The sequence below is a fragment of the Muntiacus reevesi genome, chromosome 22 (assembly GCF_963930625.1).
Source record: "Muntiacus reevesi chromosome 22, mMunRee1.1, whole genome shotgun sequence".
Lineage (NCBI taxonomy): Eukaryota > Metazoa > Chordata > Mammalia > Artiodactyla > Cervidae > Muntiacus > Muntiacus reevesi.
Window position 1 is genome coordinate 29,712,299 of NC_089270.1, and position 72,089 is coordinate 29,784,387.

General features: G+C 38.0%; 1 protein-coding gene and 1 pseudogene across 1 annotated transcript; both read right to left on the bottom strand.

The window, feature by feature from the left end:
* Nucleotides 1-6,114: 6,114 nt before the first annotated feature.
* On the bottom strand, nt 6,115-20,835 carry AMTN (amelotin). Its single transcript, XM_065913866.1, has 8 exons — nt 20,782-20,835; nt 17,329-17,415; nt 16,298-16,363; nt 15,090-15,179; nt 11,622-11,657; nt 9,964-9,990; nt 7,032-7,296; nt 6,115-6,212 (listed from the first exon to the last, which is right to left on the bottom strand). Exons 1-8 carry the CDS (start codon nt 20,833-20,835, stop codon nt 6,202-6,204), a joined length of 636 nt encoding a protein of 211 aa, XP_065769938.1. The 3' UTR covers nt 6,115-6,201.
* Nucleotides 20,836-35,946: 15,111 nt separating this feature from the next.
* On the bottom strand, nt 35,947-37,664 carry LOC136152799 (actin-related protein 3 pseudogene; annotated as a pseudogene).
* Nucleotides 37,665-72,089: the final 34,425 nt, after the last annotated feature.

Genomic DNA, 72,089 nt, shown 5'->3' on the forward strand with positions numbered 1-72,089 from the left:
ACTCTGTGCTTCTTCTTCCATTATATTTAGACCTGCACTGTTCAATATGGTAGCCACTAGCCAAATGTGGTTTTTAAGCACTTGAAAAGTGACTAGTTAAAATTGAGATGCAAATGGAAATGTATATCTAATTCCAAACATTTAGTAACCAAAAAAAAAAAGCAAGATGCATCATTAATTTTTTGATTGTATATATATCAGGCTGTAATATATATGTATTGGGTTAAATAAAATATATTATTAAAATTAACTTCACCTTCTTCTTTTAATCTTTTTCATGCGACTACCAGAAAATTTTAAATTGCATATTTGATTCATGTTGTGTTTCTACTGGAGACACTTCACTCTGGATTCTGGTATCCATTTACCTTACCATGAGTAAATTAGAGTTCAATTTTCCAAAAATATTTTGCACTCCTTACATAAAATGCTCAGTATCTAATGTTTCCCTTTGCTATTTACTCCAAGCAGAATTTGTCACCTAGAACAAGAGAGGTGATATTATGAACTTTTTGCCTTCTAGTAAGGACATAAATAGGATTATTGCAAAAAAGAATACACGTTACAGGGGAAGAAAGGGCAAACACAACTGAGAAAAGTAGTGAGGCAAAGACAGATCAATTATAAAGCTAATAACATTTAAGTTTAAGCTACAGTGCCTTTCACTTACAGGCTCCTTTCAGGGCCCTAAGAGGATGCTAGCAGTGTGTTCACGGGATCTTATGTTTGTAGCTCTTGCAAATGTAACATATTTAAGCCATAACCAGTGAAGACATCTGTTTCTCTCAACATTGACTTTTCTTTCACCATACATATGTTGTGTCAGTGGCGCTGGGATAATCACAGGCATTTTTGAGATCTGCTTCAGACAGGTTTAATTGTGGAGACACTGAATTTGGATTCAGTAGGGCGTATGTATGTAGCTTGTGAATAAGTTGCTCTGGTTGTTTCATTTGAGAAATGTCTTCGGGAATACTCCTACCCACTGCTGCCTCAATGTACGAAGTGTAGGGACACCAAAGTGAAAGGTGAAAGTTGGCATTGCCATATGAGCTTGTCTTGTGGTGGTTGGCAGCAGAGGTAGGAGTGATGAAAGAGGAAAAAAATCTGTAATGTTTGAAGGCAGAAGCTAGTCTGTGTAAAATTCTACGAACCAGATAGTAAAATCAGAAGCAGAGGTTTCAGTTTTCACCAATGCCTCCTTTAAAAAGGGAAGCTCTTTTCTGCTAGGAATATGTTTGATATTACAGCACATAAAATTATACATGTACTGTAGCTTTTTTCTTTTTTGGTGGGAATTGAACAAAATTGATTTTTTTTATCAGAGTTGTTGTTTTTGTAGGGCACAAACTAGATAAAATAAGCAATGAGAATGTCTGTGTGTAAAGTAATCCACACATGGCACCATTTTCAATATATAACCAGGGAGAGGATTAAAAATATGAATGCAACATCATCCAAAGTTATTCTCAAAGTTTGATGAGGATTCTTGGGGCTTCCTGAGATTGTTCTGACAGGTCAGTGAGGTAAAATTATTTTTATAATAATATAAAGACTTTATTTTCTTTTTTCATTCTCATCCTGTGAAGAGTATGTAGTAGAATTTTCCAGCAGCTACATATGTAATATTGTGACAGGTGAAGATTGAATGCAGAAGCAGATAAGAGCATCCTAATATCTCTTATTAAGTCAGATATGAAAGAGAGTTCAAAGATAAAACCATTCTTCTCAGAGGGTGTGGAGAAGAGGGAACCCTCTTACACTGTTGGTGGGAATGCAAACTAGTACAGCCACTATGGAGAAGAGTGTGGAGATTCCTTAAAAAACTTGAAATAGAACTGCCATATGACCTGGCAATCCCACTCCTGGGCATACACACTGAGGAAACTAGATTTGAAAGAGAGACGTGCACCCCAATGTTCATCGCAGCACTGTTTATAATAGCCAGAACATGGAAGCAACCTAGATGCCCATCAGCAGACGAATGGATAAGGAAGCTGTGGTACATATACACAATGGAATATTACTCAGCCGTTAAAAAGAATTCATTTGAATCAGTTTTAATGAGGTGGATGAAACTGGAGCCTGTTATACAGAGTGAAATAAGTCAGAAAGAATAACACCAATACAGTATACTAACGCATATATATGGAATTTAGAAAGATGGTAACGATAACCCTATATGCGAGAGAGAAAAAGAGACACAAATGTGTAGAACAGTCTTTTGGACTCTGTGGGAGAAGGCGAGGGTGGGATGATTTGAGAGAATAGTGTTGAAACATGTATATTATCAAGTGTGAAACAGATCACCAGTCCAGGTTCAACGCATGAGACAAGTGCTCGGGCCTGGTGCACCGGGATGACCCTGAGGAATGGGATGGGGAGGGAGGTGGAGGGGGCTTCAGGATGGGGAACTCATGTACACCCATGGCTGATTCATGTCAACGGATGGCAAAACCACTACAATATTGTAAAGTAATTAACCTCCAATTAAAATAAATAAAGAAAAAAAAGAAGCAGATAAAAGAATCCTAATATCTCTTATTAAGTCAGACATGAAAGAGAGTTCAAAGATAAAACCATTCTTCTCACTAAGTTGTTAATTAAATTGAGCATTCTCATCAAGTTAAAAAGTTATTTTTAATTTAAGAAGAATGTTATTTGTACTAACATGTAATTTACATGTTAATGATATTTTTAAAATGAATTAATAACTAAGCACTTAAAATTTTGTAGTTTTAATTTCTACCATCAAAAACGTTTTCATGATCAAAGTCATGTTCCAATAGGTCCTTATTTAATTTCGTTGAAAGCTAAGAACAGCAAACTACCTGAATTGTAAAAGGCCGCTGTCATTCTCAGCACCAGCTCCAGTATTTGAAATTCTTTGTTTTCTGTCTCGGAGGATTTCTTTAACAGAGCAGTTTTCCACAGTGAGATCAGTGACAGATGAGACATGGGTTTTTTCTTCAATGTGGGAAAAGAGTGACAATGAAAGGAGAGGAAGAAAATAACATGTTCTTAGGCAGATCTGTTTTAGTCAAGTCCACGCGTGGGAGGTCAAAGTGGAAGCTGAACCCTTAAGTCCACCTGTTTACCTATAGCCTTGGGAAGTTTTCAGGTTTACCCACGAGTAGCATGCCCAGAAGGACATCTGATCTTGATGGTTTAGCTGGCAATCATATACCTACACTAATAATTAAAGTACAGTGAGGAAGAATAGGGAGAAGATGTGGGACTGAAAGGACAGGTAATTCTAATTGGTTTGAAGCATACCGAACGTAAACAAAATTAATTTCTACAGTAGTTTGGAGTTCAAAGAGCACTAGTATGTACTTTAATCATCATATTAACATATTTTAAAGATAGGAAAAGTGAGGCTCAGAGAAAATTTTTTTTTGACAGAGAATTACCTAGGAAATCTTTGATACACACTTTTAATTAGTAGCACATGACACTAATGATAAAATATTCACTTTTGGAAAGTTGAACCCTAGTTTACTTTCATTTGGCTATGAAAACCATAACAATTCCTAATGTGTTATTCAGCTCTGCAAATCTGAAGTGCTAATAAATCTTTAGCCACTAGTAAAATTTTAACCACCTGGAAAACATAACATGGAATATATTTTGTGATTGTATATTTAGGTTTTTTCCATACTGATGAGGCTGACTCAAATATAAGGAAAAATTTTGTTGAACCTATTCATATCATTCCTATGTGGGCGCTCTACTGTGGTTGATATTAATCATTCCCACTCTGTCCCACTCTGAATGAACTGCAGTAATCTGGGTTATAAATTTAAATCTGATTAAATTTTACCTTTTAGGTGTGTGGAGCAAAAGTTTAAAGAGTGGGTACTTTAAAGCTTTTTATTTTATTAATTAAAAAAATTGAAGTATAGTTAATTTACAATGTTGTATTAGTTTCATGTGTACAACAAAGTGATTCACCTATTTATATATATCTATATATTTTTATCTATAGATGCATACATTCTTTTTCAGATTCTTTTCCATTATAAGTTATTACAAGCTTTTGAGTACAGTTCCTTGTGCTATACAGTAGGTCTTTGTTGTTTATCTATTTATATATAGTAGTGTGTGTATGTTAATCCAAAACTCCTAATTTATTCCTCCTCCATTATCCCCTTCAGTAACCATAAATTTGTTTTTTATGTGAGTCTATTTCTGTCTAGTAAATAAGTTCATTTGTATCTTTTAAAAATTTTAATTTATTTTTTAATGGAAGGGTAATTGCTTTATGGAATTTTGTTGTTTTCTGTCAAACATCTGTATTATTTTTAAGAAAGATTCCACATGTAAGGGATATCATATATTTGCCTTTCTGTCTGACTTCACTTACTATGATAATTTCTAGGTCTGTCCATGTTGTTGTAAATGGCATTATTTCATTCTTTTTATGGCTGAGTAGTATTCTATTGTTTATATATACCACATCTCTTTTATCTATTTATGGACACTTGAATTGCTTCCATGTCTTGGCTCTTGTAAATAGTGCTGCAGTGAATATTGGGTACATGCATCTTTTAGGATTGTGGTCTTCTCCAGGTATATGCCCAGGAATAGGATTGCCAGATGATATGGTAGTCCTAGTTTTAGTTTTTTAAGCAACCTCCATACTGCTCTCCTTAGTGGCTGTACCAATTTACATTCCCACCAACAATGTAGGAGGGTTCCCTTTTCTCCACATCCTTTCCAGCACTTTATTATTTGTAGACTTTTTGATGATGGCAATTCTGACTGGTATGAGGTGATATCTCATTGTAATTTTGATTTTCATTTCTCTAATGATTAACAATGTTGAGAATGTTTTCATGTGCTTTTTGACCATCTGTATGTCTTTGGAGAAATGTCTTCTTAGATCTTATACCAGTTTTTTGAATGGGTAGCTTGTTTTTTTGATACTGAGCTGTATGAGCTGTTTGTGTATTTTGGAGATTAATCCCTTTTGGTTGCTTTGTTTGCAAATATTTTCTCTCTTTTTGTGCAATGTCTTTTCATTTTTTTAATGGGTTCTTTTGCTTTGTAAAACTTTTAATTTAATTAGGTTCCATTTGTTTATTTTTGTTTTTATTTTCATTACTCTAGGAGGTGGATAAAAAAAGATATGCTGCAATTTATGTCAAAGAGTGTTCTGCTTATGTTTTCCTCTAAAAGTTTTATAGCATCTGGTTTTATACTTAGGTCTTTAATTCATTTTGAGTTTATATTTGTATTATGGTGTTAGAGAATGTTCTAATTTCATTCTTCTACACGTAGCTGTCCAGTTTTTCCAGTACCACTTGTTGAAGAGACATTTCTTCATTGTATATTCCTTCCTCCTTTGTTGTAGATTAATTAGCTATAAGTGTATGGGTTTATTTCTGGCCTTTCTATCCATTCTATTGATCTATGTATCTGTTTTTGTGCCAGTGTCATACTGTTTTTATTACTGTAGCTTTGTATTATCATCTGAAGTCAGGAAGCATGATTCCTCCAGCTCTTTAGCAGATATATCAGTGTCATTCCTTGATATCAGACATAACAAATTAAACATTAAATGCCGTAATCACTAGCTCTGTATTATAAACAACCTGAGGACAGACAATATGACTTAACAATTCTTGGCTTCCACTGCATATTTTAGATGCACATGTAATTTACTTTGCTTTGCAGTTAATTTGCTTATTGAAAATTAAGTTTGTGACTCTTATGGGAGAGAGTGGGTCATAAGGTGGTTTTAAGAAGGTTAGAACTTGTCCTTACACGGCTTGGTGTCCACTCCCGTGACTGCCGCCTTTCCTTCTTCCAAAGGCAGTCTAGACCGAGAATATCATCTAAGTGTCCTGAGGTAATGCAGTTTCTGAAATGGTCTGACTTTCTTTCACTCCCACAAAGAAGAAAAAGAGTCAGTTTAAAAGTATATTTTTAATATACATATCTTCTGGGTCCAAGGTGGCATAATATTATATTTGAAAGACAAATTTATGCATTTCATTAGTATTTTTTTCAGAAGTCAGTATTCTCCAGGAAGTATATATTTTCTGAAATTTCAAGAAAAATTTTTAAATAAGCTAAGAATTAATTTCTTCTGATACTGTCCAGTATGTCTTAATCTATTCAATAATATGATAAATGAAGAAGATTCTCATGTGTCACCACTTTTGAGGTGGTTCAGTTGAAAAAAATTGAGACAGCTTACTGAATTCCTGTAAGAAAAAAAACCCTCTTTTTAAATGTAGGTAAAAGCATGTTACACTTAAATATTTTTACTTGAGAGGAAAATTTCTTGGGGTGAGAGTATCAGTAACAAATCCTTCTTTTGTCTTTTTGGATATTTGGAGCATTTGGGTCTGGACATCCTCACAGGTTAAATGATTATCTGTTTGTTAGTGCTAGGAGAGCTTATTTTTTACAGCATTTCTTAAGTTTCATCTGAGGGCAATGGCACGTGAGTTGATTTACCATGCTAAATCTAGTCTATTACTAAGAGCAGCTTGCTACCTTATGTTAGGAAGGTCCTGAGTCTCATCCATGAAGAGTGAGTGGGAAAAAGTATCTTGATTGATTAACTGTGTCCTGTGTGTTTTTGGGGGAGGGATGTACGGGGGATGGGAAAGGGAGCGCACCATTTGGTTTCAAATATTTTCAGCCCTGACCCAACATGGAAAGTGTGTTATGTCAGCACCTAAATGTTTTCTTTTTGGGTAGATTCATTAGGAAGCCCAAGAATAATGGAGTGGGTAGTCTATGCCTTCTCCAGTGTATCTTCCGACCTAGGACTCAAACCAGGGTCTCCTGCATTGCAAGTGGATTCTTTATCAACTGAGCTATCAGGGAAGCCCAAATAGGGATAGTAATCCTGGAAAAATACTCCCTTATTGGTGGAATCAAATGTGAGTGAGTAAAGGGGCTCCCTGATGTTATTAGGATCTGTATTTGTCGAGGCAAGACAAAGAACCCTTCTCTCTCACTCCACAGATGACTTTCATGGCCCTGGGGGGGTCTTCCTGGCTGGGAGAGCCTACCTTTGGGTGATGCCGTGGCGGTTTCCTCCGTGGTTTGCCTGCCCCTCTGGATGCCAGCAGGTGTGGTCACTGCCAAGTCATCGTCTGTGCCGCTGGGGGCTGAGAAGGGGTCCTCTGGGGTTCCCTGAGTGACAGGATTTGCTCCTGCTTGTCCTGCAGGAAGGATTCCATTCTGGGCATCTGGATTAGTCTGACTGGTGGGCAGGATGGCTCCAGCGAACAAGGGATGGAAGATAAGGCCTGTTAAGATTTGAGAGGTCCCTTGCTGGAATGAGAGAAGGAAATAGAAAACAAAGTCAAAAGAACACATTTTAAGGCTGGTCAATTAGCCTTTTCTTCTTTGAGAGCAGCAAGTTTGAGTAGGATTCGCAGATGAAGAGGGTAGAGTCAGCAAAAACAGTAAAGATTGGGCATTCCTTAGAGGAAATGGCCCCCTAGCCTGAGCCAAGCCTGATGCTGGTTTCATTACTCGGGATCCTTGCTATGCTCCATTTTTCTCAGAAAGGGAACGCAAGAATCAAGTCAGTCACAGGAAAAGGAACGATGCATCATTTGTTCATATCAGTTGTATCTAGAAATAGAACTAAGACAGAAACTCCATACAATTGCAGCGGGCTATATTTCTGTTATTGACCTAAACCACAGTCTCTTTTTTGCCCAGACTTTAAAAGAAGTAATTTAAGAGATTAAAAATTAATGGAAAAATGAAGTCAAGTAGATTAATCAATTCTTATCACATAATTTTTATGCTTTCTTTTGATATATTTTTTTCAAGGGCATTGGAATATTCATTCAGTCAAGAACATTTCTTTTGGTAATTCAGTCACTGGTGTATTCTTTGAGGTTACTCAATAGATCTCCTTTCTATTGGACTGTCAGTGATTTGCACACTGTTACTTTGCCAACAAAGGTCCATCTAGTCGAGGCTATGGTTTTCCCAGTGGTCATGTATGGATGTGAGAGCTGGACTGTGAAGAAAACTGAGCGCCAGAAAATTGATGCTTTTGAACTGTGGTGTTGGAGAAGACTCTTGAGAGTCCCTTGTATTGCAAGGAGATCCAACCACTCCATTTTAAAGGAGATCAGTCCTGGGTGTTCATCGGAAGGACTGATGCTGAAGCTGAAACTCCAATACTTTGGCCACCTCATACAAAGAGTTGACTCACTGGAAAAGACCCCGATGCTGGGAGGGATTGGGGGCAGGAGGAGAAGGGGACAACAGAGGATGCAATGTCTGGATGGCATCACCGACTCGATGGGCATGGGTTTGAGTAAACTCCGGGAGTTGGTGATGGACAGGGAGGCCTGGCGTGCTGCGATTCATGGGGTCGCAAAGAGCTGGACGTGACTGAGCGAGTGAACTGACTGACTGACTGACTGAATGTTGTTGGTACTTAGATTTGTTGTTTTTCCCCTGGGAAAAAATTACCATGAAAAGTTCTTCCTAAGACGAAATAACTGGAAATCAGCTGGTTTTGGAGAGAGTTTCCGCAGAAACCAGTTCTCTTGGACCTCCCAGTTCTGATAGCATTTTCATAGAAAAAAAGGGTTGAGAACTTAGAGTTAAGATACAGGTCTGTTTCTTTGAGCATGGTTCTCAATTGTTAGTATACATAAATACCACCTGGAAGGCAGAAATACTCATTTTTAACCAACACTCCAAATTGTCGTGGTTTGATGGTCCAAGACTGATGTTTGGAAAACACTGTCTTAGATTTATGAGGTACTGAAACCAGAATTAGGCTTATGCTGGATGAGAGACAGGAGTAGAGTACAGAAGTTCTCAAACTGGGGGTTGTGACATCCATGCATTTGAAATAAAGAAGATGGTACATCATTAAAAAATAAGGCAAAAATAATAGACTATAAATTACCAGTGCACTCTCTATAATAAGGGTAAGTATTGTTTCATAAAACATATATATTTTAGCAACATGAAAAATATAACTGTTACTGTGCATTACACTAAAAGAACTTGAAAACCACTGGTATAGTGGATAGAAAAATGGTTTTTAATCTAGATAAACTGTTTTCTTGACTTTGGCACCTATGCTGCTTAAGTTTTTCTAGCCTCTGTGTCTTTTTCTGTTAAATTGTGTTAAAAATCTCTAATTTGTAATCTGTATTAAAGTCAATATATGTAAAAAGAAAAATCCACCGAGGTGCTTGTTTTATAAGATCAGGTCCATAACTGGTAGAAATGGGTGTTCATATATCAGTGTTGGCAGAACTGCCCCATTATTTGACTTTATTTATGAACAATTAAGCAAATCTCTACCTTCCTTATAATATAAAAATTTAAAAACTATCTTCCCAGATATTTCCTCAACTCTTTATTTAGTGTCAAGTTTAGATACCGTTAATTCAAATTATTTTTCTCTGAAAATGACTCTGGAGAAATGCATAGAAGTGCCTAGGCATGGTACAATGAGTTTTTGGGTTCAGCCCTTTAGTTATTCATATGTATAGAGCAGATTTCATTTATCATCATAAGATGCTAGAATAGAAATACATTTTTCTATAAGCATTAAACATTTAAGTAAAAAAAGAATCTTTCCTGAGATAAAGATCAATATGTATGTGATTCTAAATCTACATGTATTTCAATAACTTATAACACTAGATTTTAATCAACTTTAAATAAAATTTAAAACTATGCATTGACTTTCTGGATAGACCTGAATCTGACATCAATATATGGAAAGCAAAAGCTAAGTCAAATTAATGGAGAAGTAGCTGGAGAAGGATGATGGAATCCCTAGCTGGAGAAAAGACAACCTAATGAGAAGACCTATAAAAGTGTTCAGTGTATGATAGCGTGTACCAGATTTAGGGGCTGAGGTCAAAAGAGACAATATGAAGATAGAAAACAGCATTATGGTAGCAGTGAAAAGAGCTTGAAATACTAGGAATTATTATTTTTTTTGTTTACCAATTCCTCTGAGCTTAGGATAGTACCCTAAAAGGAAAAGAATAACACATATTATTAGATTTTAATATATTTGGGGCAATATATATATCATAATTGAAAAACTTAAAATGGTTTTAAAGAGATACATGTTTTTTAATTTTCAGCAATAATTTAAACTGCCTTTGAGAATTTTATTACAAAACTCAAGTCAGGACATGGTATTGGACTGCTAACATTTTTTATCTGAGTGATGGGAGGTTTTATGCATTTCAAAAATTACCTATTTTCTATTATTAGGTAATATATGCACATTAGAGGAAACTTGAAAAGTACAGACAGCCATAAAGAAAAAAAATATAATCCCATCATGCAGAGTTGATGTATTTTCTTTCAGATGTTTTACAAACATTTCTTTTTTACATACTAGAAGTCACATCATTTACACAATTTGTGTCTAAAAGTCTTACCTTTTCTTTTAATAGTACACAGCAATTCTTTAACCATATTGCCAACAAATTTTGATAAATGTACTTTTGGATGGTCACAAGTATTTGCTTTTATGCTGTACAGTTTACATAATAATTTTCCTTCTGTTTAAATTTAAGTTGCACCTAATATATTTCTCTGGAAGCTTCCTAAATGTGCAATGGTAAAAAGTCTGCCTGCCAAAGCAGGAGACCCAAGAGACGTGGATTGTTTCCCTGGGTCAGGGAGATCACCTGGAGTAAGAAATGGCAACCCACTCCAGTATTCTTGCCTGGAACATTCCATGGATAGAGGAGCCTGGCAGGCTACAATCCATGGGGTTGAGAAGAGTTGGAAACGACTGAGTGATGGCGTGCACACACAGTATTCTTCTTTGCTATAAAAATATTTTGATGAATTTATTTGTAAAGAAGCCTGTGCTGTATTTCAGATTATTTCCTTGGAATGTGTTCCCAGATGAGGAATTAAGAGTTAGTGTGAATTTTATATTTGATTCTGCTTTTAGTAGTAAAAACTCAAGAGGGGGGGGATGTATGTAAACTTATAGCTGATTCACGCTGCTGCACAGCATAAACCAACATGGCATGTAAAGCAATTATCCTCCAGTTAAAAAAAGGAAGAAGTAAAACCTGCCCTCTGATGCTCATACTTGATCTTGGCTCTTGGTAATTGTATCAGCGATCTCAAGAATTACTTTTCACAAAGGAAAAATAGAGAGAGAGGAAAGTTTATCATTTTTAGGGAAAAGACATACAGTTAATAAATAAATTTGAGATGAAAAAATCCCCCACACCATCAATTTCTAGATCGGTTAATTAATTAATTAATTTTTTTTGCTTGACAGTGTGGTTTAAAGGATTGACTGCTTCATCTGTGACATTTACTGTGTGATATAACTGAACAACTAACTAAGTGTCACCAGTTACTCGTCTTCAAATTGGAAATAAAAACACTGACTATAGAAGATTATTTTGAAGCTTAGATGAGATAGTACATAGTAAATAAAAAGTACTTGGAACAGTGCCTGGCACATAGTAAGTGCTCAGTAAGTGTTCTTGTTATTATCCTATTTGTAGTGGTCATACAGTGCAAAGTAAATAGGAAGCTTGGCAACTATCTGGTGAACTGATACAGAATTAAATATTTCACACTAAGATGATCTAAAATAAAATCATATTATAAAATAATCTTACCTGGGCTCCAAAGTGTGCTACAATAACTGGTAACATCTGAAAAAAGAGTGAAAAATTTAGTAAAAATATACTAAAAGGTAAATTCTGACAAATGATGTAAATATTGAGACTTGCAAAATAAGTACACAATGTTTATTAAATAGATATTCCATTTAATGTATCATCTAAAGTCATAGATATGGACTCACGAGATGGATGGCAATTGGAACGGATTCAGTTTGTGAAAAGAAGATTAGGCCCAGAGAGATTTAGAAACCCACCTAAGGAAGCACATTTATAAGGCAGAAGTTAGTAAATTGGATGAAAATAATTTTGTTCTCAAGGTTTCTGCAAACTTAAAATTATTCCAAGTAATCATGATGGTAAAATGCATGTTTCTTTTACATGGCATCTCAGAAGATACTTGAAAACATGTAGTGGATATTTTAAAATAATCAAGGTTTCTTGAAGCACATGCATTTAGTCTCACAATGGTTGCCTAGATATTTTGCTATATTAAAAGAGGCACAAATAGGAAATTATGGATGATATTGTTTAACATCCCTGGTCCTAACAGAGTTCTTAGAGCTAAGTTAGGAACACTCTACTGGTCACCGATGACTACGTGAATGGAATGAATTTATAGTTGGAAAGATCTGGGTGAGGTGTTGGTATGCTCTAGCACTCTAAGAACTAACTTTAGGGTTTGTTAGAAAGAATTAGGGTTTTAAAGTTTATTTTTATTTCTATAGAAATCCAGTGTTATAAAAGTTATCAAAATTGGACTTTTAATACAACCCAACCTAAAAGAATTGAAAGTCTTATAAATAGACCTTTATTATTTCTCAAGAAGTTTGTACAGTAATACCCATAATGCTCAAAGATAAAAAGTACACACATTTAGGAAAAAGCCTTACTCTCAGTCAGATCCTTGGCTACTGACCATAAGCAAATAGTCTTCAGGGTGGCAATGAAAAAATGGATCAAAGGAAAGGGACAAGGATTTGGGAGAAAACAAAATGGAAAGTTCTTCTTTAAAGGCAAATTAGAAGGAACAAAAAAATACAAAGAGGAAACCACAGATGTCTAAGTAAAAACAATAATGAAAGATAATTAACTAATGTAATATCGATATAACAGTAAGGAGAGAAGTTAGTTTTTCATAGAGAATTTTTTTGAAATAATAGCTAAATGTATTGAATGGTTACCATCTGATAGGTACTGTTCTAAGTGCTTTATGTAGATTTACTCAATCCTTCTAACAGCTCTAGTGGTAAGGTTCTAATTAATTCCTATTTTAAATGATGAAGAAAGTGAGTCACAGAGGCTTAAGTGGCCTAGCCACATAGGTAGTAAGTGGAGAGCCAGGATTTGGCCAGAAGTTGTGTGGTTCTCGAGTTCTTTCTTAGCCACACTGGACTTGCTTCGATAGTGAGAGCTGTGGACATGTGCCCAGGTTTCTGGAGGGGGATATAAGGTACTCTGCATAGGGAGAGACAGGTCAGAGCCACTGCGCCTGCACAGGAGAAGGCATGTATGAGGACCCTTGGTGGTGGTATAGCCTAGAGACATTGAAGAAGCCCCACAGAGAATGAGGATTGATTTATATTATTGGATGATGGGGCCGTGCATGTCAAACGTGTCTACCGAATCTTTAATACCGTCTACAGTGCCCACTGCTGCCTTGGACTCCAGTGAATATACTCTTTGGGGAATATGAAGATGTACTAAGTCTGACTTTGAGGTTAGAACAGGGCAGCAATTGAAATTGAAACTGGGGGCAGTTGGCAGGTGGACTATACCAAGGTCATGCAGTAAACAACTCTCTCTAGTCTTTTTTAGAGGATCACTCTTATTATTAAGATATAAATAACAGAAAACACTTTGAGCGAAGGCTCTAATATATCTGTAAGAAATAAGTACTGACTCATCTATGAATATATGCATCAGTATTAAAAAAGAAATGTAAAAGTTAGTTACATTATAGAATTTTACAAATATGAGTAAATGAAGCAGTATAGTCTTTTGTGTTGTTATCTTGGACAAAAGAAAGTAAAGGAAAAAGTATTGGTTGAATACGATGTAGAATTTAAATTGAGAAGTTTAAAATAATTTTGTCAATCAAACTCAACTTTGATTATAATTACTAATTATGCAAGCTTGCTACTATAAGTTGGGTGTCTATAGTGGTAGGAAGATGGGCTATAGTCATGCTTCATTTTTTGGGAATGTGTATTAAAAGTCTTACATTTTTTAATGTCTTTGGACTCACAAATTCTATTCCTGGTCTTAAGGAAAGAATCACTAATATGGTCAAAGACTTAGTTAAAGGATGTTCACTGTGGTATTATTTATGGAAGTAAAAATTTTGGAAAAAACACAAACTTTTGCAATATGGTGGAATACTAAGCAATCATTGAAAACAATATTATGCTATTCACTATATAATAAGTGAATATTCAAAATATAGGAAAGTCTTTTCAAAATGTATTATGTGAAAAAGTTAGATTATAGAACATTAGATATAGTAAGAACATATTTTCTTTAAAAACTATACTTATATGCATAGAAAAAAGGCTGAAAGGTCATGCTCTAGAATGCTGACAGTGTTTAATTATGACTGGTAGGCTTATGAGTGAATTTTAGTTTTTCCTTTTGCTTATCTTTTTTCTAAATTCTCTATAATTAACATATAGCATGTATGTAATAATCAAGAAAGCTTCTACAAAAACTCAGACCATTATGTGGGAATGATAGGGACTGAGGTTATCTGTTAGGGAGAATAAGTAAACGATAAACAATTAGTCATAAAGGATCACTGTATTTTTCTCCAGAGTCATTAAACTATTTAGAGAAGTTCCAAGAAGACAAGTTTGGGCTTTGCAGTTAAAATGCAAGCATTTCTAAAAGAGGTGGTGTCCTAAGTATGTTATTTATATCTTTGTGTGAGAAGGTTTTGGGGGATTTTTTCCTAAAAGCAAATAATTATGGGAGGAGAGAAGGAACTAGAGGATTCTTGGGAACTTGAAAGGAGGCATGGAAAAAGGGCACATAAAGGAGATTAGATTTGCTGGAAATAAGCTTTGTCCATCCCTTATCTTTTCTTTGGAATGATTCTGGTCACTCAGAAAGTCTTTCATAGAAACAGAGCAAGCTGGAGAAGAATCCTGACGCCTCTCAATTCCCAGCTTTATTCTTTACTTCTCAATCTTCCCTAGCTCTTCACGTTTCCCGTTACCTGTTACAAGTATAATCTTGAGAGGCGATGGGGCAGCATGCTCAGTTTTCTGGGTGTGTTTTCATGGAGTTTCAGCAAGAACCAAATTGCCAAAGACTGTCATAAGTTTAATAGGAAACAGCAAATAGGAAATCCCTCTGCAAAGTGTCTGGGTAAAACTTTCAAGAACCTTGAAAATATTCTTTCCTCCCCTTTAGGCTTTCACCTGAGGAAAAACGCCAGCGTTAAACTGAGTAGGGCTTTGAACTTACTTGTGGTTGCAGCCGCTGCTGTACGTTCAGTCCCCCCAGGGCCAGTGGGATGGTCGGTGTACCAGATGCCACCCCTGCAGCAGGATTTAGCTGTAGGGCAATGAGGAAGACTGTGTTGTTTCAATTTGAACATCCAGGATATGAAACTGTATTTACTAGATGTAAAAGGGAGGATTTGCTTTGCAAATCTATAGTAGTGGACATTGCATTTGGAATTAGGAACAGAAATGAAGTTCAGGGACCTGTGTAGTCTGCTAGTACAGCCATGAAGTCCAGGACTAACTTTTCTCACACTCAGTTTTCCTTTGGCATTTAACCCATTCTCCTGAGGATTACTTAGATGATTTCATACTTGCCTTCCCCTTTTGGTTATGGCAGCAATGGTTCCAGGAATTTTCCTGATAGCTTTCTTATGAAGAAAATGAATTCCTTCATAGGTATCCCCATGAAAATTGTGAGGGTCCAAAGTAGCTTGAATATGATCTAGTACTACATTTAAATCTGACCACTGGGGAAAAAACCCACTTTAAGCAGGGAAGAAATTTATTTATTATTTTATCCCCCAGATAGATTAAACTATACAGACATTCTATGAGAAGAATGTAGATTTTCCTATCCCTTCTCATTTGCTCTTGTTGTTGGGGTGATAATAGCAGTCACAGTGTTTGGATGTCATATAGGTTGTGAGGAAGATATGAAAAAGTGAAAGTGTTAGTTGCTTAGTTATGTCCGACTCCTTGCGATCCTATGGACTGTGGCCTGCCAGGCTCCTCTGTCCATGGGATTCTCCAGGCAAGAATACTGCAGTGGGTAGCCATTCCCTTCTCCAGGGGATCTTCCTCAGGAATCAAACCTAGGTCTCCTGCATTGCAGGCAGATTCTGTCTGAGTCACCAGGAAAGCCCCGTGAGGAAGATATGCTGGAGGAATAAGAAGGGGAGCTCAGAGAGGAGGTGGGAACTAAAGAAGTAAAGACTTGAGAATTAGATTAATTCCTTTAGAGATAATCTTAAAGATAAGACAGTTTTTAATGTTGCATTGAATAGTATTCAGTTCTCTGTGACTTTTCTCTGTCACCTCTCTTTCTGTTTATCTACAGTGAAATGTGTGTATGTGTACATCTGTGGATACCCGCCCCATATATACACTAAACATGAGCTATTATTTTTATTTAACAATGGACATTAAAATGATATAAAAGGTACTTACCAGTTGCAAGTCTGACCCCAGTGTGAGCATATGTGTCAAAGGAATTAGACTTAAAGAAGAGAAGACCTGCAGGGCATTGAAATTAATATGTGAGACAAAAAGACAATGCCATCAGTGGTTTATATCCTCAAGTAACATATACTACTATCACAGGTGGATTTACCATGAGGCTAAACTTCAGGGCCTCTCACTAGCATTGCCCCTTTCAAGGCCCTTGGAGGTACCCAAGCAATGTGTCAAGTTTAAGGTATTTATCAGCTTAAAAGTATGTAATTTACTCATTTCTTATCTCACTGTGAATTCTTCACTTTAGTAACTAATTTTGCATATCTAATTTTGTATTATTTTTTAAGGAAAGTCCTCTAAGCTTCAAGTTCCTTAAGGCGGAAGGTTAACTAGTGACTTGAGTATTGTGTAATGTCCATAAACCAAAATGAAAACTTTATTCTGGTGTTACGGTACCATTTTCACAAAGTCTAGATGTAGGGAAGGAGAGGTCTTTTTGAACAGAGGGAGGATGGGAAGAAGAGGGAGGGGAGCTAGGAGACCTTTCAGTTTTCAAAAGTATTTAAATATGCTTCAATGACAGATTTTACAGTAACACATCAGTTCATCAACAATAAAAGCTAAAACCACGAGGAGATTTGCAGCTGTTTTTATGGATTTCCTCTTACTCCCTGTAGGTTCTGGCAAGTACCATATTGCTTAAGTCATAGTTCTTCAAAGGCATAGATGACCAAGCTTTTTCAATAGGTGTAGCTATTGCCTTTCAGAGTTGACTAGATTTGGTTGCTGAACCAAATTATTACTCAGACAAAAGGAATAAGAATGAATATGTGATGAAATAATAAGAATGAAATAAGAAATATGAATGAAAAAAAAGTATGTTTCTTGTTTTTATTTCCCCCCAATAAGGCTTTTATCTCTCTTGCTCAGTCATGAAACTTTAGGTGAACCTTGATTTTAAATCCACCAGCCTTAGCATGTTTGCTTTGCTGGTCTTCAGACGTTCAGCATTGTAGGACTCTTACCTGACTTGGCTGCGGTTGGTTTAGCGGTGTTTCCTGATCTGGAACAAGCTTGGTAGGAGGAAGCACCAGAGCAGGGTTGAGCTGCATCTGTGATAACAAATATTTGAAGAAGCAGCATCTACCATTTTTCATGTGTGTTCACAAGTCTTTTTGAGTTGGCCTTGAGCCTGAACTTAAAAGAAAGCTAGCAGGATACCAAGTGAAGAGGCCTCATATACACACACTGGACCTGTCATGACCAGCTCTCCCTCCCCCACATTGACTGGGAACAAGACAAAGAATTATTAAACTGTTTGGTAGGATGGAGTTATACAGTAGGGAGGATTCCTCCAGCTCAGGCTTGAGACACCAGACCTCAGAGTAAAGAAACTTACGTCAGGTGGTCTGTAAAAACTGAAAGAAGACTAAGGTTTAGAAAGAGAATGAACAAGGAGACCTTAAAAATTCTCTCCTGGATGACCTGTTTTAAGACAGAAACAATATAACTTCCAGCTTTACCCATTCCTGACTGAAAGTCATGCTAAGGTTGAATCTTAAAGGAAAACTAAATTTAAACCTCTTATAGAATATATCACCTCTACCTAGGGGTAAGAGCAAGGAAAAAATTTTTTTAATGAATATTGTAGAGGTATAATTTCAAACTTAAAAATGGTTAGAGGTCTTGTATTCGTTTATTTCCAGGAGGTAATAAGTTGACCCCAATTGCAAAAATGTCTGCCTTTAGCCCCCGTGTGTTTTGGAGCAGTTTTAACTCCCTGGAACATTTTGTGCGTGACAGGAGATGCAACTGTAGAAAGGAAAAGTGCCAGACCAGGAGGGTGCTGTGGGGATGGACAGAGGGTGAGTGAGGCACGTGGATTTCGGTTGGTAGTCATTTCTTTTCCTCCTCTGGGACATAAGAGATACAGTCCACACCTCAGCTCTGTACACATTTGCTTTTCCTAATGCTTGAAGATAAGTTGCCATGATTTCTACTGCCTTTTCATGAAGCTGTCAGCCTTGAGCCTGACAAGTTACTCTTGTAATAGAAATTCAGTCCCCTGCTTCGTCAGAGTATTTTCTTAGTGTATTAAGAATAACTATATTTTAGGGGTAAAAGTTTTTGTGAGTTTAGATGACTTAGTTGTATTATTCTAGCTTATTGATGAAACTAAGAAGCTCTGTGAGCTGCCCATGGTGATTTTATAAGTTGTAGAGCCTGTACTAGGAGTTCCTGCAAGGACTTTTAGTCCTTGAAGAAATGAGTCCTTCTATTTGCTTCTGTTAGCCTTCCATCTGCATTCAGGTGGAATGCAGGTTGACTCTGGCTGACCTCTGCTCCTGGCTGTGCTCCAAGGATAGTGTCCTGTGGCTCCCCCAGTCCTGCACTGATTCTTGGGTCACTTGGATATATCCTGGAGCTGACAACGCCTCTTGACTTCCCTCAGTCATAAGAGAGGAGATTGGCACTATCTGCCCTTAGGGGTCCCTTTAAGCCTTAGGATTATTTAAGTACAAATTCTGCAAAGGTGTTTTCATCTCCTGTAATTCATTGTCAGCATGGTAGTCAGAGGGATCCTTTGAAAACTGCAGTCTGGTCTGTTCATGTCTTTGTTCAATCCCTGCCTTAGCCTCTGTTGTCACTTAGAGTAAAAGTCAGGGATACTACAATGGCCCAAAAGGCCCTCAAACCCTGGGCCCCCAGCATCTCTCTGCACTCCCACTCTACCTCATTTCTTCTCATTCACTCCATTACTGCTGTTTAGGTTCCTTGCCATCTCTGGGATACCCGAGGCCCATTCTTACCTCAGAACCTCACCACTACCTGTTCCCTCTGCCTGGAACGCTCTTTTCCCAGACATTAGCTCACTCCCTCACCTGCCTGAGTTCACCTTCTATTTGAGGCTTACCCTGACCACTCTCCCAAACATCCAAGTGTCCCAGTTCCAAAGTACCCCCATATTCCCAAACTTTTGACCAACTGAATTGTTTCAGTAGATCAAAAGGCTAGGCTAAATTAAGTGTTCACATTTGCAAATCTATTCATTTCATATACCTTTATGACAATTCAACAAATTCATTTACAAGTAATTAAAAAAAAACACCTTGCCCATGTGTCCCGAGTTTTTATTTGATAAATCTTACTATGATAGCTAATAGACATTTTAATGTTACTTCTCACACTTCCTACACCACTGATTCTTGCTGTTCTCCCAGTCTGCATGAACCTGTACACTACTCCTGGGTCCACCTTGAATGATATCTATGCTTCAAGAAAGTTTTGTCTTGAGTTTTCACAAACTATATGGTAATTTAAATTCACAAGAGATACCCAACTTAGAACAAACTTTTGGCAAATTTATTTAGTGAAGTGCAAAAACCCACATTAAAAAATTAACTTCCTAATTTACCTTGTTTAAAGATTAAATTTTTGCAGGAGATTTCTTTAAAGAATGACACATGTGTGTTTGGAATGAAATAAGAAGGAGGTTGGTTTTTCATGTTTGTTCTATCCCCTCTACCAAGATCACCCTGTTCATCTCCTTCACAGAGCTAATCATGGTTACAATTTATAATTTATCATTAAAAATAGTCCTCATGAACACCATGAAGGATTATGTCTTTTTTTTTTCTCTCACCATCTTATCTTCAACAACTAGCAAATTGTTTGGTATATAGAGAGTTTTCAATAAATATTTGTTGATTGCATGGATGAGTAAGTGAGTGTTAAGTGAGCTTAAAGCCTAATTGAGAATGTTATTTTTTTTCTGCTAATTCATAGCAAATATTTTTAATTTTTTTTCTCATTGTCCACACTGAAGCATCTCAAACAAAGGGAAATTTACTTAGAGATCCAAACCACCCATATTATGTCTATAAAATGTTGGGGGAGAGCTGGAATACTCGTTTGAATACTAGGTTCTTTTTCTAAAATCTGTTATATGTGAACTTATTTTGTGATGAAATGTTCTAAGTAAAAAATATTATCTGCCTTCTAATACCCTCTTTTTATTGCACAATTTGGTAGACTTTTTAGAGTTTTTATAATTTAGATGTTTTGTGTTTCCAATTAGAAAATTCAGGAAATGTAATTTACATCTTTACTCATGAGAAAATAATTAGTTGGCAGAAAATCTTAACTTCTTTTTGGAAGTAAAATGATTATCCACTTTGAGCAGACATAATCCACGGCATCCCTTTTTCTCTTAATTTCTGCCCTATTGCTCTGTCAAAAATAATCAAAATTCTACCATGATAAAGTGGATACAAAAAAAAAAGTGGATACAATGTAAGTACGTTGGAATATACACTAATACTTCATTAGCTTATCATCTTTCAGCTTGGAAAATAAAAACAGGAAACTAAGGGAATGGGTCACAAACAGAGAAGTTTTGGCAGAGAGGGAGAGAGAGGTCTTCTGTTAGAGTTGCAGTTAAGGCTGGGTGGTACATAAAATAAACATGTTGTACTTACCGGTAATGACAGAGTTGATCCTAGAAGACAAAACAGTAGAATCGCAGCCTTCATGTTCAAATTGCTACCTGAAACAACAAAGCAATGTTATTCTTTCACTGTTTTTTTTCTTTTTTGAGACAAAGTGGTATGTGAAAAAAATGAGTGGTCTCTTTGAAACGTGGTCAGTTCTGTTACCTTTCTCTTCACTAGGCAAAATGTACAGGTGAGGTGATTTCTCTAGTCTGTATGCTGAAAATTTTACCCTTAGGTGAGCTATGAGTGTGTAGGAGGAATTTAAATTTGACTCCAGGAGGCTGGCGACTGAGGGGCCAATCAGAACTTAGCTGTCTGTGAAGTCATTTGGTTTCTTTCATTTCCCAACACTTCATTAGGTGCGTTATTAGCTGCAGACATCATATTACCCAATGTCTACCATTTGAATAGAGGGTATTTCAGGAAGACATGCCTTGTATAATTAAAAGTGCAGACAATAAAAAATTACAATCTTTCTTCACCTCCATCTCCTTCCCAAATGACTTCCCAGAGTACCTGTTTCATCATCTGTACATGGGCACATAAATCAAACATAAAAATATAGCTGCCTATGTTAAAAAATGAGAACTATTATGTATATTTCTCTGCAATTTACTTTGTTGTACTTTATAAATAATCAGCAACCTATTTGTCAGTAGGTATAGGTTTATTTCATTTATTTAACAGCTGCATTATATTCTATTTCCTTTTGGTGGACAGTTAATCCATTTTCATTTTAGTTTGTAATTATAAAAGTGGCACAGTGAACATCCTTGTAAATTTTTTTCACACAAGTGGGAGTATTTTTTGTATTTTTCTTAGAAATACTGAACTAAAGGATATGTATGTTTAAAATTTCAATAATTGGGGAAATGGCCAGATTGCCTCCAGAAGCGTTGAGTGGTATACTTTATTTTAAATGGGGAAAAGGCTACAGTAATCTAAGCAAAATGCAGATGTTCACTGAGATTTCTTTCACAAAAAGAACAATGAAGTGTTCACCCTAAGCTTTCAGGGTTGTGGGCTTTACTGGGAGTTTTCTTTAGCCTTGTGTATAAGGAGGAAGGTATGCAAATTCTGAGTCCAAATCAAAGGTAAATCAGTGCCATGCTAGGATTTCACATGGAAGGCCATCTTAGAGTTGGCTAGTTTTAGGGTATAGAATGGGCTTCCCAGGTGGCACTCGTGGTTAATGGTGAAGCACATTGGTAAAGTGCTTGCCAATGCAGGAGACATAAGAGATGTGGGTTCGATCCCTGGGTTGGGAGGATCTCCTGGAGGAGGGTATGGCGACCCACTCCAATATTCTTCCCTACAGAATCCCATGGACAGAGGAGCCTGGCAGGCCTCAGTCCATGGGGTCGCTGAGTTGGACATGACTGAAGCGACTCAGCACACATGCTCACAGACTATAGAATGTCTGAGACAATGAGTTGCTCCCCAAAGCTTTTCTGTAACTATTCATTACACAGTCAGCTTTCATTACTGTCAGGTAAGAATAGGGGACACAGGAATAGGGGACACACAAAGTGCAGTAATGTATGTGTGTGTGCTCACTTGTGTCCCCATGGACTGCAGCCCACCAGGTTTCTCTGTCCATGGAATTTTTCCAGCAAGAATACTGGAATGGGTTGTCATTTCTTACTCCAAGGGATCTTCCCAACCCAGGGACTGAACTTGCATTTCTTGGGTCTCCGGGCATTGGCAGGTGGATTCTTTACCACTGCACCACCTGAGAAGCAGTAAGTGTAATCCTAGGAGTACTCACAGGTATGGAAGGAAGCTTGGTTAATTTTGTTGGCGGCAGGAGGGCAGAGAGGGCTTACTAGAGTTGGTGGCCTCTGAGCTGGTTTTGAAGAATAAAAAGAATTCATTCATTATGAATACAAGGAGAGCATCCAGGCAGATTACAGATGGAGGAGAGATGTTATTGCTCCTTATCACGGGAACAAAATGAGGTGGGGGCAGCGGTGAAAGACAAGGTTGGCGAGATACCTAATTTTAATCACCTGTAGTATTTTTGTTTGTCTGTTTCTCTTAATATTACTTCGTTTGGCTCTCCATCGACACTATCTCCATCTCAATCAGACAGAGCTCCTTCATTATTTCCTGTTTGTATGTTTCTCTTGAACTAGATGGAAAGCTCCTGAGCCTTGTCTTGTGATTCTTCAGTGTCTTCTATGTTAATGTCTTTTCAGAGCACTGCATGGGTCACTGCATGTTGATGGATAAATTGCAGAGTCACATACTGTAGGGTGCTGGAGTGATGGAATTCAGAGAAGAGATGGGGCTTCAAGTGGATTTGAAGGATAGATATGATTGATGGGACAGTGAAGAGCATGGTAAATGGGATGATATTAAGACAGTCAATGACCCATAAGGGTTGAAGGATGTACAAGGGAAGCAACTGTATGTTCTCACAGGCTTTCATAGACACATTCATTCATTCTTTTATTCTGTCTATTTGTTCTTCTAACCCATCAACTAGCATATATTCACTCTATGTTCTGCTCAAATTGTTTCAGTTTCTGGGAATAAAACAGTGGCAAAAATCCCTGCCCTTAAGGAGCTTACCTTTTGTGGGGTGACACTGAATATTTGAGCCTCGCTGAGTGGGAGGGAGGCTATGACACTGGGGAACCCACTCTTTCCTGAGCATTATTTTCAGTGAATGTGTAAGGGGAGGGGCTTCCTTACTTTTTTTTTCTTTTTGGAAGAAGTAGAGTTGAATTTTATGCCACTATTGTTCCTGGGTTTAGGTGAAGAGACTTTGGTTCTGTTGCCAGCCTAGAGTTTGGTGCCAGCGGTTAGCTGATTCCGTTGAATCACTGTGTGACTGTCTGGACATCAGGTGATTCAGGGAACTGACAGCGCATCAAATGCCTGATGTAGACATGTCTCCAACCCCAAGCTATAATGGGACATGCCTTAGCTTGGAAACTCAGCAGTCCATAGATTTTGGCCAAAATAAACATGGGAAATAAAGAAGGTGCAGTACTTTCTTAGACAAGGAATTTTAACTTTGAAAGCTGATAACTTGCAATAATATAATTATGGAGGTGGGAATCAAGAAATATATAATATAAAAGGGGAAAATTACTAAATCTTTTGAAAACTGAGAGATATCAGCAAAAACAGAGAGGTAAACTGAGCAGCCCATAGGTTTTGGCCAAAATAAACGTGGGAAATAAAGAAAGCAAAGTACTTTCTTAGACAAGGAATTTTAACTTTGAAAGGTGATAACTTGCAATAATATAATTATGGGGGTGGGCAAGAAATAGGTACTGTAAAAGGGGAAAATTCCTAAATCTTCTGAAAACTGAGAGACATCAGCAAAAACAGAGAGGTAATTTATTTTTCTTAAATGACTTAGGCTATCAGGTTTCATTACAGTATTTTGTGAACCACAGGCAACACCTAGCCCTGTAGGTCTAGACATTTCTTGGTATCTCTTATTGGCTTTAGTTTAAGTTTCTCTGATTTATGGACACCTTCTCCTCAGGAAAGATGCACATGTGCCCATGCACTCAATGTGTACCCATCGACTTCAGGGGTGTCGTGGATCTCCTGAGAGCCCCACTGTGCGCAACCCCGCTTTTGTCCACTCAGTCGCTCAGTTGTGTCTGATTCTGTGACCCCGTGGACTGTAGCCCACCCAGCTCCATGAGATTTCCTAGGTAAGAATACCAGAGTGGGTTGCCATTTCCTTCTCCAGGGGATCTTCCCAATCTAGGAATCAAACCTACATTTCCTGTATTGGCAGGGTGGTGGGTTTCTTCACCACTGAGCCACCTGGGAAGCATCCACTCTATTGTGGTAGAATTTTGATTATTTTTGGCAGAGCAACAGGGCAGAAACTAAGAGAAAAAGAGATGCCTTAGATTATGTCTGTTCAAAGTGGATAATTCATTTACTTCCAAAAAGAAGTTAAGATTTTCTTGCCAACTTTATCACCTGTGACCAATGGCCAAACCACTCTGCCAAGAATTGTGGACATATTTTCCCAATACCCAATCTGAAAAAACTTCATGAGATTAGTAATAAGCCTATATAGTTTCTTTCCTATCTAATAGAATTTTTTGTGTTTAGTCACTCACTCATGGATTGTAGCCCACCAGGCTCCTCTGCCCATGTAATTTTCCAGGCAAGAATACTGGAGTGGGTTGCCTTTTCTTACTCCAGGGAATCTTCCCAACCCAGGGATCAAACTCACTTCTCTTGCATCTCCTGCAATGGTAGGCATATTCTTTACCACTAGTGCTACCCGGAAGTAGAATTTTAGATACACTTGATTCACTGGCTGTCCTTTTGGCATTCATTCATCAAAGCACTCCATAGAAAAGTGGCTCTACAGAAGGTTTTTGAACATATATCCTAATTTCCTGTGTGTAGTACAGGTTTGTGTTTGAAGGTGAGAGCTTGAAAATGAAAATGTTAAATCTGGATGTGGGTTTTGATAGAGGAGCAGGTGAGGAGATATTTCATTTTGATGAGATTGAGTTTGTTCAGGTCTTTTGTTGATTTGTGGACTTGGATAAAATTTGGTGTGATCAGCTTTTTTTTTTTTGTATAGTCAGTTTTGAGGTGGCTTTCAGCAAGGTTAAGGTTTTAAAGTGTTTCTTGAATACCAGATTTTAGAAAATACTTTGATAGCTCAGAGTTTGATTGACTATAGAGCTTTACATGAATTTTTGGAAAGCAAGTGCCTGACTGAATAGCTGTTTTAGGAAGTGCTTTGGTCAGGACAATTCTTTGCCTAAGAAACCACTCTTGGATGACTGTATGGTAAGACAACACCTAATTAAACAGCCATTTTGGGATACATTTTAGATGGGTTGGTTGTTTGCTTATTAGTTATTCTTAATAGTGTTTTTTTGTACATACAGGTCTTAGCTGATCACTGTTTTCCAACCAGCTGTGGAAAGGGAAATGCTGTTTTGATGTTTTTATAGTTTTTGGAGAGTGTGTTTAGAGGCAGCTGTTTTGGACGAGCATTGACTTGCTTTGGGTGAGTCTGTTTGAGGTAGCTCCTTGCTGAAAAGCTTCTTTGGACAAAAGAATTCTCTGCAGATCAGCCTGTCTTGGGTGAATTTGTGTAGAATCAGGTCCTGGCTAAACAGCTGCCTTTTGATGAGCTTTGAATGAGGAAGCTCTTTTCGGATAAGTTGATTTCATATAAACTTGAATAAACATTTGTTTGGGGATGAGTTTGTGAATGATAAACTTTGTTGATTAGCTGGTCGCCAGTGAATTTGTTTAGGGCGAAGTCTTGGTTGACCAGTTATTTCTGGATGAGTTTCAGTCAGTTCAGTTCAGTCGCTCAGTAGTGTCAGACTCTTTGTGACCCCATGAACTGCAGCACGGCAGGCCTCCCTGTCTATCACCAGCTCCCGGAGTCTACCCAAACCCATGCCCATCGAGTCGGTGATGCCATCCAACCATCTCATCCTCTGTCATCCCCTTCTCCTCCTGCCCTCAATCTTTCCCAGCATCAGGGTCTTTTCAAATGAGTCAGCTCTTCTCATCGACTATTTTTTTTTTTAAACTCATCAGCTGGTTTTAGAACAAGTTGAATTTGATCAGAGTTTTATTGAGATGAAGTTGGCCTGAAAGCAGGTGAATCAGACTGTGCTCTTTTCTTGGTTCTACTTTTCCTTTGCTAACTATTACGAGATTGATCAGTTCATTCACTCACTCACTCATGTCTGACTCTTTGCGACCCCATGAACTACAGCACCCCAGGCCTCCCTGTCCATCACCAACTCCGGGAGTTTACCAAAACTCATGTCCATGGAGTCGGTGATGCCATCCAACCATCTCATCCTCTGTCATCCCCTTCTCCTCCTGCCCCTAATCTTTCTCAGTGTCAGGGCCTTTTCAAATGAGTCAGCTCTTCACATCAGAAAGGTAAACAAACAAAAAAAAAACTATCACTGTATCTTAGAAGAGAAATAAGCGAGTAAATTGGTGATAGCGTCTTTATTTGCACTCATTTTATTGGGAGTTCTAATATAACTTTTATTTGGCTGTATAGTTAAGCTGTACAGTTATCTCGATTATAGACCACAGGCTAAATACTCCAGACAACCTCCTGATCATATTTTAAAATCACCAGATGTCAAGGATATCTGTAAGTGTCTATTGTTGGACAATTGTCGTCAATTAGTCTAGGTAACTTATGTTAACTCTTAGGAGAAGCTGTTGATGTGGCGTGGGGAGGAATTTCTTGTCTTGGGGCTTACTTTAGTGGCTAGTTACACATTCTGTCCTTTTCCCCTTACCCTAAACCCAACTGAGTTCTGGTCTTGTAACTAATTATCCAAACACATAGCTGTTGGATATTTACTGTTTTTCATACAATGGTGATGAGCTGGAAGGTTGCCAATTTGTTATCTCTGATGTAAAATGAGAATAGACAAGACCAAATATACAGTCTTGCCCAAGGCCAACATCTTGAAGTCTGGATGGAGGTGGAGAAGTCTAGACAAGAGGTTGCGAAGGAGCAGCACCGCAGGAGTAAAACCTGGAGGGGACAGTTTTAGATGGGGCAACGTAAGAGAATTTTTGAAGAATGACAAAGTGATCAAAGTGTGGGGAGTTGATAAGAGATCAAGTGTAATAGCTACTGAAATAAGTCCATTTAAATTATCAGCAAGTAAATCATTGGTGAGGGCTTCTTTGGTGGCTCAGTGGTAAAGAATCCACCTGCCAATGCAGGAGATGTGGGTTCAGTCCCTGGGTGGGGAAGATCCCTGAGAGGAGGCAATGGCAACCCACTCCAGTATTCTTGCCTGGGAAATCCCAAGGAAAGAGGAGCCTGGTGGGCCACAGTCCAGAGGTTCACAAAGAGTCAGACACGACTACTGCCTGACTGAACAACAGCTGCAAATTCACTGGTGAACTGAGGGATGGGAATCCTGGGATGAAAGCTGGATCAGAGGACATCGAGAGGTGAGTGAGAGGTAAAGATGTGAACACAGGATGATACGATATCTGTAGATAACTCTACCTTTTGAAGACTTTGACTGTGACTTCGTGAAGAAATAAAGGAATAAAGGCGCTGGGAAGGCAGGGTGTTTTGTATCTAGAGCACAGAGGGTTTGATCTTTGGCTGGGCCACTGTAACAGGAGTAAAGACAAATAGGATGGAAGCAATTACAGGCAGATTTGTGGATGTGGTGGCAATACATTGAAGGAATTGTTAAATATTAGGTAAGTTCATTTGCTAAGAGCTGAGGGAGAAGGGAAAGAGACTGAGATTTTAGGCTGAAGAATATATAACAGAATCCTTTTAAAACTGAACTGGACCCTGTGGAGTTCTTCCAGAGTCAGAAGCCTTTCTGCATCCCCCATTTCTTGTTTATAGAAAAAGGCTTTAATCTCCTAGATCTTCCCTGAGTTCCAAAGAGCAGATTCAAAGTTACTACCTGGGAAAGTGAGAGAATGCAGAAACAAGGGAAGAGCAAGCCCAACATAATCTCTTCCATGACTGTTAGCTTAAACCAATGCCTTGATTTATGACCCAACACTGTTGAGATAATGTCCTGTGGCTTCAACCAGCTGGCCCCAAACCGACTTAAAATTGATGACACAGGGAGGGCCAATTAAGAACTGAAATTCCCGAACCATCACCAAGGCTCTAAGTAAATTATAAAATGCCACAACCATTGCCTTTTTCTCTCTCCTGGAAAGAAGTTCAGGGATCACAAGACCATGATTTAATAGTTTGCTTTACAGAAACACATAGTTCAGTCGCAATCACCACAGTGACACATCAAGCAAAAAAAGCAGTTCCAGGAAGTCCGCATCTGTATCTTTTCAGGAAACTAAAATCATACAGAATCCTCCCCACCCCCTTTATTATTTTTGCCTTTATAAACCTTGCAACCTGGCCAGGAAACGGTGCTTTTGAGACAGTCGACATCTCCCGTCTTCTGGGTTGGTGCCTCCTTGACTACCAAACCTTTCTTTGCTCCAGACTTTGATGTTTTTGCTTGTTTGGACTCACTGTCCATCCAGCACATGGACTTGGATTCGACAACACTTTGTGGTGTGAGTGAGCATGCTGACTAGAGGCTGGTGGTCTGGGGCAAGCGTTTCTAGTAATTCCAGTTGTTCTGCTGTGAGATCATTTCCAATAATCCTCAACGACTTGGTTAAGTGGTGTGGGATCAGAGAGCTGTGTTTTCAGTGAAGAGTCTTTATTATTATGGACACTTAGCCATGGTGCTGAGGATAGTCAAAACTTCAGAGCAAGGATGGAGCCTCACTTTGGATTATCGCTCTTCAAATCTCTTCCTCCTCCCTACACTTTCCAGTCGTTTACTTCTTCTTTAACTGAAGAAACATGGAGAAAATAAAAGCCATTATAGGGAAACTCTTATCTTCTCAACCTACCCATATCTGGGCTTATCTTTCTTACTACAGTGGAAGAAGTATCCTTACTCCTACCGATGGACAACTCCTCTGCTCAGATGGCAAAGAATCCACCTGCAATGCAGGAGACCTGGGTTTGATCCCTGAATCAGGAAGAACCCCTGGAGAAGGAAATGGAAACCCACTCCAGTATTCTTGCCTGGAGAATCCTTTGGACAGAGGAGCCTGATGAGCTACAGTCCATTGGGTTGCAAAAAGTCACACGACTGAGCGACTAGCACTTTCACCTACTTTCTACTTTTGTTCTGGATCCCATTCTTTTCCACTTTCTTAAGAACTTCACCTTTTCAGTTCCCTTCCTATGTCATTTTCCTTGGATCATTTCTATCAGCAATCTCCACATTAAGAAATACAAAACCAAACTGTCGGCTCTACAGTTCCATCCAGCAGCTGCCTTATTTTTGACTCCAATTCCTAAAATAGGAATTGTTTGCACTTTATCTCTCTGTTTTTTCACCTCCCTCATTTCACAGCAGTTTCCATTCCCATGACTCCATTAAAAACGCTCTGGTGACTCAGTGTTAAAGAATCCACTTGCCAATGCAAGAGGCTTGAGTTCAATCCCTGGATCAGGAAGATCCCCTGGAGGAGGAAATGGCAACTCATTTCAGTATTCTTGTCTGGGAAATCCCATGGATAGAGGGCTGCAGTCCTTGGGGTTGCAAAAGAGTCAGACATGACTTAGCAACTGAACAACAGTGATCTCCAAGATGCCAGAGCTAAGGGGTACTATTGGTTTCTATTCTATTTAGCCTTTTTGGTGGCACTTGTACCATAAACCACTGCCTCTTTCTTGAAATACTTTTCTTTCCCATCCTAGCTTCCACGATACCACACTCCTGGTTTTCTGTTACCACCCTGATTGTTCCTTCTAGTTTTCTGAACTGTCTTTAGAAAAGTGAGTGCCTCAGGTGTAAACCTGAGTTTTCTTCCCTTGCCTTCTCGTTCATTCCCTTCCCTTCCCTTTCCATCCCCTTTCCCACCTCTCTCCCTATATGATCTCATTCGATTCCATGTCCTTAAGTAAAATTTCAAATGCTTATAACTCTCATATTTATACTTTTGTCCCGAGTTTTCCTATGGAGTTCAACATCTATATCTATTAAACTACTTGGAGTCTCCGTCTAAATAATAGTCATCTTGAACACAGTTTACTTCAAACTGAATACTTGATTAAACTCTCAATCTCATTTTTCCTCAAGTCTTCAATATCTTGGTAATTGGCACCACTGCTCTCCCAGTTATACAGATCAAACACTGAGACTTTATACTTTATGTAACCCTCTTTGGTGCACACTGTCTGTACTCACTAAAATATATCTCAAACTTCTCTTTCTCCAATTCTGTTTTTTCCCCCCCAATTTTGTGGGTCTTGTAGCCTTGGTCCCATTGACATTATGGACGAGATGTTTCTTATCTTCAGTGCCACAATCTTCTGCATTGTAGCATGTCTAGCAGCATCCTTGGTCTCTGCCCACTAGATGTCAGTATTGTCTCTCCAGTTTTGACACACACAAAAAAGTCTCCAGATGTTGCTACATGTCTCCTGATGGATACAATTTTGTACCCAGTGAAGAACCACTGACCTAGTCTAAGACAGGATGATCTCTAGCATGAATTGCTGCAGTAACCTCCAAACTAATATCTTGCCTCTTACCCTCTGATTCCTGGTCCTGGGTACTGTGACATCGATGGCTGTGATGGCTTTTTCATTAACCCCCTGCTTCCATGCTAATTCTCCTTCAGCTCATTTTCAAGATCATTTTCTATGTTATTCAGATAATGTCCTGCTCTATTTAGCATCCTTAATGGCTTTTCACTGAATCTTGAGTAAATACAAACTTATTATCATGGTCTACAAAATCTGTTTTAAAACTTGTTACATTTTAAATTTGAAAGAACCTTAAAATAATTTGGTTTCTGTTCACCTCATCTGGTATCAGTTCCTGCACTGTGTTCCTGCACCTTGGATTCCTTCCTATTCTCCTCAAAAGTGTCAGAGGCTTTGTTTTTGCTTTTCCATCCATCTGAAATCCTTAGTCCCTAGATGTTTGCCTCAGTGGTTTCTTTTCCACCTTTAAGACTTGACTTAAATGTTTTATTTTCAGAGAGAAGTTTTCTGGAATACTCTAGTGACAAGGAAGTACTTTCCATTGTTTTTCATCACATCACACTGCATGCTTTTTTCACAGTTCTAACTGCCGCTTCCAGTGTCCTTGTTTTTGTACTATTTACTTGCACGTTGTGTGTTCTCCTGTGTAGAATGTGAGTTTCACGGAAGTGAAGACATTGTCTTTTTTATAGAGATCTTGCAGCCAGGTACATAATAAACACTTGATAAATATTTATTAAACAAATGAATGATGCAATTTGTAATAGTAGAAAGAGCAATGGCATGTTAAAATAAGACATGTTTGCATCTGAATACTATCTTTGTTTCTTGAGGTAGGATTGCATTGCTATAAACTTCCCTCTTAGAACTGCTTTTGCTGCATCCCATAGGTTTTGCATTGTCGTGTTTTCATTTTCATTTGTTTCTAGAAACTTTTTGATTTCCCTTTTGATTTCTTCAGTGACCTGTTGGTTACTTAGAAACCTATTGTTTAATCTCCATGTGTTTGTGTTTCTTACAGTTTTTTTTTTTCTTGTAATTGATATCTAGTCTCATAGTGTTGTGATCGGAGAAGATGCTTGATACAATTTTCAATTTTATTAAATTTACTGAGGTTTGATTTGTGACCCAAGATGTGGTCTATCCTGGAGATTGTTCCATGTGCACTTGAGAAGAAGGTGTATTCTTTTGCATCTGGATGGAATGTTCTGAAGATATCAATGAGATCCATCTCATCTAATGTATCATTTAAGACTTGTGTTTCCTTATTAATTTTTTGTTTTGATGATCTGTCCATTGGTGTGAGGGGGTTGTTAAAGTCTGCTACTATTATTGTGTTATTGTCAGTTTCTCCTTTAATGTCTGTTAGTGTTTGTCTTATGTATTGAGGTGCTTCTATGTTGGGTGCACAGATATTTACAATTGTTATGTCTTCCTCTTCGATTGATCCCTTGATCATTATGTAGTAGCCTTCCTTATCTCTTGTAATCTTCTTTATTTTAAAGTCTGTTTTGTCTGATATGAGGATTGCTACTCCAAATTTCTTTTGCTTCCCATTTGCATAGAATATATTTTTTCCATCATCTCACTTTCATCTATATGTATCTTAATAGGTCTGAAGTGGGTTTCTTGTAGACAGCATATATATGGGTCTTCTTTTTGTATCCATTCAGCCAGTCTGTGTCTTTTGGTTGAAACATTTAGTCCGTTTACATTTTAGAGTAATTGGAGGCCTTACAAACAGCTGTGAAAAGAAGAAAAATGAAAGGCAAAGGAGAAAAGGAAGGTATTTCCATTTGAATGCAGAGTTCCAAAGAATAGCAAGGAGAGATAAGAAAGCCTTTCTCCGTGATCATTGCACAAAATAGAGGAAAACAATAGAATGGGAAAGACTAGAGATCTCTTCAAGAAAATTAGAGATACCAATGGAATATTTCATGCAAAGATGGGCACAGTAAAAAACAGAAATTATATGGAACTAACAGAAGCAGAAGATATTAAGAAGAGGTGGCAAGAATACACAGAAGAACTGTACAAAATAGATCTTTATGACCCAGATAACAACAATGGTGTGATCACTCACCTAGAGCCAGACATCCTGGAATGCGAAGTCAAGTGCGCCTTAAGAAGCATCTCATGAACAAAGCTAGTGGAAATGATAGAATTCCAGTTGAGCTACTTCAAATCCTAAAAGATGATACTGTGACAGTGCTGCACTCAATATGCCAGCACATTTGGAAAACTCAGCAATGGCCACAGGACTGGAAAATGTCAGTCTTCATTCCAATTCCAGAGAAAGGCAATGCCAAAGAATACTCAAACTCCCGCACAATTGCACTCAATTCTCACACTAACAAAGTAATGCTCAAAATTCTCCAAGCTAGGCTTCAACAGCACATGAACCGTGAACTTCCAGATATTCAAGAGGATTTAGAAAAGGCAGAGGACCCAGAGATCAAATTGCCAACATCTGGTGGATCACTGAAAAAGCCAGAGAATTCCATAAGAACATCTACTTCTGCTTTATTGACTATGTCAAAGCCTTGGACTGTGTGGATCCCAAAAAACTGTGGAAAATTCTGAAAGAGATGGGAATACCAGACCACTTGACCTGCCTCTTGAGAAATCTGTATGCAGGTCAGGAAGCAATAGTTAGAACTGGAAATGAACAACAGACTGTTTCCAGATAGGAAAAGGAGTACATCAAGGCTGTATACTGTCACCCTGCTTTTTTAACTTATATGCAGAGAACATCATGAGAAACGCTGGGTTGGAGGAAGCACAGGTTGGAATCAGGATTGCTGGGAGAAATAGCATTAACCTCAGATATGCAGATGATGCCACCCTTCTGGCAGGAAGTGAAGAAGAACTAAAGAGCCTCTTGATGAAAGTGAAAGAGGAGAGTGAAAAAGTTGGCTTAAAGCTCAACATTCAGAAAACTAAGACCATGGCATCTGGTCCCATCACTTCATGGTAAATAGATGGGGAAACAATGGAAACAGTGATAGACTATTTTTCTGAGCTCCAAAATCACTGCAGATGGTGACTGCAGCCATGAAATTAAAAGACACTTGCTCCTTGGAAGAAAAGTTATGACAAATCTAGACAGCATATTAAGAAGCAGAGACATTAGTTTGCCAGCAAAGGTCCATCTACTTAAAGCTATGGTTTTTCCAGTGGTCATGTATGGGTGTGAGAGTTGGACTATAAAGAAAGCTGAGCACCAAAGAATTCATGCTTTTGAACTGTGGTGTTGGAGAAGACTCTTGAAAGTCCCTTGGCCTGCAAGGAGATCCAACCAATCCATCCGAAAGGAGATCAGTCCTGGGTGTTCATTGGAAGGACTGATGTTGAAGCTGAAACTCCAGTACTTTGGCCACCTCATGTGAAGTACTGAGTCATTTGAAGAGACCCTGATGCTGGGAAAGATTGAAGATGGGAGGAGAAGGGAACAACAGAGGATGAAATGGTTGAATGGCATTACTGACTCAATGGACATGAGTTTGAGTAGGCTCTGGGAGTTGGTGATGGACAGGGAAGCCTGGCGTGCTGCAGTCCATGGGGTTGCAAAGAGTTGGCCATAACTCAGCTACTGAACTGAACTGATGTTCCTATTGCCATTTTCTTAATTGTTTGGGATTGAGTTTGTACATCTTTTTCCTTCTCTTGTATTTCTTGACTATATAAATCCCTTTAACATTTGTAAAGCTGGTTTGGTGATACTGAATTCTCTCAACTTTTGCTTGTCTGAAAAACTTTTTATTTCTCCATCAATTTTGAATGAGATCCTTGCCTGGTACAGTAATCTTGGTTGTAGATTTTTCCCTTTCAGTACTTTAAATATACCCTGCTATTCCCTTCTGGCCTGCAGTTTCTGTTGAAAAATCAGCTGTTAAACGTATGGGATTTCCCTTGTATGTTACTTGTTGCTTTTCCCTCACTGCTTTTAATATCCTTTCTTTGTGTTTAGTCTTTGTTAGTTTGATTAGTAACTAACTAATTGATTGATTGTCTGGCATGTTTCTCCTTGGGTTTATCCTGTATGGGACTCTTTGTGTCTCTTGAACCTGATTGATTATTTCCTTTTCCATACTGGGAAAATTTTCAAATATGATCATCTTCAAAAATTTTCTCATTTCCTTTCTTTTTCTCTTCTTCTTCTGGGAACCCTATGATTTAAATTGGTGCATTTGATATTGCCTCAGAGGTCTCTGAGACTGTCCTCAGTTCTTTTCATTCTTTTTACCTTATTGTGCTCTTCAGAAGTTATTTCCACCATTCTTTTTTTTTTTTTTTTTAAAGGTAATTCAGTTTTAATTTATTTTCCTCACTTGTTCTTCATGATCCAGATATTTTAAAATGTAATGAAAATTAACTTTCCATATGTCAGAGACTGGCACTAAAAAAATTTTTGGACTGCAAATGAGTTATGCAAATGAAAATATCAAATGGAGATCCAGTTATCAAAATGAAAGCACTCAGCATATTAAAAGTTCACAATTTTATTTGTTTAGAGCACATAAAAAAGTCAGCTTACTAACCAACTGTTGAGATTTTAAAGAACTATTGCAGAGGTTTGAAGAAAATGGATTTATTAGTTAACTTATAAAGATTAAAGAGCTTGAAACAAGTATTAAAAATAAATTTGTGCCTTTATTAAAATGGTGTTAGGCTTTAAATATACCAATTTGGGTAATCAAATTATTCATTTGTTAACAAGAAATGACACTACAGAACTGCAATACTGGCCCAACCGTCTTGTCTTTACTTTTCCTTTAAAGCGAGAAAACAGGATGCGAGCAATCAGACAGCATTAGCAGGCATCAGTTAATCCAAGACACTCGCTTCTTAGCTCCAAAAGCGCTTGCAGAGAAAACCGCTGGGGGGCACAGGAGGGTGGGAGCACTTCATAGTAACTGGAACCCCATGAGTGTGTGTGTGTGCCAAGCCTTACAGGCTACTTTTTGTATTATCCTTTACTTGGTCACTTTTATTTTTACCCTCAAATACTAGTTTTTCTTTGACATTTTTCCTCAAAGTATAAAAAATATGAAATATAAACAAGCTCTTGCATTGCACACACTTCAAAGTGTACAATTCAAGCATTATAGAGCTGTCTAATCTACATACTGATAAATCCCATCAAATCTTGGATAATTCAATAATATACAAAATACCAGGGCACAGAAAGAACTAAAACCCACTTCTTTTTGATACACGTAAGATTCAAATTTTCAGTCTAAAGAAAAACACTTAATCATTTTGGCTCTTCTCCACATTCGCATGTTGATATACTTATTAAAATATTCCTGTATAATTAATGTTTGGTCTTCTTATTTCAAGGTTTAAAACCAGACATCCAGACAAAACAGGTAATCAGAAAGACTATTTCTTCCCCACCTCCCTAACCCCAATAACTATGAAGCCAATTTTACGACACGACTCCAAACACTGGATTGTGACGACAAATGCTAGGTCCAATTTCTTCATAATCCATTTTGGTGTGGCATACTTGGTAGAACTGAGGTGTGGAAACCAGCATAGATCCTCCAAACCAAACTGTACATCGCTGCATGTGGTGTCTTGTACATCAATAGGTTTTGGCTTCAATCTACCTCCACTCAATTCCTCACTTAATTTCAGTCTGGCATCTACAGTTCTTTTCAAATCTCTTTGCGAGCAACGTCCAAAGTCCCTGAACATGGTTGAACCTCCAGAGAGGACAATATTCTTGTAGAGAGGACATCTGACATCAATAGGACAATTCTGAGTTACTTCATCTACAACTTCTGAGATAGGCTGGGTAAAGTCTGGGTTAGCAAACTCTGGATGAAAAAAAATTTCAGGTCCCAAGAATCTCTCATATCCAACATCAATGGAAAACTCTTTCTTTGAGATAGCATTGATTCCAGTATACTGTTTAGTCCACTTTGATCCATCTGTATCATACTTGTTAAATTCTTTTATTAGGTCTGGGCAGACATAACTACACTCCTTCACTCCTTAGCAGTTTGTGAGGATTGTTCTGGAGGAATTCCTACTTCTCGGTTTCTCAACAATTGCTGAATAAAATATGTTATATCTCGTCCTGCGATTGGAATGTGCTTAATGCAGCTGCCAATCACATACCCTTCAGCCACAGGGGTGACATGAGTGACACCGTGTCCACTGTCTATTACCGCACCGGTCAACGTCCGTTCTGCTACTTGTCTGGAGGTCCAAGATGCAGCTAGGGCGAGAACGGCCTATACAGCAATGTACAAGCCAGGAATATTGAAGGACTCAAACATTATTTCAGCAGTATATTGCCTGTTTTCTGGAGTATTCAGTGGAGGTTCAGTCAAAAGAAAATAATGATCTTCAGGTTCTGCCCTTAAATATTTAAAGATCACTTGCTCCATAAACCTTTCCATCAAGTCCCAATCTTCAAGTATACCATGGCGGATTGGCCACTTTGTTGCATATGTAGGTTTTCCTATTGCTTCATCACCAGTGAAGAAGTCTAGGTCATCAACACCTTTCATCACCCTCCTTTGAGATTGATCGCCCACTTTTGCTGACTCCGTAAGAGCAATACAGGAAGGGATGATAAACTGGGGTTCCGTATTTCCAGCATATCCTAGTTTTGTATACCCCGTGCCACAGTCCACCACACAGGCCCGCAGCCATCCCGCCATCTTCCTCCTCGCCAGCTGCTGCTGCTGCCGCCGTCTGCTCCACGCCGGTTGGGGCCAGGGATGGGCGGCTGGAGGTAGAAGCTATCCGACCATCCATGGCCGGGCCACCCTCTCCGTCTGGGGGGGGATAGGGGGGCGGGAAGCCGAAGCAGTAGCGAGAGAGCAGCAGGCTGGGTCAGCGGCTACCACTTCTGCAAGCTGGGCAGGCAGGCAGTCCCCGCCCTGCCCCACCCGATTTCCACCATTCTATCTTCCATCTCAGTGATTTGTTCTTCTGCTTCAGATATTCTGCTATTGATTCCTTCCAGAATATTTTTAATTTCAGTAATCGTGTTGTTTGTCTCTGTATGTTTATTCTTTAATTCTTCTAGGTCTTTGTTGATTGATTCTTGCACTTTCTCCATTTTGTTTTCAAGGTTTTTGATCATCTTTATTATCATTATTCTGAATATTTTTTTCCCAGGTACTTTGCCTATTTCCTCTTCATTTATTTGGACTTCTGTGTTTCTAATTTGTTCCTTAATTTGTGTTGTATTTCTCTGCCTTTTCATTCTTACTTTTCTTTTTAACTTATTGTGCTTGAAGTCTCCTTTTCTCAGGCTTCAAGATTGAATTATTTCTTCCTTTTGGTTTCTGCCCTCCTGTGGTTGATGCAGTGGTTTGTGCAAGCTTTGTATAGGGTGAGATTTGTGCTGAGTTTTTGTTTGTTTGTTTGTTTTTCCTCTGATCAGTAAGGCTTTTGGAAGACAGTGTTCTGCAATCCACTGGTTTCACTTTCGAGAAGAGAACCTTGCTTCTAAGGTAGTTGATCTTCAGAAACCAAGTCTGGATAATGTGTCTTTGTTGAAACCTCTTGCTGACGATTTCCACACTTTTAAAAAGCATATCCACATTCTTATATTCTTTGTATATGTTGCTGAGTATAAGTAATATAGTTAACAAATTAAAGACTGAGATTAAATTACATCCTGCATTCAGTTCAGTTCTTTCAGTTCAGTTGCTCAGTCGTGTCTGACTCTTTGCGACCCCATGAACAGCTGCTCGCCAGGCCTCCCTGTCCATCACCAACTCCCGGAGTCCACCCAAATCCATGTCCATTGAGTCGGTGATGCCATCCAGCCATCTCATCCTCTGTCATCCCCTTCTCCTGCCCTCAATCTTTCCCAGCATCAGGGTCTTTTCAAATGAGTCAGCTGTTCGCATCAGCTGGCCAAAGTATTGGAGTTTCAGCTTCAGCATCAGTCCTTCCAATGAACACCCAGGACTGATCTCCTTTAGGATGGACTGGTTGGTCTCCTTACAGTCTAAGGGACTCTCAAGAGTCTTCTCCAACACCACAATTCGAAAGCATCAATTCTTCTGCACTCAGCTTGCTTTATAGTCCAACTCTCACATCCATACATGACTAACATCCTGCATTACAGCTACTTAAAACATGATGCAGTGTGCCGTTTACTGTCACTTTTTAAGTTCCAGATTTTTAGACTGTACCTTTTAAAGAGACCTAGTCATCCCCTACAGAAACAGGTGAACAAAGTGAGCAAACAAGCAAGCAAACCCAACACCGACACCAGCGCCTGCCCTTGAGGAAAGCTGCCACCAGAGGGCGCAGCTGTTAAGGCCCGGCTGTAAGATTTATGTGATCAGTTTTTCTAAAGACGCGAACACCTGGTTCATATCAATGTATGACAAAACCCACTGAAACGTTGTGAAGTAATTAGCCTCCAACTAATAAACAAACAAAAAAATAAAGACGCGAACACCTACCTGTTCCCTTCCTGTCAATACTCAGAATTAAAAAATTCTTTTAAAAAAGTGAAAGGACAACATACTTATAAATAGAAAGGATGCTGAAGAGCAATAGCTTTTAAAGGTATATTTTGCTCATTTTTAAACCAATATTCTGTAATATTTCTGACTCCAAATTAAAATTTCTAGAATCCCTTGATTAGAAATTTACTTTATTATTTTAAACGCATTATTCTGCTATTTTCAGTCCCAGTAGTGGACAACCATAGCCCTAAAAGCCTAAACTAGACAACTTACTTAAAAATTATGAGAGTCGTTTACTCAGGTGGCTCCGACTATGAAGACTCTGCCTGCAATGCAGGAGACCTGGATTTGATCCCTGGGTCAGGAAGATCCCCTGGAGAATGAATGGCAACCCACTCCAGTGTTCTTGCCTGGGGAATTCCATGGACAGAGAAGCCTGGTGGGCTACTGTCCATGGGGTTGCAAAGAGTTGGAAAGGACTGAGCAACTAACACTCAGTCACATTTAAGTATTCTTGGTTTTAGAGATTTTCAGGTATTGATCACTCTTTTCTTTGAAAGCTTGAATGTCTCATATTTCTAATGAATCACATTTAAAAAATTTTAAGCTCATAACTCTTTTACATGTATTTATACCATCTGGAGCCTCATAACTGGAGCAAAATGTGCAGAAGATTGTATATTGGTGAGTGAGAATCATATCAACCTCTGGAAGCTTAATCCTATCTCTCTAGATCTGGATTTATGTCAGTATTCATAATATTAAACATCCTCCATGTAGCCGGCATGGATAACTGTTGGGGTCCATCTTACCCAGACCAAGTACAGACCATCACACTCTGCATTATACAGTACTCAATATAACTGCTAAAACATGATACATAGACCCCCAGTAATAAGGAAACTTCTCATCCATTCATTCATCATCCTCCTCAGATCTCCACAATCTGGCCCAGGTATATTTGTCAAGTTTCTTGCTCTTGAACCAAAACAAGGATTAATCTCCAGATGTATCTAGAAGTTGTAGATAAAAAGTCCATTGAATAAGTGAGGAGCTTACCCAACAAAAGAGTGGAATGGTAAAAATGGTAATTATAGCTATTTCCTGATTTTAATCATCATCATTATCATCATCATTTTCCTTATTACCATCCAATATACATACTGACAATTCATAGCATGTAGAAACTTGCTTCATGCACAGGATAGACAAAAATATAAGAGAACCTAGAGCTTCTAGGATTGTGGTTCAAGGATATGTGTGTGTGTGTGTGTGTGTGTGTGCACACACTAAATTGCTTCAGTCGTGTCTGACTCTTTGCAACACTGCTGGCTGTAGTTCATCAGGCTCCTTTGTTGGTGGGATTCTCCAGGCAAGAATACTGGAGTGCGTTGCTATGCCCTCCTCCAGGGGATCTCTCCAACCCAGAGATTGAACCTACATCTCTTAGGTCTTTTGCATTGGCAGGTGGGTTCTTTACCACTAGCTCCATGTGAGAAGCCCCCATTCAAGGGTAGAAGCATTCATTTTATGCCCCTTTCCCACCATGAAAATTCCAGATCAGAGAAGTTATGTAATTTGTCCAGAGCAATTAAACAATGGGTGGCAATTTCAACCTATAGGGTCAAAAATTTTCTGTAATTTCTGTAATTTATGTAATTTTCTGTTACATATGTCAAAGTGGTTTGAAATATGTTGGGCTGGTTAAAATGTAAAGACAAGTACTAGAAAGAAGTAACCATGAAAAGCACAAGCAACTTATTTTAAGTGTGGTCACTTAATGATAGTCATGATCTACTCAAAGCTGTTTAAAGTTCTGTTAGAGAGTCTATTATTTTGTGAAATCCTATCATGTTGGTCCCCAGGGTTTACCTGGACTGTCAGTGGAGAGAAGTACACAGCTGAGGCCAGGGTCCACCATACATGTTCCTAAAATGGATTTCATTTCTAACACACTTCTTCCACCCAGTTAAAGCACTGGGGACTAAAGGAAAGCTTCCTCACTAGAAACAGGAGTTTTTAAATTTAACAATTCCTTTAAAAATTTTTGAAGTTTTTTACTTAAAGACATATTTTAAGTAGCTTAATTAAGAAATTTAAGAAGGTGTGGTGGCATTCTCTACACAAGTACGGTTTATGGTGACTAATCTGATAGGATGACACAGTAATCTGATGTCCCCTTAGTCTATCTTGGACTTCCTGGTGGCTCAGATGGTAAAGTGTCAGACTACTATGTGGGAGACCCAGGTTTGATCCCTGGGTTGGGAAGATCCCCTGGCGAAGGAAATGGCAACCCGCTCTAGTACTCTTGCCTGTAAAATTCCATGGACGGAGGAACCTGGTAGGCTGTAGTCCATGGGATCGCAAGAGTTGGACACGACTGAGCCACTTCACTCACTAGTGTATCTTAACTATATGATAGAGAAAAGCTTCCAAATTGTAATGGAAATTGAAAGCTAAAAAGATATATACAGATCCTGGTTTCCATGATGTGTAAAGCAAGACCAATCTTTATCTTCAATAAAGCAGGGCTAGTGTAGTGACTAAACAATGCTAGTATTTTTAGTTTGTGAGATTGTTAGTAAAAGGTTAGACAAGCACCCCATACTTTATAGTAAATGGCTCATTTATGATTTTCAATCTTTTCAGTCTGTTAACCTTTCAACTGACACAAGGCTGCTTTAGTGTCAGGAAGGAGAGAGAAGTTTTATTTGCCCATGGCAGATTTCTCTGGGATAAAGTGGTGAAGGTCAAAGACAAAGCGTTCTTGATTTAAACCTTTAAGCACATCATTTCCTTCTTGCTTTTACAACAGTGTCTTAATTGTAAAGTGGATTTGAATATCACATAGGCTATTAGATTCAACAACAAATCTGGGTCATCTTAAATATGTATATTAATGTTCTTTTATCCTGGAATGCTGTGATGCTATGAAATCCATTGATCTAAGGTCACATAGGAAGTTTATTAACATGAGGTTTTGGGCTTTTTGTCTTACTTATTTCTGGTGGGCCTGTTACTATCCAAACCAGAGAGGGTTCCAGGTATCTGGGTTGAGGATATAACTGTGGAGTGGATAGAGTGGCTAGAGAAGGAGAGTTTGGACTTTTGGCAGGGAAATGTAGTATTTGTGGAAATAATCAAAGAGGATGGTGACTCTGAGTGTAGGGGAATAAGGAGTCACTGTGCAGATCATTTTTTTCTAATTGGTGCCCAGGGCATCCTATTTCAGTGTTTTCTCGTGAGAGGAAGGGATGGTAGGATTAGGAATTATTTGCTTGATAGCTGATGTTTCGTTGCACAATTTAAACCTTAAACGCATTTTTTTTTTTTGAAATGAGTCCACATTTTGGTTATTTACCTGTCAGTGTATCAAGTCATCCACTGACCCTTCCATCCATCCACAGAAATTTGTTGAAATTCTGACCTGATTCAGGCTCTTCGTATAGTCACTGGGGGTATTTCTAGAGAGCAAAACAATCACGTTTCCTGTCCTCTTGGCAATCATAGACAGGTGGGGGAGACAGACATGAACAAATAAAGATAACAAGAAAATTTAAAACTACTACACTTGTATTCTATTAAGAAAGTTTATAATAATGACAAGCACTGGTGGAGAAATAACAAGTACTATGAGATAGTACTTGAAAAAAGAAATAATTTCTTTTTTGCTCTGTAAATAATGTTCAAGAAATTAATTTATCATCATGGTTTGGTGAACTTTACACATATCAAATCATCATTTTCATTTCTAAAATCTTAACTCTTTTCCCAGCTTCAGCTCTCCAACTTCCTGTGAACAGTTTCTTTTGGATATACCATCAGTACTAAAACCATTTTTATAAACTTTCCCATGCGTAAGCACTTGTATCAGTCAGGGAACTACCATGTATTTGGTTAACTCAAAGTTGTAGGTTTCTTTTTTCCTTCCTCTCCATCCTTAATTGTGACTTCAGATTTGCTCATTTCCTCTGATATTTCTCATGTTCTCAACTTTGTTTTGTGCTTTGATTCTCCTTCTGAATTTTGCTTTGCTTTGATCTTGTTTGGTTAATATTTTAATCTCTTTGCATCCTAAGTATAGAATGTACTCAGGAGGCAGAATTATTAATCCCAAGCTCTATTTTCTTCACCTCATTTTCTTTTAAATATCTACTTAATTTTTGATTGATATCCATGGGACAACAACATTTGTGAAACTGTTGCCTTCAGGGAAATTAAGCAATAACCCTGGTGCAACCACTAGCTTTGAGTTATAGACACACTAGAATAACCTGACAGATTTTAATTTTCAGGTCTTTTATGCTAGCTTTTCATCAAACTCTGGTTATAATGAATGTGTACCCAGAATTTTATTAATTGAAAGAGAAGAGCATATGCAGTCACATTGAAGTTCATCGTATGTTGGTGGAAAGATGTGGTTTTTATTAAAAAATGTATATACATAAAAGAAGGAGTTCAGAGTATATGAAAATATATAGTAGTATTAATGGGTCATAGGATATAAGTTTTGTAAAAAGAGGAAGAAGGGAAGGAAGGGCAAGAGGGAGGTGGTGGAGGTGAATTAATTAGAGGCCAGATATAGCCAAGAACTGGAGTTGAAAGAACTAGAGCTAAAAAGCTGGAAGATGGTAGTTAACAGAATAGAAAGCTTAAACTTGGAAATTTGACAGAGGCCCAGTAATCGGTTACTAGGGCCTTACCATGGAAAAGAGTGGAGATCAGGTGTGGAGGAAAAGATCACTGGACATCAAGTGAAAGAAATGAGAGGCCAGAGTCTTGCATGAATCTCCTATGTGATTGTTGGAGTCACAACAAATAATAATAAGCAAGTGATGATGGGGAAAATGTCATTGAGCAAGGAAGTAAAATCTTCAGTGACTGGAAAAGTGACTGGGAGAAATGTTCAGTTCAGTTCAGTTGCTCGGTCGTGTCCGACTCTTTGCGACCCTATGAACCACAGCACCCCAGGCATCCCTGTCCATCAGCAATGCCAGAGTTTGCCCAAACTCATGTTCATTGAGTCGGTGATGCGATCCAACCATCTCATCCTCTGTTGTCCCCTTCTCTTCCTGCCTTCAATCTTTCCCAACATCAGAGTCTTTTCAAATGAGTCAGCTCTTTGCATCAGGTGGCCAAAATACTGGAGTTTCAGCTTTAACATCAGTCCTTCCAGTGAACCTCCAGTACCGATTTCCCTTAGGATGGACTGGTTGGATCTCCCTGCAGTCCAATGGACTCTCAAGAGTCTTCTCCAACACCACAGTTCAAAAGCACCAATTCTTCTGTGCTCAGCTCTCTTTATAGTCCAACTCTCACATCCATACATGACCATTGAAGAAACCATAGCCTTGACTAGATGACCTTTATTGACAAAGTAATATCTCTGCTTTTTAATATGCTGTCTAGGTTGGTCATAACTTTCCTTCTAAGGAGTAAGCGTCTTTTAATTTCATGGCTGCAATCACCACCTGCAGTGATTTTGGAGCCCCCCAAAATAAAGTCTGTCACTGTTTCCACTGTTTCTCCATCTATTTGCCATGAAGTGATGGGACCAGATGCCACGAATAGGTCTAGGGAAGCCCAAAACAACAACAACGTGTTCCACTGTAGAGATGCTGCCCATCAAGTACTAAGCTGATATGAAACAAAGAAAAATCAGAGAGCTTTCTAATTCGTGGATAGGCAGACAGTAAGGAGTCACCCTAGATGATTTTCTGACAACAGCCATTTATTTAGTAGCTACTGCGTGTCCGGTACATCATTTCTTTTAAACTTCTTAACTGTTTTATAAGATGAAGTGATAACCATTTTAATAAGGAACCTGAAGGCTGGAGAGGCTGCTCAAGGCTATTTTGCCAATATATGGCAGTAATGACTCAGTCCCAATCTAACTTCCGTGCTTTCACGTTTAAGCACTTCACCATGCTTCCTCTTTTTCTTTTCTACCAGAGAAAATTTAATTACAATTGTCAATAAAATTCCTGAAAAGTCCACTCATTTCTTCCTCCTTCCCAATCTCAACAATGAGCTGTGGGCCTCAGGGGGAGACTCTAGAGGTGCTTGCATTTATCTAAATTATCTGTTTCTCTCATTTAACACTTCCCTGGTGGCTCAGATGGTAAAGAGTCTCCTTGCAGTTCAGGAGACCGAGGTTCGACCCCTGGGTTGGGAAGATCCCCTGGAGAAGGAAATGGCAACCCACTCCAGTGTTCTTGCCTGGAAAATCCCATGAATGGAGGAGCCTGATAGGTTATAGTCCGTGGGATCGCAAAGAGTCGGTCTCGACTAAGCGACTTCACGTCACTTCTTCTAATTTAACACTAGAGTCTTTCAGAGATGGAAAAAGTGGGTGATGGTTTAGAATGGATAATTAGAGAGTCCTCTTCCAATGAAATCACAAAATACTTCATAATCTCACTTGCCTTTTCTTTGGTGTCTTTTTAAATGCTATGGGAATTATTTTAGAGAGAAAAGGTATAATTGTGGAGTAAAAAGAGCAATATAGTTCAGAAAATTGTGGTAGTAGATGTTGGTAGAGGCAGGTTGCAGAGCAGTGTAGGTGAGTTCTGCAGTTTCAGGATTAATGGCATAAAATTGTTCATCATAGTAACAGGGAGATTCTGTAGTGTCAAATGTGTGTTCAGCATCAGGGTGAGTGCTACTGTAGGGAAGTTTTGTTGTTTCAGACCCTGACTCGGTGGCCATCCTGAGTGCTATGATCCCTTTTATATCAGTTGCAGATGAAGTGTTGGTGGATGTACTGGCATTTTGCACAGAAATGGCAGAAGATGTGGTGAAGAGAGTTGTAGCTGTGAATGTAACAGTTGTATTGGAACTCTGGTAGTTTTGTATAGAGAGACAATCTCTTATGTGATAAAAGGAGCTATTTGGATGGTGACAGTGAGAGTGCACAACTCAGATGGGATTCAAACACAGTGGAAACTTATTCTGGAACTTGAACCCATAGGCTGGGACTCAATCCCACTGTCTTTTAATTGAAATCACACACCTGGTCTCAGGACTTAATTAAGCTCAGGTTCTTTATGTCTCATCTTCACAGAAAGAATTCAGTGAGAGACAAAGTGACAGGTAAGTAGTGGATTTATTTAGAGAGATACACATTCCATAGACAGAATGTGATCCATCTCAACAGGTGAGAACAGCCCAGAAATATGGGGTGGTTAGATTTTATAGGTTGGGTAATTTCATAGGCTAATGAGTAGGAGGATTATTCCAACTGTTTTATAGAAGTTGTGAAGCTAGGAATTGGGCCATTGCCCACTTACTGCCCTTTTATAGTTGGCCTTAGAACTGTCATGGCACTTGTGGGTGAGTTATTTAACATGCTAATATATTACAGTAAGTGTATAATGAGATACAAGGTCTACTGGAAGTTGAATCTCTACCATCTTGGGCCTAATCGATACTAACAGTCTTTGTTGTATCCTCAACAACTATGTCATTCTTTTGAAGGCTGTGCACTGCCCCCTTCCCTCCTGTTTCATTAGGTGTGGTCATAGTGAAGAAAGTTGAAATCTGAGTAGTTGGAGCATTAGGCATGGTTACAGAAGTTGGTGGAATGGTGACTGTAATTTGGATTTTAGAGCTAGAAACTATAATATCAGAAGGATATTTGCAGTACTTTTGCAGGTGTTATATATTTTGTTTGTGGTTGTAGCTGAGGTGGTGTTGGAGCTGAAAGCTGAGCAGTAGTGGTAGCAATGGTAGGAAATGTTTCTGTGTTTAAAGACATTGCTGGGTGGGTGTATGTGAGGTTGAGTGTTAGGAGTGAAGGGAGAGAGTATAAATTGCCTGGAGAAAGAGGTGTATGAAAATGGTGATGGTGTGTTCCAGGTTTGTTCTGAATATATGGCTTAATATAAGACAATTTCTCCAGGTACTTAATTAGTGGATTTGATATCTTTTGACCAAGTAGATGTGGGTGTCAACTTTGATTATATGACTCTGGATGTCCTTCTTAACTAGATGTTTGTAGACATTTTCTTGGATCTAGGAGGTGTATATATATTTTTTCATCAGTTCAGTTCAGTCACTCAGTTGTATCCAACTCCTTATGACCCCATGGACTGCAGCACGCCAGGTTTCACTGTCCATCACCAACGATTTTTTTTGTCAGTGTCTGTAAACTAATGTTGTTGTGGCCTGGTGTATTTTGCACAAATGCTTTTGGATTAGGCTTCATTTGTCTAGCTCTTATTTTAACAAATTCACTTATATATGGCTTGTTTAGGCTAGTTTTTTTTTTTTTTTTAGAGTTTTTGAGATTATACTTGCAGCTATAACTGCCCATCAATCCAATATTAAAATAAACTGAATGTGAAAGCAACCTTTTGAATTTCTCTGTGGTATAGTATTAAATCAATATTCTAAAAAAGTTATAAAATGCAATTAATTTCATTTCTCTCACTAAAATAAACTTTTTTTTAAAAGCATTGTTCTTTTATCTTTAAAGTAAAGAATTGGAGTATATCTGCTTTTCATGGCTGTGTCAGTTTCTGCTGTACCCCAAAGTGAATCAGCCATCCATATACATATATGTCCTCCTTTTTGGATTTCCTTCCCATTTAGGTCACCACTTTGCTGGTGGCACAGAGGGTAAAGTGTCTGCCAGCAATGCAGGAGACCTGGGTTTGATCCCCAGGTTGAGAAGATCCTCTGGAGAAGGAAATTGCAACCCACTCCAGTCCTCTTACCTGGAAGATTCCATGGATGGAGGAGCCTGTTAGGCTATCCAGTCATGGGATCGCAAAGAGTTGTACATGATTGAGCAACTTCGTTAGGTCACCATAGAGCACTGAGTAGAGTTCCCTGTGCTATACAGTTGGTTTCCTGGAGTTATCTATTTTATACTTAGCAGGGTAAATATGTCGATCTAAATCTCCCAGTTCATTCTCCTTTCCTTTCCCCCTTGATGTCTATATGTTTGTTCTCTACATCTGTGTCTCTATTTTTGCTTTGTAAATAAAATCATCTGTACCATTTTTTCTAGATTTCACAAATATGTGTTAATATATATTTGTTTTCCTCTCTCTGTCTTACTTCACTCTACATGACAGTCTCTAGGTCCATCCATGTCACTGCAAGTGACACAATTTTATTCCTTTTTATAGCTGAGTAGTAGTCCATTGCATATGTGTACCACATCTTTATCTATTCCTCTGTTGATGGACATCTAGGTTGCTTCTATGTCTTCTTAATTGCAAACAGTGCTGCAATGAACATTGGGGTGCATGTATATTTTTGAATTATGGTTTTCTCTTGATATATGCCCAGGAGTGGAATTGCTGGGTCATATCATAGTTCTGTTTTAAGTTTTTTAAGGAACCTCTATACTGTTCTCCATAGTGGCTGTTTCAATTTATGTTTCCACCAAAAGTGTAAGAGGTTCCCTTTTCTCTTTGCCCTCTCCAGTGTTTATTCTTTGTAGATTTTTTTTACTTTAATAAAATACTGAGTTTATTTCACATGTATATTTTTGTCTCCCCACCATTTCCATCTGTCTGACCACCACTACTACTATTCCTATCATAACATTCCATACATACTTAAAACCAAGCAAAGGGTGGAGTTCCATCTTTAAAAACTAAACAGGCATTTTAGACAACACATTCTTGACAATGGAACGTGGACAAAATTTATCAAACACGGTAGGGAAAGTTCTCACTCTGCATTATAAAAAGTACAGCCAGATATCAACTGTCACAGAAATGAAATAAGACGGAAAATTTTTAACAAACTGTTTAAACTATTTTCTTAAAGAGACTTCCTTCACTGCCAGCGATCTTGAATAGCCTCCTGGTCAGTCATCCGGAAACAATTCTTCACATAATTGATAAACTTGGCTTCCACTTTGGGAAGGGAACTACCTTTTTCTATACTTGCTTGCATTTTGGCTTTAATGTCTTCTACAGAGTTAGGTCCTTTCGGTGTTTTAGGTGTTTTTTCCTGTTTTTTGAAGGATTCTTGACCTTTTGATCTTGGTGTTGATGGTTTTGAGTCTTTTCCATTTTGTTTCAATTTTTGTGCATTTTTGGCTGGAGTATCTCATACAGATTTCTTTACTGGAGCTTTTTCTTCAACTTCCTCATCAAATTCGTCATCATCATCATCGTCTTCATCATCATCATCGTCATCTTCATCATCATCGTCCTCTTCATCAGCAGCAAGCTTTACTTTTTTCTGGGGAATCTTGCTACCACTTCCAGGGGCAGAACGCTTTCCAGATATACTTAGGAGTTTCACATCCTCCTCCTCTTCATCTTCTGACTCTGCATCTTCCTCCACAGCTACTAAGTGCTGTCCACTGATATGCACAGGCCCTGAACCACACTTCAACGGTAAGACCACAGGTGGTGTAATTTCAAAACACCCAAGAGAAACCGCTGGCTGTACAGACATTTTCAAAGTTGCCAGTGTTACTTTAATTGGACTGCCTTCATAATTCATCGCCTCTGCTTCAACAATGTGTAACTCATCCTTTGCTCCAGCCCCTAAACTGACTGTTCTTAAAGATAACTGGTGCTCATTTTCATCATTATCCACCTTGAAGTGATAATCTCTGTCAGCCTTTAGTTCACAACCAAAAAGATAGTTCTGGGGCCTCAAGGGGCTCATGTCCATGTCCATTGAATCCTCTATGGGTTGGCGGCATGCACTTATGTGGGAGAGAAGCTGGATGGAATTAAACGACTACTATTCGAACGAGCAGCCGCACAGGACGGAATCACACCAGGGAAAAGCTGTAGATTTTTTGATGATGGCTATGCTGATTGGTATTAAGTGGTATCTCATTTTTAAAAATTAATTAATTTATTTTAATTGGAGGCTAATTACTTTACAATATTGTAGTAGTTTTTGCCATACATTCACATGAATCAGCCATAGGTGTACATGTGCCCCCCATTCTGAACCCCACTCCTACCTCCCACCCCATCCCATCCCTCAGGGTCATCCCAGTGCACCAGCCCTGAGCACCCTGTCTCATGCATCGAGGGTGATCATCTCGATCATCTACATCGAGGCTGATCACCTGGACTGGTGATCTATTTCACATATGGTAATATACATGTTTCAATGTTATTCTCTCAAATCATCCCACCCTCGCCTTCTCCCACAGAGTCTAAAAGTCTGTTCTTTACATCTGTGTCTCTTTTGCTGTCTCGCATATAGGGTCATCATTGCCATCTTTCTAAATTCCATATATATGTGTTAATAATATACTGTATTGGTGTTTTTCCTTCTGACTTATTTCACTCTGTATAATAGGCTCCAGTTTCATCCACCTCATTAGAACTGATTCAAATACATTCTTTTTAATGGTTGAGTAATATTCCATTGTGAATATGTACCACAGCTTTCTTATTCATTTGTCTGCTGATGGGCATCTAGGTTGCTTCTTTGCCCTAGTAAACAATGCTGCAATGAACATTGGGGTACATGTGTCTTTTTCAGTTTTGGTTTCCTCAGTGTGTATGCCCAGGAGTGGGATTGCTGAGTTATATGGCAGTTCTATTTTCAGTTTTTTTAAGGAATCTCCACACTGTTCTCCATAGTGGTTGTACTACTTTGCATTTCCACAAACAGTATAAGAGGGTTCCCTTTTCTCTGCACCCTCTCCAGCATTTATTGTTTGTAGACTTGTTGACAGCAGCCATTCTGGTTGGCATGAGATGGTACCTCATTGAGGTCTTGATTTGCATTTCTCTGATAATGAGTGATGTTGAACATAGTCTCTTGTGTTTGTTAGCCATCTGTGTGTCTTCTTTGGAGAAATGTCTGTTTAGATCTTTGGCCCATTTTTTGATTGGGTCATTAATTTTTCTGGAATTGAGCTGTAGGAGCTGCTTGTATATTTTTGAGATAAATTCTTTGTCAGTTGCTTTGTTTGCTATTATTTTCTCCCATTCTGAAGGCTGTCTTTTCACCTTGCTTATAATTTCCTTCATTGTGCAAAAGCTTTAAAGTTTAATTCGATCCCATTTGTTTATTTTTGCTTTTTTTTCTATTTCTCTGGGAGGTGGGTCATAGAGGATCTTGCTGTGATTTATGTCAGAGAGTGTTTTGCCTATATTTTCCTCTAGGAGTTTTATAGTTTCTGGTCTTACATTTAGATCTTTAATCCATTTGAGTTTATTTTTGTGTATGGTGTTAGAAAGTGTTCTAGTTTCATTCTTTTACAAGTGGTTGACCAGTTTTCCCAGCACCACTTGCTAAAGAGATTGTCTTTTCTCCATTGTATATTCTTGCCTCCTTTGTCAAAGATAAGTTGTCCATAGGTGTGTGGATTTATCTCTGGGCTTTCTATTTTGTTCTGTTGATCTATATTTCTGTCTTTGTGCCAGTACCAAACTGTCTTAGTGACTGTCACTTTGTAGTATAGTCTGAAGTTAGGCAGGTTGAGTCCTCCAGTTTCATTCTTCTTTCTCGCAATTGCTTTGGCTATTTGAGGTTTTTTGTATTTCCATTCAAATTGTGAAATTGTCTGTTCTAGTTCTCTGAAAAACACCGTTAGTATCTTGATAGGGATTGCATTCAATCTATAGATCGCTTTGGGTATTATACTTCTTTTCACTATATTAATTCTGCCAATCCATGAGCATAGTATATTTCTGCATCTATTTGTGTCATCTTTGTTTTCTTTAATCACTGTTTTATGGTTTTATATATATAGATCTTTTGTTTCTTTAGGTAGATTTATTCCTAAGTATTTTATTCTTTTCATTGCAATCGTGGATGGAATTGTTCTCTTAATTTCTCTTTCTGTTTTCTCATTGTTAGTGTATAGGAATGTAAGGGATTTCTGTGTGCTAATTTTATATCCTGTAACTTTACTATATTCATTGATTAGCTCTAGTAATTTTCTGGTGGTGTCTTTAGGGTTTTCAATGTAGAGGATCATGTCATCTGCAAACTGAGAACTTCTTCTTTTCCAATCTGAATTCCTTTTATTTCTTTTTCTTCTATGATTGCTGTGGCTAAAACTTCAAAAACTATTGTTGGATAGTAGTGGTGAGAGGGTTCACCCTTGTCTTATTCCTGACTTTAGGGGAAATGTTTTCAATTTTTCACCATTGAGGATAATGTTTGCTGTAAGGTTTTATCATATATGGCTTTTTATTATGTTGAGGTATGTTCCTTCTATTCCTGCTTTCTGGAGGGTTTTTATCATAAATGGATGTTGAATTTTGTCAAAGACTTTCTCTGCATCTATTGAGATAATCATATGGTTTTTATCTTTCAGTTTGTTAATGTGGTGTATCACATTGATTGATTTGCCAATATTGAAGAATCCTTGCATTCCTGTGATAAAGCCCACTTGGTCATGATGTATGATTTTTTTTTAATGTACATTTTTAATATGTTGTTGGATTCTGTTTGCTAGAATTTTGTTAGGGGTTTTTGCATCTATGTTCATCAGTGATATTGGCCTGTAGTTTTCTTTTCTTTTCTTTTTTTTTTGGCATCTTTGTTTGGTTTTGGTATTAGGGTGATGATGGCCTCATAGAATGAATTTGGCAGTTTACCTTCCTCTGCAATTTTCTGGAAGAGTTTAAGTAGGATAGTTGTTAGCTCTTCTCTAAATTTTTGGTATAATTCACCTGTGAAACCATATGGTCCTGGGCTTTTGTTTGTTGGAAGATTTTTGATTACAGTTTCGATTTCCATGCTTGTGATGGGTCTGGTTTGTCTATTTTATTTATCTTCTCAAAGAACTAGCTTTTAGTTTTGTTGATTTTTGCTATAGTCTCCTTTGTTTCTTTTTCATTTATTTTGCCCTAATGTTTATGATTTCTTTCCTTCTACTAACTCTGGGGTACTTCATTTCTTCTTTTTCTAGTTGATTTAGGTGTAGAGTTAGGTTACTTATTTGATTTTTCTCTTGTTTCTTGAGTTAAGCTTGTATTGCTATGAACCGTCCCCTTAGCACTGCTTTTACTGAATCCCATAGATTTTGGGTTGTTGTGTTTTCATTTTCATTCATTTCTATGCATATTTTGATTTCCTTTTTGATTTCTTCTGTGATTTGTTGGTTATTCAGAAGCGAGTTGTTTAGCCTCCATATGTTTGTTTTTTTTTCCCCCTGTAGTTGACATCTAATCTTACTGCACTGTGATCAGAAAAGAAGCTTGAAATGATTTCAATTTTTTTGAATTTACCAAGGGTAGATTTGTGGGCCAAGATGTGATCTATCCTGGAGAAGGTTCAGTGTGCACTTGAGAAAAAGGTGAAATTCATTGTTTTGGGGCAAAATGTCCTATAGATATCAATTAGGTCTAAACTGGTCCATTGCATCATTTAAAGTTTGTGTTTACTTGCTAATTTTCTATTGATCTATCCATAGGTGTGAGTGGGGTATTGAAGTCTCCCACTATTATTGTATTACTGTTAATTTCCCCTTTCATACTTGTTAGTATTTGCTTTACATATTGCGGTGCTCCCAGGTTGGGTACATATATATTTGTAAATGTTATATATTATTCTTTGATTGATCCTTTGATCATTATGTATTGTTCTTCTTTGTCTCTTTCCATGGCCTTTATTTCAAAGTCTATTTATCTGATAAGAGTATAGCTACTCCTGCTTTCTATTGGTCTCCATTTGCATGAAATATCTTTTTCCAGCCCTTCACTTTCAGTCTGTATGTGTCCTTTGTTTTGAGGTGGGTCTCTTGTAGACAGCATATATAGGGGTCTTGTTTTTGTATTCATCCAGCCAGTCTTTGTCTTTTGGTTGGGGTATTCAACCCATTTGTACTTTCCTGGTGGCTCAGACAGTAAAGCGTCCGCCTACAATGTGGGAGACCCAGGTTCAATCCCTTGATTGGGAAGATCTCCTGGAGAAGGAAATGGCAACCCACTCCAGTATCCTTGCCTGGAAAATCCCATGGACAGAGAAGCCTGGTAGGCTATAGTCCATGAGTCACAAAGAGTCAGACATGACTGAATGACTTCACTTTCACTTTTTCAACCCATTTACATTTAAGATAATTATTGATAAGTATGATCCTGTTGCCATTTACTTTGTTGTTTTGGATTTGAGTTTATAAACCTTGTCTGTGTGTCCTGTCTAGAGAAGATCCTTTAGCATTTGTTGAAGAGCTGGTTTGGTGGTGCTGAATTCTCTCAGTTTTTGCTTGCCTGTGAAGCTTTTGATTTCTCCTTCATATTTGAATGAGATCCTTGCTGGGTATAGTAATCTGGGCTGTAGGTTTTTCTTTTTCATCACTTTAAGTATGTCCTGCCATTCCCTTCTGGCCTGAAGAATTTATATTGAAAGATCAGTTGTTATCCTTATGGGAATCCCATTGTATGTTATTTGTTGCTTTTCCCTTGCTGCTTTTAATATTTGCTCTTTGTGTTTGATTTTTGTTAATTTGATTAATATTGTCTTGGGGTGTTTTGCTGTGGGTTTATCCTGTTTGGGACTCTCTGGGTTTCTTGGACTTGGGTTGCTATTTCCTTCCCCATTTTAGGGAAAATTTCAACTCTTATCTCCTCAAGTATTTTCTCATGACCTTTCTTTTTGTCTTCTTTTTCTGGGATGCCTATGATCCAAATGTTGGGGCATTTAACATTGTCCCAGAGGCCTCTGAGGTTATCCTCATTTCTTTTAATTCTTTTTCCCTCTCTGCTTCATTTATTTCTAGCATTCTATCTTCCACCTCCCTTATCCTATCTTCTGCCTCAGTTATTCTACTGTTGGTTCCCTCCAGAGTGTTTTTGATCTCAGTTATTGCATTATTAATTATTGATTGACTCTTTTTTTTTAAATTTCTTCTAGGTCCTTGTTAAGCATTTCTTGCTTCTTCTCAATCCTTGTCTCTAGTCTATTTATCTGTCACTTCATTTTGTTTTCAAGAGTTTGGATCATCTCTACTATCATTATTCTGAATTCTTTTTCAGGTAGACTCCCTACCTCCTCCTCTTTGGTTTGTTGGGCATTTATCATGTTCCTTTACCTGCTGAATATTTCTATGCATTTTCATTTTGTTTAGATTGCTGTGTTTGCAGTGGCCTTTCTGTATCCTCCAAGTTTGTGGTTCCTTTTTATTGTGGAGCCTGCTCTCTGTGGGTGGGGTTGGACTAGTGGCTTGTCAAGGTTTCCTAGTTAGCAAAGCTTGCATCGGTGTTCTGCTGGGTGGAGCTGGATCTCTTCTCTCTGGAGTACAATGAAGTGTCTAGTAGTGAGTTCTAATGTTCAAGAAAAAAATGTCATCTTGCTTTGATGCCAGTTTGACACTATGCTGTGTCTCCTCTCTTACCGGAATCAAACTGCATCCAGTTCTATATGATATTGTGTAACAAAAATGTCAGGTTGTTCATAGTTCTCTCAAATGTTTATATTATGCCAAAGTGCCACTAGCAGAGAACTGCTAACCTACAGTCTGAATCTTCTTTGAAATAAAATAATTTGGTTGGAGTTTTTATTTTCTTTGCCCCTCTTTGCTTAAGTATTTGATTCAATAATTTGAATATAAGCTTTTTTTCCTGGTTTTCAAGCCTGAAAAGACCTCTCTGTAAAGATTCATGAACAATTTGTGTTGATTTGTATTGAATCTAAAAAAGGTTTCCACCATTTGTAATACTGAATGGGTTAGTGACATCATGTCCTTTGCACCAGACATCTCAACATCTAGTCCCTGTGGTGGGTGTGTTGTCATAAATTCATAAAGTTATCTTGTATCATTTGATTTTGGAAAGCTTTTTTTTCTACCCAGCAACCACCTGAGAATTCAGCTTTCCATATCTGCAAGGGTAATGTTTTAGTGTTTTAGTTAAGCTGTCACTAGTATATTGCACTAACATATTAATAAATGTTATCCAGTTTCATAAAAAATAACATTTTTAGTGTTTAAAGAAGGAACTAAAACAAAATAATTGACCTGTTCATCTTGATGACATAAAAAGTCTCCAATCTTCTGATGAGGCCAAGAGGATCAGGAAAAGTCCTAACTATTTTAAATAGAGAAATCTAGGCTTGTGAATTCTGTAAATTAACCAACCAAAGCTCTCTTCTAGAACAAAGATGCCCTATATTTAAGAGAAATTGTTGGGAGTAGTATCAAAATTAAGCAGAAAGTAGACAAGCAGTGAATGTCTTGATGAAAAGAGGGGAGGAGAGCAAAGAAGGTAGAGTTCAAAAATTTTAAGGCCATAATTTGTTAACATTTCATGATAATATTAGACAGGGAAATCCTAGAACCAATGGGAAATGAATAATTTTTTACATTCTTCTTTAGAGAACAAGAGAGTCTATCCTGCCCCAAAGTTAGTTATGAAAACAATTATGGCCAAACCTACTCAAAATAATTTTAATAGAAAAAAAAAGAACAATGATCAGAATAATGATTCTATGGGTAAGGAAGCCATGTCAGAAATTCATGCCCCCCAAAAATACCAAAAATGGAATATTTGTTCCCATACATCAAAACAAATTTAAAATTTGGAGGAAAAAAGAAGCTATGAAAGAACTGCATTAGTCAATAGAAAACTCAGAAAAAATGATTGGACAGAAAAAAGAGCTCTTGGAATTCAGAAGAAAATTGGAAATTAAAGAAAAAAACCACATGTAATGAACACAGGAGCAAAGAAATACACAAGAAAAGTAGATGTGAAAATGAGGAAAATATGTTTCAATAAAAAAAGTAATTTTTAAGGAGATGTTGAACTGAAAAGAAAAACAACCTAAAAGTTGAGAGTTATGATTTATTAGGTAAACTTACTGAAGATTATAGTACAAAAGACAGCCTCATCTTTGAGAAACAGTTCCAAAGAAGTAAGGGAGAAGCCAGGATATATAGGAAGTTTCGTTGAAAAAAAAATGTAGTCAAACATCAAATGATCACTGCTAACCACAAAAAAACAGACATCATGAGTTAATGATTTTAGTGCTTTTTCGTGTATGAAAAGATGCAAAAGTCTAGGCTCATTGAAAGTATTCTTTTGAGATGCAGCTTTTGTTCCAAGCTTTAAACTTTTAATTTTGTATCGAGGTATAGCTGATTAATAATGTTGTGGTAGTTTCAGGTGAACGTTGAAGGAACTCAGCCATACATATACACATATTCATTCTCCTCCAAATCCTCCTGTCATCCAGGCTGGCATATAACACTGAGTAGAGTTCCATGTACTATACAGTAGGTTCTTGTTGGTTGTTCATTTTGAATCTCACAGTGGGTATACGGTCTTCCCAAAATGATACAAATGAATTTACAAAACTGAAAGAGATTCACAGACATTGAAAATGAACTTATGATAAGCATCTATGACATGGACTATGGTCCCAAGACCCGAGGCTGTTGGAGTCATAGTCATATACAATATTTTTTATAGCCATTTTGTATTGAAGCATACTTTTAAACCATCTTTTAATTAAAGTATAGTTAATTCACAATGTTGTGTTAGTATTAGGTGTACAGCAAAGTGACACAATTATGCAACATATATTCTTTTTCAGATTCTTTTCCATTATAGGTTATTACAAGATATTGACTATAGTTCCCTGTGCGGTAACTGTAGCACGTCCTTCTGAGGTGGACATTCTGAGAGGATCTGTTACTTGAGTCAGTAGAGTGTGATTTCCTGTGGCAGCATTGGAGGATAATCTATTCCCCAGGGTGGGAGTCACATGAGGATCAAAATGTTTCCTTATTTGTAGGAGGAAAAAAATGACACCTTTCTCATGGTCTTAGCATGGAAGTCAAGGATCTAATAATGCGGAAACATTTTGAGAGGTGTAAGTGATGTAAAGTTGTATGGCCCTTGTATAATTATGATCACAGCAGATAGCTCAAGTCCCAAATACTCAGTTTCTTAGATTATTTTAGAGACTTCTGTTTTGTGACTCCTCCATACCAGTCTCTGTGCTAGGCACAGTTGGGGGTGCAGAAATATCTAAGGCAAGTTTTCTGTAGTGAGAAGCTCCATGTCTAAAACAGGAGTCAAGTGTAAGATTATCTATTGTGAAAACAGAAGGAAATATGTTTATCACAGAGGTGTAGCAGAGGTGTTTATCACTGTCCTGTCTTAGGGCAGCCTCAGATTCTTTCCATCTACTGAGGCTTTCCTGTTCATGTAACCCTACTAAGGGACTAGGTCCTTCCTTAATCCCTTCAGTTTTCAGGTCTTCTTCTCAGAATTCTTTGTATCCCTGCAAAGAAAAAGCACTTTAATGTCAATGCTCTTTACAAAAATTGAAAACTAGGTTTCTGTTTCAAATCTGTTTCTTGAGGATAAAGCTTCCAGTTTTTTTTTTTTTTTTTTTTTTTAAATAAATGACACATAAATGCTTCAGGATTTGTATGCAAAGGATCTGGGTAAAAGTAGACTCAAAAGAGACAAATCCAGAGTTCTCAGAACCTACTTGATGCTCATAACCTAGCCAGATGCTTCTCAGCAATGGGTCAAAATATTTGAAATTTTATGGTAGCCAATTACTGTCTTACGGCTCTCTCAGGAGGGCAGCTGAATCAAGTGAGAAAGCTTTTTCATGAATATACTACTTTTCATAGCCATCATAGGTATTTACTGGAGACAGGAGAAACTTTGGTTGAAAGGGAAAGTTACTTCTTGATTGACAAATTTTTTTCACATGGAGAAATGGTGGTTGTGATGTTTGGCAACAGATCTTTTCATAAGTCTAATAATTACTGAGAAACACTATTTTTCTTTGAGTCACATTCTGCAGTAAATTTTGTATCCTGGGCTTAAGCTTTGTAAATGTTTTGAGTCATTGTATTTCCATTGCCATTAGTACTAATACTCAATAGTTTGTGGTAGCTTTGTACCTGTGAGATTTATTTTACCTTCCAGACAATCAGGGACTCTGGCAAATATTTACTAAACCTTTTTTTTTTTTTCATTTATTTTGAAAGCACACAGAATTGTCCCATGTGCCATCCTATTGTACAGAAAAGGCATGAAAGACATTGGCTAGAAGGTTATCAAACTCATTTTTATTTTTTAATTTTAATATTCCTTATTTTTTTGCCACATGACTTATGGAATCTCAGGGTCCCAGATCAGGGATTGAACCCGGGCCCCTGCAGTGAAAATGCTGATCCCTAACTCTTGAATCTCCAGGGAATTCAATTTTCATTTTTGGAAACACAACTAAGTGTAGTTTCTCATCATACATGTATCTAGGGGCCTTGCGTCTAGTTCTGGTCAGTGGAACACAAGCAGAAGAAATGTATGTCACTTCTAAGCTTGAACACTAAAATATTCCATAATTTCTTTTTCATTGTCTTTGCATAAAATATGAAGGAAGGAAGGATTCCACTACACAGCATCTGGGTAGGGGAGTTCCAGGCAAAGAGACCAGTTGTGCATATACCCTGAAGTTAGAGAACAACACGGAGACCACTATGGTAGATGTTTCCTTCTTTTTTTGTTTTAATTTTTCTTGGAGTATAGTTGACTTATAATGTTATGTTAGTTTCTGCTCTACAGCAAAGTGAATCAGTTACACATATCCATGGATCCACTCTTTTTTATGTTCTTTTCCCATATGGGCCATTATGGGAGTATTGAGTACAGTTCCCTGTGCTATACACTAAGTTCTTACTGGTTATCTATTTTATATACAGTAGTATGTATATGTCAGTCCAAGTCTCCCAATTTATCCCTCTCTCCCTGCCTTTCCTCCCTGGTAATCATAAGTTTATTTTCTACATCTGTGACTCTATTTCTGAAAACCTTCCTTCCTGTCTTTGTTCAAATGTCATTTTTCTCAATGAGGCTTGTCTTCACACTCTATTTAAAATTGCAACATCTCTCTCTAGCATTTATTCAGTTCTCCTTGCTCTTTTTTTGTATACACTCCCTCCCTTTGACTGACGTGGTAGGTAGGCAGAACAATGGCCTCTTAAGATGTCCTTATTCTGATCTCTGGAACCCATAAGCATGCTATGTTACGTAGCAGAAAGGGAATTAAAGTTGCGGATATAATTAAGGTTATTTTCAAATAGGGATATTATCCTTGATTACCTGGTAGGTAATCACAAAGATCCTTAAAATGAGAATAAAACTGTAAAAAATGAAGGTGGAAGAGGAAGACAGGAGAGAATCAGAGAGAGTTATGAGTGGTAAAAAGGCAAGGATAGAAAGTGCGCCATTGCTGTCTTTGAAGATGGAGAAAGGGGGCCTCGTGAGGACAGATGGGGCAAGGAAATGATTCTTTCCTGGAGCCTCCAGAAAGGACCTCAGTCCTGCCAACACCTTGACTTTAGCCCGGTGAGACCCCTGTTTAACTTCTAACCTAAAAAATAAATCTGCATTACTTTAGCCACTAAGTTTGTGATAAATTTTCATACCAGAAATAGAGAACTATTACAATATGTTATATAACATACTGCATGATTAATATGTTTATTTTGTTTATATTTACTTTCAGTTTTTCCAATTAAAATTTATTTTAAAACAAATAATAACATTTGCATGTTTCAAAATACAAAACTATTCACAAAAGTGTAAACACAGAGGCCTAGTTTCCATAAAATATCTATATATTTATTTTTTCCTCTCTCTTATATGAAATATACTGTACTATATGTATTATTTCACAACTTGCTTTTTTTAAATTTGATAATATATCTTGAATCTCTTCATGTGAAACATGCAGGATTTCCTTGCTCATTTTTTTTTAAGTTTTATTGAGTTATAGTTTTCAAATAAAATTGTAGGGTATTTGAAGTGTACATTGTGATGATTATTTATATATATATATATATATATATATATATATGTATATATATATATATCAGGCTACAGTCCATGGGATCACAGAGTTGTACATGACCAAGCGACTAGCACATTAATAAATAGATTAAGTAAAGATTAAGTTAACCTAAGTAAATGAGTTACTTTATTTGAAGGATGAAAAAAACTGATGTTCAGAGAAATAGAGTGCTGGACCCAGGTCACTAGCTAATTAGCGGCAGAACTGACCACAATGCAAAGCTTCATTTAGGCCTAACTTTTCCTCCATCCTGGAATCTAAGAGAAACAAAAGGCTTCCAAATCTACATACAATGAAAACAGATTGCTTTGTGCAGTATTTATTAGTTGGCAAAAAATCTAAATACAATCATTAAAATTCTTAGCAGTTGTGACAGAAAACAAAATCACCTTCACATTCCAGATTAACATCATCTCTGTATGTTAAGTAAACAGTTTTAAATTCTTCTATGATTAGAATCAGTTTATTTTCAGAGACAACTTTGCAAACTTGACATCAGGACAGTAGTTTGACATGGTTTGCTTTAAAACAATTTCAAATATATGGATAAAAGTTTTAGAAAATATTCACTGTTGAATACATTTCACACTGAACTAATCAAATTAGTAGTAAATTGAATTAATAGTAAAATACTCTGAGCACCATGTGAACATACAAAAAAGCCTTCTTGTGGTTCATAGAGGCAGGCATCAAACACATCAGATCTGAACTTAAGATGTAATACAATATATGTCAATCCTGAAATCTAAACATTTACATGCTCTCAAAATGTAAAGCTAGAGTCCTTGTTGTGAGTGACTGCGAGATTTCATTTTCAGTCACTGCAGATCTTCACTTGATAGCAGTTTCCCTCTTTTTTGGCTCACGTTTTGTAGGATGGAATTTCATTTAAAGTTTTAAGGTGACTTAGAGTCTTTGTCAATAATCATCAATACAGGGCTAGGTCTATCTATAGATATTTATGTATTTTTGTTTATTTGGAGAAACCTTTTTATCCCTTTATATTTGTGGGATTTGGTAATTCAGGTGGGTTTTGAATTGGGAGTACAGTGTAGTGACCTTATAGTTTCTAACATTTAAAGGGAAAAGTAAATGTTTTCTTTTTCAATTTTATCTCTTTATCTAATGGTTTTCTGTCCCTCGGTAGGCTATCTCTCTAGGTCCCACAAAGTGATCTTAAAACATGTTCGGGCACCTGATTTGTGGGACAGAGATGATTTTTATTGTTAATAGGTCATATGAGGTGAATAATTAGACTCAAAAATTAGTGACAGTGCTCTAAATTTGAGTAATATTATGATTTCTCCTTGAAATTGGTGATAAAAGTAAATGGGTAGTTTTGTACTCATGTCATATCTAATGACAGAATACTTCACAATGTATGAGGTACTAGTACCTCTTTATAATATTCCAAATTTGCTCCCGCAGCTGACTAATACTTGACAAGAATTGAAGAAGAGTTTTTTCTATAGAAGGTGAAGTTGTTTTTTCAACAGTAGTACTTTGAGTAGTGGCACTAGTACTAGTTTGGGTTGTGGGTACAGCTGTAGTTTTGGAAGTATCAGGGGTAGCAGTGGTTGTAGAAGGAGCAGGTGTGGTATTTGGTGCAGTTGTGGTCTGTGGAGCTGAGGAGGGGAGTGGTACTGATGTGGCTGGGGAAGTTGTAGGTGCGACTGTAGTGGTCTGCAGTGGAGTTGTAGAGGGTTGTGCTGACGTAGTTGCAGGAGAGCCTGTGGTACCACTGTTAACTGTTGCAGATGTGGTGGTAGCCTTAGGAGCAAGAGTAGTCATAGGTGGAGGGATAGTAGTGCTGGTAGAGATAGATGTGGGAGTCACAGATGGGATCTGCGTGGTAGCCTCAGAGGTCTTTTTGTTAGTGTTATTTTTAACTGGGCAGGGTGGTGGGCTGGAAGGTTTTGGCCTTGGGAAGATTCTTCTCCTTGGATTTGGAATTTTATGATGTCTTGGATGATCAAAAGGGTATGGCTTTTGAATGAATGGATTCCGGTTAGGTGGTAATTTGGGATGAAACGGTGATCCTATATATGGTCGAAGATCATTTTGTCTGTGCTGCGTTTCCTGCTGCCTTTTGTGGCCTTCACTGAGCTGTAGAAAAGAAAGTACAAGAATTGAAAACATCCATTTATTTATCAACTACAGTATTATTGCTGAATGCAGGATGAGCAGTATTTGTAACTTTTTGTGATTAGAAGCCAGACTGTAGTGACTAGAGTAATTATCCTTGCAATTTCATTAAATCTCAGTAATGACTTGCTATTAGAAAATTTTATTTTGTCAAGTGTATATTTCCCATACAACTAGGATGTTTACTTCTGTGGGCTCAAGCCTGGAAGATTAGCTAGATCTTCCCTTTTGTGCTTGCAGTTTCTCTCTTCTTTCTCTGGTAGAACATGGTCAAGTACTGCCCAAGACTTGAGCAAAAAGGCTACTGGGTTGCTGCACTCTACCAATGAAACTTCAGTCAAAGGCATTCAACTGAGATCAAGGAGTCCTATATGAATTGCAACCCTCACATCCATCATGCTCAAAATATAAAACAAAACAAACAACAGCAAAAACCCAAACAACCAATATAAGAAACCAATGCCCACCTCAGTTTCATATCACTCATATCACAGAAAGCCTAGTTTCTAGCCTTTTTAAATTGAAGAAAAGGACTTTGGCTGTTACCTTTTAACTTTATCATTAAACACATTAAAATTACAGAAACTCAAGGGGTTCATGAATCCTATGATCTAGAAAAATTTTACATTTTGTCTGGATGGAGGACCTGTACCCTTCATGATATATTAAAGGTGTTCACATCTGAAAAGAACACTGAATTAGTCCAGTTGCACATCTGACACTTAATATTTTTCCAAATACACGATTGCTCAGTTTTGGCTGACTCTTTGTGACCCAATGGACCATTCCCCGCCAGGCTCCTCTGTCCATGAAATTTTCCAGGCAAGAATACTAGAGTGGGGTGCCATTTCTTTACTTCAGGGGATCCTCCTGACCTAGGGATCGAATTCACATCTCCTGCACTGGCAGGCAGATTCTTTACTGCTGAGTCACCTGGGAAGCCCCTCAAAATAACTTTGGAAAGCATTAATTGTTTTAAAAAATTAACCAGGGCATTTCAATTCTGAGACTATCCATAAGTTAAAATAATGACTTCTGATCCACATAACTTGGATGTTTTTGCATAGATCTTTCTCAGAAGGCCACAGAATTCCAGAATCTTTAACAGTGAACCCAGGATGTACCTCCAAACAATGAAATCTCTCAGGAGGTCCATTAGAGGGCAGAGTTTTTCTAATATAAAATAAACAGGCCATATTGTTCGAGCAACTCTTTTCCTGGAGATTCAATACGCAAGCCAGATAATCACAGTAGTGCTCTGCTTGAAGCAGGATTAGGGGCCTTTCATCCCACCAGCTCATTCTTCCTCTTTTCAGATGGACATTCAGCTTGCTGTGAAGAATTCTGAGATCTTGGAGGAACGTGTTTGAAATACACAACATCAGACCATCAGTGGAAGTTTGCATCTGTCTAGGGTCCACCATTTAATAACTGAATGAGTTTGGGAAAATCACTTACTTTTCCTGGATCTTAGTTTTCTTATTTATGAAGCAATTCAGATTAAATACCAGATCCAAAGTCTAATTTTATGACATCTATGGTTTGAAATAATTATACTATTTATTTTCTTTATCAGATGATACATTTTGTGAGGGCAAAGATTTTGTTGTTGTTAGTTTTTGTATGCCTGATACCTACAACTACACTTGGCACATAGCAGGCACCCATGAGACATTTATTGAAGGAATAAATGTATGGAATTGATAAAAAAAAAGAAACACATTTCTCATTGAATGAAATCTTAACATTAGAAAGTGTTTATTAGGGCTTCCCCAGGTGCCACTACTGGTAAAGAATCCACTTGCCAGTGCAGGAGATGTAACAGAAGCAGGTTTGATCCCTAGGTTGGGAAACATCCCCTGGAGGAGGAAATGGCAATCCACCCCAGTATCCTTGTCTGGAAAATTCCATGGACAGAGGAGCCTGGTGGGCTACAGTTCATGGGACTGCAAAGAGTCAGACATGACTGAGCATCTGAGACAGTACACAGGGTGTCAATAAGTTTCAATTTAGGTGACCAAAATAATTTCTATGACATTTTCATATGAAGTCAAATTAACTTAAGCCTATTAATTTTAATGTTAGTTTAGCATAGTGTGATGTGCTGCAATATGCAGTAAAGGACCAGTTTGACTAGTTTACTTAAAATGTATTGACAAATTATGACTGGCAGTTATAGAACCTGTTGATTGGAATTCGGCTCAGGGAAGCTTGAGACCAGGAGGAGCTGAATGCCTCTAAGGGTTTGAGCCTCATGATTGAAGCATGGAAGTGTGTGTAATAATTACAGAAAAGCCAGGAGAGCCAATTAAAGAGCCTCATTTGGCTGTTCATATCTATTATTTACTTTTGAAAAAAAAATCCTATAGCACTTATTTTGTATCAGGCCCTATTCTCAGTGGTTTATAAATATATGTTTATTAATTCTTTGGTAACACCACAATGAAAGTGTTAGTCACTCAGTTGTGTCAGACTCTTTGCAATCCCATGGACTGTAGCCCTCCAGGCTCCTCTGTCCATGGGATTCTCCAACGTGAATACTGGAGTGAATAGCCATCCCCTTCTCCAGGGGATCTTCCCAACCCAGGGATTGAACTTGGGTCTCCTGTGGGTAGATTCTTTACCATCTGAGCCACTAGGGAAGCCCCTTAAGGTGGGTACTATTATTATCCTCCTAATAAAGATGAAAAACTGAGTCTCAGAGAGATTAAATAACTTTTCGGAGCGTATGTCTCCATACGGAAACCACATATGAGAGGAGAGAGGGAGAAGTGAGCAGTAAAGAGAGAGCAGGCTGGGACAGGGAGGAGGGAGTGGGTGGGAGGCAGGGAAGGGAGGGGAGAGCGGAGTGGAGGCAGGGAAGGGGGAGGGGAGAACGGAGAGGAGGCAGGGAAGGGGGAGGGGAGAGCGGAGAGGAGGCAGGGAAGGGGGAGGGGAGAGCGGACTGGAATGGGTGAGTGTGGGGAGAGGATGGAGTCAGGGATGGTGAAGTCCAGAGAGGCACCAGACACCTGGAGCAAGAAAGGAGGGGTTGGAAGAAGCAGAGGATTTCTAAAATAACTAGAGAAAAGCCAAGTTTTGAGAGCTGGAACAGGAGGAAATAACAGGCCATGAAAGAAATAGAGAACTAGAAAGGAAGAACACTAAAAGAGTGCAGGTCAAAATGGCTCTTTTTTGGAAATTGGGACGCATGCTGAATGTCTTTATTTTTGGTTACTAGCCTGAAAACCTGTAAATCATTTTCCAAAGAGGAAAGAAATAGTATATTTAAATAATGTTTATTTAACAGAGCTGATCATCTGGCTCCTGAATACATCCCCTTAATCTTTTTAGGGAACATCTGAAAGATAGAGGCCAGACTATCTGCTCCCAGAAATTGCTCTGCAAAAGCAGAGTAGGTTGTTTCCAGGACTCCAGGGCTGGTCTTTTCTGATTCTGGGTTGGTGCCATAGTCTGGTAGTTTCCATAATGTCTAAGGCCCAGGTCGAGGTATTCCTATGCTACTCATATTCAGGTTCTTTGGAAGTTCTTTCACTAAGAGCATTTTGAGAATTGGGCAGTTAAATGGTTTTCATTTATCCTGAACAGGTGGAAGAAATGATTCTTTAGGTGCCTGGATTTGTAGGAAGTACCACAAAGGGCTTCCTCAAAATAACAGCACAGCTTTAGTTACACCACAACTACACAATGATGATGGCAGGTCATTTCATTCCATCTAGAGGTATTTGGTAACCAGGAGTTTTTTGTTACAATTTAACTGACTAAAAATTTAATATCACCATGAATATTCAGACCTTATATCCTTATCAAGTAGTTTGTAAATCGAAATGATAAACTTACAGTCATGAGTTTTATATCTATACTATGCTTTACAATTTATAAATACATGCATTCTTATTTATTCTTCAATAGCCTTTTGGGGTATATACCATTATTATTATCTTCACATGGGAAAATCGGGACCCTGTAGGTAGACTGTAGCTCAAGATTCATCTGGATGTTCAGATGATGAGTTAAGCCCACATCAGTTCAGTTCAGTTCAGTCGCTCAGTCATGTCCAACTCTTTGTGACCCCATGAACCATAGCACCCCAGGGCTCCCTGTCCATCACCAACTCCCAGAGTTTACTCAAACTCAAGTCCATTGAGTCAGTGATGCCATCCAACCATCTTATCCTCTGCCATTCCCTTCTCCTCCTGCTCTCAATGTTTCCTAGCATCAGGGTCTTTTCAGATGAGTCAGCTCTTCCCATCAGGTGGCCAAAGTATTGGAGTTTCAGCTTCGGCATCAGTCCTTCCAATGAACACCCAGGACTGATTTCCTTTAGGATGGACTGGTTGGCTCTCCTTGCAGTCCAAGGGACTCTCAAGAGTCTTCTCCAACACCACAGTTCAAAAGCATCAATTTTTTGGTGCTCAGCTTTCTTTATAGTCCAACTGTCACATCCATACATGACCACTGGAAAAACCATAGCCTCAACTAGATGGACCTTTGTTGACAAAAGTAATGTCTTTGCTTTTCAATATGCTGTCTATGTTGGTCATAACTTTCCTTCCAAGGAGTAAGTGTCTTTTAATTTCATGGCTGCAATCACCATCTGCAGTGATTTTGGAGCCTAGAAAAATAAAGTCAGCCACTGTTTCCCTATCTATTTGCCATGAAGTGATGGGACCAGACACCATGGTCTTAGTTTTCTGAATGTTGAGCTTTAAGCCAACTTTTTCACTCTCCTCTTTCACCTTCATCTAGAGTCTCTTTAGTTCTTCTTCACCTTCTGCCAGAAGGGTGGTGTCTTCTGCATATTTGAGGTTATTGATATTTCTCCCAGCAGTCTTGATTCCAGCTTGCGCTTCCTCCATCCCAGCATTTCTTATGATGTACTCTGCATAGAAGTTAAATAAGCAGGGTGACAATATACAGCCTTGATGTACTCCTTTTTCTATTTGGAACCAGTCTGTTGTTCCATGTCCAGTTCTAACTGTTGCTTCCTGACCTGCATATACGTTTCTCAAGAGGCAGGTCAGGTGGTCTGGTATTCTTTCAGAATTTTCCACAGTTTATTGTGATCCACACAGTCAAAGGCTTTGGCATAGTCAATAAAGAAGAAATAGATGTTTTTCTGGAACTCTCTTGCTTTTTTGATGATCCATCGGATGTTGGCAGTTTGATCTCTGGTTCCTCTGCCTTTTCTAAAACCAGCTTGAACATCTTCTCAGCCCAATTTGAGTGTGGTTTCTGTTATAGCTGTGGAAATATGCACTAGGGTTTGGCACCAAAAGATGATGTGGGGGATATTATGTGGTAAATGGGGAATATGAGAGCATTCAAGAGTGAAGTCCATCCACCTTCTCAGTTCTCCTGCCCTCTCTATCTATTTTTACAGTCATTGTGTGCTCAGTCGCACAGTCGTGTCCACCTCTTTGTGACTCTATTCACAGTAGCTTGCCTGGCTCCTCTGTCTATGGGGTTTCCCTGCAAGAATACTGGAGTGGGTTGCCATTTCTTCTTAAATAATCACAATATTCTGAGGCTCTTCAGCCTCATTCAATAAATCTCCATTCTACTTCCTTTAACTTCATCAAAATAAAAATGAACAAATACGTAGAGTTGTGTGGGATGACAGAGAATGAGATGGTTGGATGGCATCATTGACATAATGGACATGAGTTTGAGCAAGCTCCATGAGATAGTGACGGAGGGAAGCCCGTAGTGCTGCAATTCATGGGATCATAAAGAGTTGGATACGGCTTAGTGACTGAACAACAACATATAGCCTTAGAGACAAATATGTTTTTTTTTTTTTTTTTTTTACATCATGTATCACCTTGAATCATTAATTTTTAAATTCTTTTCCCAGCAGACTCTAAATATCTTAAAGATAAAGTCCATTTTGTCATTTTTCTGTTGGTTTTGGAAACCATACTTCCTGTTCTTCTTTGTGGTTCTTCCATTTTCTCTATTCTGTTCAAACTTCTTACATTTTCTCTCCAAATGATCTTATGGCTTCAGATACATTCTAAATACATATGTCACCCCTTGAATTCTTTCTGAACCCTAGACAATGTATATCCACTTGCCTCTTGACATCTTGTTGTAGAAATTTAATAACCATATCAGTTTAACATGTCTAAAACAGAACATTTTTGTTCATTTCCTTCTTTCACCACATACCTAATCCAGCAGAAGTTACAGTGGACCTAATAACAAAAATGTATCTTAAATCCACCCTTATGTTTTTTTTAATTGCTGACATTTAATGCAAGTCACCACTATCTTTTCTCTGGACCACTGCTATGGCTTCTTGAGTGTACGCTTTACCTCAGCTGTTGTCCTCTGTGATCTGTTTTCTCTCTGGAACCCAGAGTCACTTCACTCCCCTGTGGACAGGCAGTTGGTTCTGAGGCTTCCTGATACAGTGAGAATGGAATCCATATTCTACACCAACGAGGCCCTAGGTGATTTCCACCTGTTCTCATCACACCCATGATAAAGTTAGTGCTATACAAATATCAGTTAGATGAACCAAACCATTTTTTGTATTTTAATTATGTGTTGTCTTATGTTTTATAGAAAACAAAAGATGCCAAGCTTCTTGAAACTAGAAGTCTTTCTGTGGTTGTACTTTTGAAGTCTCAGTTAGATATCCATCCCAAATGTCACTGATACATTTGAATAAAAGTCACTCGGAGGGATACTTACTGAGAAGCAAGCACTCAGCGCACAGATGCACACCAGCAGCGGCAGAGCTTTCATTTTTCCTGTTGGCTCCTGGGAAAAGCAGAAAGGTGGCTCTCTAGTTATGATATTGTGGGAAAGGGATACATTTTGGTTAATGATTTATTTTTCTTAGAACATACCGTGTGAAAGAGACCAGTGGTTTCTGAAATTATGTATATATTTTCACTCCATAATGGTAAAGCAAAATTGCTTTAAGTTAAAACACATTCTTTTAAAGAGAAAGCAATGGAAGAGGTCAAGAATTATTCTTATTATAACTAGTGTGTAGCATAAGCATTCCTCACAGATACTAGAGACTGCCTGGGAAGGGCAGGGTCTTAGGAAGTTTAGCAATAAGGGAAGGAAATAACTTCCCTCTTATTTCTGTTCTAATTCTAGAAGCTTCCCTATTTAATGAACCATTATACAAGCTACCTGATACTTACTGAACATGATTTTGTAAATGTTTTATAAGGTTCTTTTAAGATAGCTCAGTTGGATGGGGAATACATGTAACTCTATGGCTGATTCATATCAATGTATGACAAAACCCACTGGGGGAAAAAAAAAAAAGATAGCTCAGTTGGTAAAGAATCCACCTGCAATGCAGGAGACCCCAGTTGATTCCTGGGTTGGGAAGATCTGCTGGAGAAGAGATAGGCTACCCACTCCAGTATTCTTGGGCTTCCCTTGTGGCTCAGCTGGCAAAGAATCCACCTGCAATGTGGGAGACCTGGGTTCATCCCTGGGTTAGGAAGATTCCCTGGAGAAGGGAACAGCTACCCACTCCATGGGGTTGCAAAGAGTTGGACACAACTGAGTGACTTTTACTTTCACTTTAAGCAAAGAAGGTATTCCTTGTTTCTTTGTTACAAGGCTGTTACTTAGAAAAATTGTCCTATCAAATGGCCTCTTCTTGAAATTTTATTTGACTTAAGATTTTACCATGCAATCCCCTTTTCCTAAATCCCTAAAGGAGTTATGTTTTATTCACTTTATATCATCATGCTTAGCACATAGTGCAGATTCAATCAATTAAAAAACTGCTGAAAGACAGCCATACAACATACATAGGTTGTAAGATGGGAGAGTAAGAGAGGGGACTGACCTCTTACTTTTCTTAATTAGATCATACATATATTCTACAATAAGCTTGATCTTAGAAAACAAAATAAAAGTTAAATCTCTATGTAGACAAAGTAGATATTAGGGCAAATAAATGAATGAATGTGCACACATCAGTGTGGTGTGCTATTAGATCATATTCACTTCACAATATAGCGCTGTGGTTTATCAAACTAGAGAGTATTAGAGTCAATCATGTTTGGTTTAAATGCCAACTCTGTTACTTTCTGTGTGACTTTGATTGAGTTGCAGTCTTACATGTTAAGGTTGTCCTGAGGATGGGCTGGAATAATATATATTACAAATTGTACCGAGGACAATGTGGTGGTAAAGAACCTGCCTATCAATGCAGAAGACTTAAAAGACATGGGTTTGATCCCTGGGTCAGGGAGATCTTCTGGAGGAAGAAATGGCAACCCATTCCAGTATTCTTTTCTGGAGAATCCCATGGACAGAGGAGCCTGGTGGGCTACAGTCCAAAGGGTTGCAAAGAGTTGGCCATAACTGAAGCAACTTAGCTCAAAGGTTCAGTGGTAGTTGTTATTATAGTACCAGTTGTAATAAGAATAAAACCATCTGGCCCCATTGGGGAAAGACATTTTTATTATTTTATCAGTTTCCTAATCCTATCAGAATTTTCTTTTTATTTTCAAGGTTAAAAAAATAAATGAAAGATAATAAACATAAATAAAAGATCAATATTCCCCATTGCTCATGTTCTTCTAGTAACATATGAGTCGAACCTTTTGTCACATAGTTTAGCAGTTCATAAGAATAGAGGAAAATAACTATTAGAATAATTATGACTATTACTGAAAATATTCCATATAACCTAAAAGCTGCTTAGTTTACATTTTAGTATATTAATCCCCAATGTATCTAATATATCCATATACCTGGTCTGATGTGACTCTTCTTAGGATGTTTGATGTAGTTGTCTTCAGCTGATCCTTTTAGGATGGTAATTGGAAGCAAAGGAAGAGAATGCACAAGAGAGTTTTCCAGTTTTATAGCTCTTCAGTTGAGTTTTGTGGGAATAGGAAATT

Excerpts from the sequence above, each read along its gene's own strand:
- AMTN (XM_065913866.1), bottom strand. The coding sequence starts at position 20,835 with ATGAAGGCTGCGATTCTACTGTTTTGTCTTCTAGGATCAACTCTGTCA. Across the intron at positions 11,658-15,089 it reads AGCAGCGGCTGCAACCACAA|ATGTTACCAGTTATTGTAGC; the intron begins GTAAGTTCAAAG and ends CTCTTTTTTCAG. Across the intron at positions 7,297-9,963 it reads TCCTAAGCTCAGAGGAATTG|CAAGGGACCTCTCAAATCTT; the intron begins GTAAACAAAAAA and ends CTCTCATTCCAG.